Genomic DNA, 72,089 nt, shown 5'->3' with positions numbered 1-72,089 from the left:
GTATCTTCCTATGAAGCATCTAAGAAAGGACATGTATGTTCAATGCAGGTACTTCCTCCATTGTTCCTGAAGAGACAGGACCATCTGAAGCGAACAAATCCTCTGGCAAATCTAATATGGATCCAAATCAGTGTCCCAGCAAGCAAGTAAAACCAGTTGCCTGCATCAATAAGATTCTCAAGTTTAAATTATTTGTAGATACCAATGTTCCTGACGCAAGTGCTCAGCCATGAATAAATGTTTTCATGTAGTCATCAATCACTTGGAAAATTGGTTGTCTTGTGGATACATTGGGTAAGTCTTTTGCTTTAGTATTTGAGTAGTTTAGTTTTTTGTTTTGTCTTTCTGTTCACTTCTATGTGGTCTATAATTAGCTTATATCTGGTTGATCTACATCTTTTTTGTGGTTAGCTTTGAGTGCCCAATGATGTAGCTGATAAGCAGCTCTGTGTCCAAACGTTTACTTGCAGTATTATTTTCAAGATTGTTTCTGAGTGCAGGCTTCTAGAGATAAAGAGAAGAAGAAGGGGGGGGTTTCTCTAGGACTCAGCAATAACCATATTATCATCTGAAATTATCAGGGAAAACTCTTAGTCAGCTCTTCATGTCCTTGTGGATTTGTGTTTCTGGGGTGTAATTGCTGGTGTAAAGCTCAAAGCTTTCTTCATGAGCTTTTCAAAATAAAGGACTCGCATGCTTAATGGGATGAATCAGTAGGTCCAACAAACCTTGAACTTTCCTTGTCAGGATGAATTGGAGATTCATTTTTAAACCCTCCAGATGCTGCTCTTCTGTGGTAATAACTACTAGAACCAAGACAACCTCTGCACGGAATGTAGCCTCCAGGGCTAGAGACCCAACATTCGAAAAACTCATGGAGAAGTACAAAAACCTTCTTAAAGTGGTTGCAATTCAAGACCTCTTCCTTGCTTCGAGCAACCCTTCATCATCAATTTCATTGGACTTCCTCAATAGGCTCTCCCAGAAGCTCCGCTTGAATCGTGGTGCTGCCTCCTTCATCTGCAAATACCCCCACATCTTCCAAATATTTTATGATACTAATAAGTCTCAATCCTTTTGCAAATTAACCAATGCTGCCATTGAAATTGCCTTGGAAGCAAGTCAGGCAATCAAAGCATCAATGCCCCTTGTTGTAGACCGATTACTTCACCTTTTATTAATGACTCCAAAAAAGTCTTTGCCACTCCGCGCTGCTTTCAAGGTCTGGAGGGAGCTTGGTCTCCCAGATGACTTTGAGGATTCTGTTATTTCTCGAAATTCCAATCTCTTTAGACATTGTGATGGTCATGAACCAAATACTTATATCTTGAAGTTGGCTGATGTTGTTCCGGAAAAAAGTCATCTCACAGCAGCAGTTGAGAATTGGAGGGTTACTGAGTGTTGTAGGGAAGACAGTCATGTTGATAGAACAGAAATTAGGTTCAGTTTCAAGCATGGTTTTCCTCCGGCAATGAGATTGAGCAAGGACTTGAAAGCTAAGGTTCAGGAATGGCAGAGATTGCCCTATGTGGGGCCATATGAAGGGATAAGGGAAAAGAGAAAGTCTAAGGCTGCAATCATGGCATTGGAAAAATGAGCAGTTGCTATTGTTCATGAATTCTTGAGTCTCACCATGGAAAAGATAATTGAAGTGGACAAGATTAGTCATTTTAGAAATTGGTTTGAAATAGATATGAATATCAGGGACTTGTTCTTGGATCATCCTGGGATATTTTATCTCTCAACCAAGGCGAAAACACACACCGTTTCCTCAGAGAAGCTTATGAGAGAGGATGACCCCAATCCTGTTTATGAGGCAAGGAGAAAGCTCCTTAATTTAGTTCTGCTGGGACATCATGCATTTTTTTCTAGTAGTCCAATGATAAGGGATGCTGACCAGAGCAAAGTGGATCAGTTTCGAGGAAAAGGATGAGACTAAAGAAACACAAGTTTTGTTGTACTTTTGATAGATCCTCTCCAAGGAAGAGCTGCCTTGCTCTCATCCTTTTGTTTTCCTGGTTTTAAGTTTAGAAAGATAGAAAGGTAAATAAGACAATCTATGAACTATGGAAAAACGGCCAGCCGATGAGGGTTGTCTAAGAGGTGGTTTTGTCCACATTAAGTTTCAGAGATTAAGATATTTGGGCATTTCTGGATTTGGCCTGATAAACTCCATTCAATTCCAGTGCCCTATCATATACAGTCTAGATTCATCTGGAGTAGCTTTTTGCTGATGATGTACAATCTGGGCCTCTGTGTCAGTTCAAGCAATCAAATTCTAGAATCTCAGGTGAGGCCTGTGCATAACTGCATGTCTCAAATATGCAAGACATCTATTTGTGGTTATGTACAAGCATATCAGGCATTATTAAGTGGGCATACATGTCTACAGCTATGTGTAGTGTTTATTCTTTCCTTGAATGCAGCATTGTGGTAGGTATAATGCTAAAATCATTTTCTAGTTGTTCAATTGTCAAATTATTAAGTTCCAACCTCAAAAGCTTTTGCTTGTTTTTGTTATTTTAAGTTTCAATTGTCGGTTCTGACCGTGGCACAAAAGGTTGAACAATATGTTTCTTAGGTCAGTGAGGGTCCTTTAGGCATTGTCAGCGCTCTTCTTTTCTCCTATGGTCCTCTTTACTTTCAAATTGTGGCATTAATGAAAATCGAGGACAGTTGATCATACTTTCTGTTGCATCTTTCCATTAGTGAAATGGTTCAGCTCCCAGAGTTATGACTGCTTATGTTACTGAACTTCATGTATTATGCCCCTTCAGCTTGAACAAATGTAGTCTTTGATGAGTTTCTTTACTCATTATGGGCCTTTGGGGCCTTCTTTTCCATTTCATTCAATGAGAATGAATCAATTAATGATAAAACAACTTTCTTGGTTGGTGATGAATAGATTATAAGCAATTCTGTTGCTCTTGCAACCATACTAAATAGGAATGATTCAAGCAATTTATGATTATGAATTGGCAACCGCTGAAAATGAGGGTACAACTGTGAAGCAGGCGCAAGAAAAAAGTTAAGAATCTGCAGTCTTGTGCAATATACTTTGTTTCCGCATCTCTAGTCAATAACTCAATATAATCTTTGGATATTCATATTGTTTCTGTGTCATCTTCTCTAGCCCGGTTCAATATATATATAGACACGATACATGATGAAAGGGCTTCTTTTGATTAAATAATACATTGGATTCCGTTATCAAAGATGCGTCTGTCTTGCCCTAATGCCGACTTGTATTTTCCGCATTCTATGTCTCGCCCTAATCTCGTTCACACAAGAAGAAATCATTCAAGGTTCATTTACTGCATTGCATTTGACTGATGTGTCAGATTAATCCAGTTCTGTTCTGTTGCTTGCAAGTAGTGCACTTTGTCCCCTCTTTTCTCTTCTATTCCTGTTGTTAATGATCAGAGCTGATTTGGTGTTTCCACAGAACTTGCCAAGTTGCTGTGGTCTGGTTACGAGGGAGTTCCGCTGTCTACCACAGCACCTATTTTTGGAGCGGTATCAGCTACTTCAGGTTATTGACTTCCCATGGCTCTCTCTGTCCTATATGTTACAAAGAAGACAGCCCTGAAACTTTTCAGTACTCGAAATTGGACTCCTTTTCTCGTGTTTCTATTGCTTTCTTTTAACCATAGTACCATGACAGCGCATCGTGTGGGCTGCTGGCCCACTTATCGCCATTACAAGATTGGAGAAATTGAATGGTGTTTGAGCTCAACGATTGATCTTGAGGAGCTAGTGCATGTCAAGTAAATGGCATTTTCTCCTTTTCTACAAGGATGCTTTTTCAAGTTCTTTGATACCTTCTCTATTCACCTCGTATAAAGCCCACGTTGCTTCGTCCTCCATATCTCTAGCTGGCTCGATTCAAATCAAACTTGTCCTCCCAAAAATGGAATCTTTTTGACTCTTCTGAGCGGGACTTCCAGCTGGACCTCATCATATCACCATCACTAATCAAAATTCGTCGTTGCTTTGCCTATGTCTAACCCTATGGTCAAAGCGTAGCCTAACTTTTGTGAACCAGTTTTTTGTTCTTTTCTGGCTGCTTCTTTCTCATGGAACTTCCACCTAAAAACTTCATCCTTTCTACAGCAAAGACGAAAGTCTTGGGAGCCACACCAATCAAATCATCTTTGTATTCAAACGAATGACTTTAAAACTTCTGGTCAGCTTTTGATTAGAGAATGCCATAATGATCAAATCATACGTGCTTGGTCAATCTCCCTTTTATCTTTTGTGACCCACAAAAAGGAAAATCCTCTCTTATCTTTTATGGAGGTACCAAGTCATGAAGATCCATCAAATAATGGGTGGGCCTTGCTATGTCAATTGGTCTACCATTGGAAGCTTGACCCAAAATATACTCTCAGACTCTCTAGACTCCAATAATGGATGGAGAAGGCTCTCATCATGACTTTCGCTCTATGTGTTGTCAATTTCCTTCGCTGTTGACAAGCTTGTGGTTTGTCGATTGTCTTATTCACCGATGATGTTCTGCTTGTATGAAATTTCGCTCTCATCGATCGAGCTCACTGCCCGTTCATAATAAATGTTGATGACTTGTAGGTGTTGACAGATCGGGAGTTAAATTTCTGTGGCTATGGTTGTCTTTCAACATGAATGGTTGGTTCTACGTTTAGCCTTTATAGTAAGAATCTTAATGCGTATGAATTTTGAATGGCTGAATATATAAATGCTGAGATATTATTACTGTTGTACTTTTATCTTATTGCCTTGACAAGATTGACCATATTGACTTTTGAACAAGTTTTCCACCTCCTTTTTTTTTTTTTTTAACTCTTTTCCGCAACACGTCGACATATGGATCTGCTAAAAGTTGACTAAGATAACCAGTCATGAGCCTTTCGATTTCAATTATGGGACACGGAATCTCTTAGTCTAAATAGATTAAATAAGAAAGGAGAAAAATCTTTTTCTTATTCATTCACATTTGAGATAAAGAGGAGCATCATTTCAGGAAAAGGAATCGAATCCAAGATACACACGGCATATGCTTTTGACAAAACAAAATTTAATTCTTTTATAGGAGGAAAAAACTATTTAATAGACCAAGTTTAGGGGGTGATGCATGTATATATTTGGTGAAAATCTATATGTACTCACCTTAAAGGCTTAAGTGATATTTGGTTTTACTACATGTGTCAAAGAACATTTGCATAACAGATAGTTCTATTGACATTTTTTTTTTCTAAATTTTTTTATTGAGATAAAAGTAATAAAAGGTCTTGTTTTGAAGAAAATTTATAAGTAGAGTACTTCAAATTTATTCAGTGGAGTCATCTATCGCAAATACCAAGCCTGAGTATTTTAATTAAGTAAGAAAACTGAATTTTATCACAGATCGTGAGTTTTTTAGTAGTGTACATTAGAGATGATTATGTTGAAAAAACAAGCAATTTGCACTTCTCATTAACAGAAAAAGCAAATTGATGGATTTTCTATTGAACATATACATGATATATGTATATACTTGTAGGAAACAATAAAATACAAAATAGTTGAGAAATAAAAACGTAAACGGCCGCATGTCAATGTGAAAAGTAAGAAATAGGCAAGAAACTTGGAGGACTGTGTCGTATTTCTAGCTCTAATAAAGCTTAAATAATTGGCCTTTTTGCCCCTCCCAGGCTTCATGAATGCATCCGTGAGCTCATTATACGGCTATCTACCGTTATGATTAAATCTACTCTTTTTCACAATATAGATAAAGTTGCCCCTAAAAATTTTCATATTTGTATAGTTATCTTCAATATAGTATTTTCTTATTATGGTTGTCCTTCGAATTTAAGTTTATTGCTATTTAGAAAATAAAAACTAGTCTCCCTTTATCATTGCTATTATAACAAATGTCACTCCTACCCTCAAAACTTATTTTTGTGGTGAACTTGTTATCTTTTATTTGATTAGTCTGAAATTAATATCAAATCTTTTTGTTTACCGCATCAAAAATTGGTGTTTTTTCCTAACACCGGCGAGACACGATTACACAGAACCATCCAAGACGTCATAGGTTTATGTAGAAGAACACGCACGCACGCACGCACGCACGCACGCACATACACACACAAAACCGACGAAAAAAGGTTATGCACATTAAAGCATCTTGGTGTTTTTTTTTCCTAAACACACCATCAATGATTTTAGTGTTTGTCAATCCATTAGGTGTCATTTTGTTTATTTTTTAAAGTTTTGATTTTTAAATCATCAAGATTTTTAATGTACTTGTGATTTTTTTGTGGCAAATATTTGAAGAATGTGTTTTTTTTTTTCATCCAATCATCCCAATAATCGTATATAAAAGACAACTGATAATAAAAATTTTGATGGTGATAAATATTAGAATGTATAACCTAAAAATTTAAACTAATAAGTAGAGGGAGATCATATGTATATAAGAAGTATATAAATCTTATAGAAAAGTGATATGAGATATTTTAACAATAGACAACAACAAAAGTTTATAAATACAAAAATTTATAAATATATGACAATTAACCCATAAATTTGCTTAACAACGTGAAAAATGCCTTCACTTACCCAATGCCCACTTAACAAATGAACAAAAAGAAAAATTGGATATTCCTAATCATGAAAACTAGACCCTACATGCAAAAAGAAAAATAGAAAAAAATGGAAAGTAGATAAATTTGGGGTCCACCATTTTAAATTTTATTTAAATAATTAAGGACAATTTTGTCCCTTTGTTGAAAATGGGCAGATTGAGCCATATTGGAATTGTATATAGCCCACCCTTTTTTAATCAAATATTGGCCGTCCGCAATAAGATTATCCGGGTCTTGCTTTTTCTTAATTGCAAGATCTTCACGGTCAATCCCTTGCTAGAAAAGCAAGCAATGAAATCCCACCTAATTAGTGAATGACCTAGAAAATAGTGGCACCGTCCTTGGAGTTCTTTTCATCCTTCCCTTTCATCCCATAGCATGTGTTATTGTGTGCATCCACGTTTGCTCAATATCACTCTCTCCCACCAACAATGTTTACCCTCTTGCACATTGTTTATGAAATTACTTAAGTCTTCATAATAGACATCAAATAAGCATTCAAATCTGCATACTTTTCTCCCCTTGGGCAAAACATGTTTGATTTAATTAACGGGTTTCTCTAGTTTATTAGAGTACTAATGTCAATGACATGAATCTCTCAAAGTCATCGGATCCGCCGTCTCTTGAGTAAAAGGACGGCAAGACTAAGAGAAGGGCAACACCTATTAGAGGTTGACTTTTGTGACTAAGTGGGTTTTAATAGCCAAAACCAAAACCAATTATTTGGTGAAATTCAATTTAATACAATAAGGTGTGCCAAATGTGTTTACTTTTCTGACTTACCATAGGAACTATTGTCTCCACCAACATGGACATGTCTGATGTGTATGTCCATGACAATTAAAAACAAAAGAACTGCAAAGTCAATTGCATGTGTTAAAATCAAAGAAGTCATGTCCAAACATGTTCACGCAAGTGCTATATCTTCTTGATGACCTAACTTTTGGTTAATCTTCTCTCTTCTTCAATGAGCATTTCTCGTTATACCTAGAAAAAGACCATTGATTTCATGAAGATCTCATATTTTCTTCTTTTATGTGGTTCTTTTCTAAATTAAGTAAATATAGTTTATCTAATAGCATTGAAACCATGTCTAAGCAAGCGCATGACATTTTACTAGTGCTTTGAAAAATGAAAGGGAAAGTACATGTACAAACTACTAAATCTAGCGAAAAAGTAGAATGCTACGGTGTATCAATCGATCTATTAAACGTGATCTTTAACATTTAGTAAATTATTCAAAAAGTTCTAAACCAATTATATGGCAACCAATTTAACCTCCTTCAACTTTTTAATTATATCAACTTAGTTCTAAATCTTTTGACAATTTGTCAATTAAACCTAAATATTTTGGTTGTGTTAATTTAATTTTAAACTTTTCGAATGACAAAATTAAAATATTTATGATTAAATAAATGTCGTACAATTAGTTTAAGATCTTTTGGATAATTTTCTCTGGTAATAATGGAATGTGTGCGTATTATTGTTAATGTTAGTCGAGTGATATCCGCGCTGGTATCATTTTCCTTCATGTTTAGGAAACAACACGGATGCATCCTGTGCTTTTATCCCAATACATCGGGACCATCAGCTCCATTAAATATTTTCTCCTTTACAGTCCGTCGAGTCTAACATGGGGAGGCCACGTGTCAAATCAGTGCAATAATTCTTTTATTTCTGGAGGCTAAGAGGAGTTTGGTAAATCCTCGGGAGTGGTGGCTCCTTAGCCATCTGTACATATACCAAGTTGACCCGTCACTGCTCGCTTGTTTCCTCGTTAAATCCTTGGAATTAGAGACCATAGATATATGTATATATATCAAGGTTGACCCGTCAGTGCTCACTTTTTCTTCTTGGAGCTTGAGCCTCACATGGAATAAAGGCAATGTCAGAGACCTTAGAGAGCTGAGATCTTTGTTAATGAGGAAATTACTGTTAGCTCAATTTACTCTTTGAAAAGACGACACATTCCTAATCAAAGTTGAATTAGAAAGTCCAGAGATTTACTTCCCCGGTTGTGTTGTTCATACTGTCAAGAAGATACATCGAATCAAGTGATTGAGGAGACTGTCCCCTTTCTTCTTTACTTTTTCCTGATGTTTTACTTCTTGTCGTGTGATAGTCAATCGAGAGGGAACAGAGCGTAATTTCATCCAATGATGTGTTTTTGTTTTTAATCTTCTAAAAAGAAAGTTATTAATCTTCTAAGGCTATGTAACCATTCAATATATATATATATATATATATATATATATAATATATTGTGTAAAAGAAACATTCATGTTTTTTAAAGAAAAATATCTCTATTAGGTTTTCTGTGTTGAGTTCAAACTCAATTTGAGAAACATAAGGAAAGAGGAGGTTTCCTAATCTTGAGATATGTTATCGGTTCAAAGTGAGCAGACTCTAAAAGAACTGGAAATCTATCCTATCATAGTCAATTTTCAATATTTGGAACTCAGATGTGAACCACTTTCCTTACGAAAAGCTTGGGACCAAAAATGCTTAATTTTAAGTAATATAACTATAATTATAGGAGAATATTATGAAAAATATGTGGCATAATGATTAAGGCATTGATAGATTGTCTAAGCTTCCTCTGTTCAAAACCCATCTCCAACATATATATTTGGTTTTCGAAAAAAAGAAAAAAAGAAGAAGCTAAAACCAAGTTTCAATTAGAATGATGGTTCTAGGTATAAAATTTCTGAACCGGTCAAAACTGGTTTCCAAATTTTCTCCCAATAACCTAATGTCCTCATGTAAACCAATCTAGAATCAATCGGGTAAGCGCAATTTGAGTTGTTAATTGTTTGAGTGTTTCAGCCCTAAATTGCACACATTAATCTCTTAGAATCTGAACTCTCGCAGATTCTCTTTCACAAAACTGCTCAAACTCTCATAGAAGCACTCAACTTGACATCTCTATAATGTAGCTTCTCTTTGTGCCTCAAAAAGCTTGCTCGGTCCCATATCTAATCCCACTCAATTGACAAAATTTCTTAGGGGCTAGAGCACAAGAGGGTCTTCCATTTAGGCATAGCCCGGTCCCTATGTAATGTTGATAAACAATTAACTTTCATACTTAAAAAAGATGCCTTGACTTATTCATGCTTTGTCACTCCTCAATATATTTGGTGAATCATAGTATGATAACATGTAGTGTATGTTTTACATATAACCCTTACAGCGTTATATAAATGTTAAGAAATTACACAAACTCAAATACAAAGTTCTATGTTATTCTACACCATTTATTTTTGGGTCAATCATGAATTTTCGGGGCAATAAATGATATAACATTTCCCTCCTAATTTCTTGCTTACAAGCCATGTAAATTATTTATATATTTACCCAAAAAAACGAATTTTCGTCCTGGATGTGATCATTTAAATAATAGAAATCAAAAGTACTTTTTCTTCGATCTAAACTAGGACTAAAAAACAAAAGTGGTAGGAAGATGACCAATGTCTTTGAGCTGTTCAGAAAACTTTGTCACCCTTTCTTGATTCCTACCTACTTATGGGGTCCCTCTTATCATTGAGAAATTTGAGAATCCTTTCTACGTCATTGCTTTTGACATCTATAAATCGGTCAACTCTCTCTCTCTCTCTCTCTCTCGCCCCTCTGAGTTTTTAGGGCTCTATTAGTCTAGAACACAAAGAAAGATGATCGTTTTCTCTGCTAAAGGGCAATGTCAAGTAAAGATCACTATCACATGAAAATGGAGTTTTGGGAGGAGCCGCACACATACACACTTCGTCCAGAGAAACAGAGTGGTTAGATGTGTTGCAGGTGGAAGATTCGGTGGAACCTTGATCTTAACTTATATTACAGATAATAAAAGCTTAATTAGTGATAATAATTCCACATACAATAGGTCAGAAATTTGAAAAAAGCAGAGATGTGATAGGAAAACCCGGTTTCCTATGTGTGAACACATGAATTGGATTCATCTTCTTCTTGGATTCTTCTAATCTTCTCTTATCTATCGAGCTGCAACCTACACGTAGTGTATGTCACGATCTGTTCTATTTACTACGTGTGTACGGGGTTCTAATGAGGGAATATAGATATCGCAATTATTTGCCATACAATGAAGAATGAGAATAGGCACCAAGTGATATCATATTAATTTCACGTTTACAATTGATATTTTCACCTTGGTTTCACGATAATCCCGAAATTAGTTTCTCAGTCCGGCGATTCAAGATCAACAAACCCGCATACGAAGGGCAATTTCATTAAACTGTGTCAAGATGGCATAAAACATATTACACTGCATGCAAAACGTCAACGACTAGTTAACTTCTGATCCAAGGTCGCTCCGTCCTTTAAAGAAAATTCGAAAAGTCGCCATCAATTTGCGTTGCATCAGCACGGCTCATGGAAACGCGTTTTTTCTTAGAAATATACGCTGTAGTATACTTAATCAGGATGTGAAACACTGTACTAAGACATTTTATCATACAAACACGTAACATGTCTCTAAAGAGCTAACTAAGCAATCTCACGAAAAATTGAAATCGTCGAGGAGGTGGTCGGGCCAGATGGAGGAGACAGCCCCGCCATCGCCGTTGAAAGTGTTGGTGAAAGAAGTCTCGGCAGGAGGAGACGGCGTTGAAGAAGAAGGAAGCCAAGGAGAATTTGGTGAGTTCTCTCCTTGGCTGAATATTGCGAACTCGCTAGCTTGGACCATAGTGTTATTGTTGTTGTTATCATGATCCTTGCTCAAGTTTGTCTGGAAGCTGCACGGGTTTTGTAGCTCAGGCAAGTGGGCAAAAGGGTAACTATCATGGACAGGACTAACTGGGGCATTCCCAAATAGTGAGTGAGCGGTTGCTTCTAACTGGGAAGGTGATGGTGATGATGATAAGGTCATCATTTGGTTCTCTTTGATTGAGGCAAAGGCATTCAAGAGCTTCATGGTCTCCACGTCATCTGTGACGACATTGTTTGAGGTGGTGGGAGTGAGAGAGACCGGTGGTGTGGGTGGCTGAAGAAGGTATTGCAGGTACTGGAACTTGTTGATGGCCTCGGCTTGGAGCCTCGCCTGCTCCTCAAGTGAGTGGTGGTCGATGAGCTCCTTCAAGTTGACCAGGGCAAGGAGGTGAGGGAGGCTCGAGAATATGTCGGTTCGGGGCCGGTGGGTCATCGGGTCGAAGCCCATCTGGATCAGCTTCTTTTTGAGATGGGTGTTCCAGAAGTTCTTTATTTCGTTATCCGTCCGACCTGGTAGGTGACCCGCAATAGCTGACCACCTTCTCAAGTTGAAAAAAGAAACAGAATTAGGAAATTATCCAAATTGAACTGTAAAATGATAGAGGAGAAATAACCTAATAAAAAAAAAAAAAAACCCAAAAGTTTTATGGGAATCAGTAGATTATTACTTGTTGCCGAGGATAGAGTGGAGATTGAGGATGGTTTGCTCTTCTTCAGGGGAAAATTTGCCTCTCTTGATGTCAGGCCTCAGATAGTTTGTCCATCTCAGTCTGCAACTCTTCCCACATCTGTTGAGACCTGCCAAGAAAAATATAAACCACCGACCCTTCAATATGAATTGTGATGGCTTGAAACTTCACAAAATCGAAGGGACAGACTAATAGAGACTCATCCATTCTCTTATTCTAATCTCCAAGAAAGCATCTCATATATCAGATGCATCAATTATACAAGATCCGTATGATCGCTCTCCTGACAAGTGATCAGTCTGCGCGTCACCACAGCATGCTGTCCGGCCAATACACAGAATACTTTCTTGTAGCTTTCGGAACCAAACTTCCATTGAGAGAGAGAGAGAGAGAGAGAGAGAGAGAAAGTACCAGCAAGCTTGGGGAGAGCTCTCCAGCTGCCATGGCCATGCTTCTGGATGTGCTTGATGAGCTTCTGATCTTCCTCAGGAGTCCAGGGACCTTTCTTAAGGCCACTCTCATCACAGCAAGGAGACCTCCCCATCACTTTCTGCTCTATTTCTCTTTGCTGTTTCTTCTTCCTTGTATGGATTTTGTGCTCTTGTGTCTCTCTCTACAAGGATTTGGTCCCCCTGCAATCTAACCTTAACTGCAGCTTCCCTATTTATATACAAAACCAGACCAATTAGCAGTGTCACCCTCGACCAAAGTAGAAGACGGCAGCCACCTTGGCGTCCCCTCATTGGTTGCGTTGAACATGTCCTGCCCCATAGATGGCTTCAAGCCCCTTCCTCATTTCTTCAATGGTTGCCCATTAAAAAATATATAATATAAAAATATTTCTTCACTAGTCAATTGTACCCCAGCCAAATTTATTGTTTCTATGACTACATGGTCCATATGTTATTAGTTAGGTTTTATTTTGTAATTATATTATGAGCCTAGTTGATTTATTCCGAACTAAATACATATGCACCGTTGATTATAATCAATCTCACGTTAAATTTGGTGGGACCCATTTGTTTTAAAAATAAAAATTAATTGAGTGTATGCCATGTTTTTGAAGAAAATATATACTGTGTCTATCAGTTGGTTCTTGATGCTTTAAAAAAGAGTTGTGCATAACTAACAATGTCTTTCCTTTTATGTGTATTTAAACCATACAAATCTTGATTGAATCTTTGTCATGAGATGACAACTTCAAATTGATGTCTTCTTAGCGTAAGAGTAGACATTATTGTCCTTTGATTGAAAATGAGCCAAAGAAGCGTGAGGAAGGACATGGCAATTATGATCCTCTGAGAATTTATTGAATAACACAAACGAAATTTCCGAAACTAATGAGGGTAGTCAATGAACATTTGCAATTAAATTAGATAATGCAATATAAAAATCATAGTTCCCTATTGCTATATATAATATAGGTACACGTTTGGGGGTTGTCTCACCCCAAACCTACCAAAAAGATGATGACATAACGAAGGGAAACTTTAAAAATGCCAAGATCGAATGGCTAATAAATTCACATTATTTAATCAATAGTTAAATTCTCTAACAGTAGTTAATGTCATTTATGTGACTAATGCACGAGTGGAAATTCCTAAGATAGACCTAAGATTATTTAACAAACCGATTACAAAGCAGAAAAGTGTGATATTAGATCTTCAATTTTCTTTCAAATCAAGCTTTTGATTGGTGCATTATGAGCATAAATCATCTCCCCTGTACAAGCTATTAACTGGTAAATATAGATGATGTCCATGTTCACAACCTACCAAAGATTCATTAGAGCAAATTTTCTCCAACCATGGCTAAAGAACAATATGCCCCAAATTGTCTAATTAGTCATATAGTTACATAGCTTACATGAAAAATCCCCAGAAAAAAGAAAACAAAGGACATCGCGGGATTATGATACATTCAAATGTCTAAATTATGATTGTTTAAGATTTGGATCTGTTGATCATTAGTTTGCATTATTCAAAACCATATATATTTTGAAGAGAAAAAAATAACACTATATTTTAGAACTCTGATCCAATCTTAGCCTAAAAATGCTCTAATCCCCGAGATGTTGGTCGTATGGCCAAATGTCGTCTACGAATATATATGTCGGACCTATATTTGAAATCTTATCCAATGCCTATGAATTATATATGTTTACGAACATCCATAAAGACTATGGGAAAAAAATCTTAGCTTATATATATGCAATAATCGAGTTTAATGCTCTATTTATTTCACGGAAGATGAATTATTTGAAAAATATTTTTCTAAAAAATAACCACTTGTATCGCTTACAAAAAAAATGAACAAAAATTACTTTCATCATTCACATAATTTCAAGTAAGTAATTTTTTTTTAAGAAAATATATTTCAAATCATTGATTTTGGTGAAACAAACGGAGTAAAAGGTCAACATCCATGACTCCAATATGTAGCAAATGGGCAGAGGAGGGGCAAAAGAGGGATGTGATGCATGTGCAGTCAGATAAATTATCTGCCGAGAGAGAGAGAGAGAGAAATGAGACTAAAAGGTCAACATCCATGAAACAGATGGCACGTCCTCCATGGTCAGAGGACCGCCCGCCATGCACGCAACATAAAAGTTTTTCTTTCGTCATTCACTGCATGGACTTTATAGGCTCACGTTCTTGTTGTTATTATTATCATGATTATTATTATTAGTAATGATATTAATATTATTGTTGTTATTTAAAGCCTCCTTCTATTATATGATTACCAGCTTTAGATTCACTTAGCAAGTTGGGAAATAGGTTTATGCGAAATTTATTTTTGCATCGACAATTAAAAAAACTAATGGACGTGTAAGATTCTCCATGTCTTCGTAACGAAAATGCTAGGCCAATCTATTAATGAACTAATTAATTAAGGTGCATGCATGGACAAAGGAAAAAGAACTCCACAGTAGTTGTAATTTCTCGTATAGCTTTCAATTCAGTGATATAATTTTGTAACCGATTACTTTAATTTCATTATATCTTAGAAACATTCACCAGAAATGCCAGAAGTCCAATGTAAGTACCGATGTACTTTTAAAACTGTGATACTAAAGTGATTAATTGAAGTCATTATACTCGTGTGAACGTTATTTAAAAGCACAGTACTCAAGTGATTGATTGTAAGATTATGATATTTATGTGAGCGCCATAAGAAAGTAATGGCACTCCATCATGAATATAATAATGAACTGAAAATCTAAATTTGATCCATAAAAAAAATTGACCTAAAATTTGAAACGATGTAGTGGGTAAATATAAATGAAAGATATAGTTATTGCGAAAGAAAAGTAATTTAAGCTTGTTATTAATCGTGCATACAATCAAAGTTGGCCTTTGTAAGATACGTACGGATAACAATTTACACGACATGACAATGATATGAGAATTGCTTATATGCGCATAGAAATTTGAGAATTTGTGTTGATGTTCACATATTTAGTTACTTCTATATATCATGAATTCGGGAGGCGAGAAGTATGATTACATCCCAATTATGTATAAGAAAATATGATTTTTTTCTTTTCTTTTTTGCGCTAAATAAGCGATTGTGCTTTCTAAGACAGCTGAAAGGAGGGCGCTACCACCGCTACGGACCAACAATTTACAAAGGTCCAATCCAATTCAAGCTTCTATATAAAGATAAACGCGTAATGCATGTGCTCTTTGTGAATTATCTTGTACCAATGATGATTTCCTCTTTATCTAAGGTGATAATAGGTTTCTCCTCAACTATTTACTTCATTTTTTTCTTTTACTTGTTTATTGGAATATTTGTTAGTTCACTAGCTATTTATAATAATGAAGGTTCTTCCTTTTGCATGGCCTAATATATTTTTGTGGCCGCCTACACGTTTGGTCCCTTTGTAAGCGTAGACAAGAGTAGAGTCTATTTCCACGTGTATTGAATTCCAACAGAACTTTATCGGTGGCCGTCCTCCTACCTGACCTTCCGTAGGCCTTTGTTTTCCTTTGCAAGAGCCCTAGTGCTCTCAACCATCAGTTTAGCAGATGAAATTCATCAATAATAAATGGGGTTGGTTCAATGGTCGAAGAGCAAGACTTATCTATATGAATTAGACGTATGACACAGGTCGAATTTCTTACTCTATCATTGTAAGAAATTTTTTATTTGAGTCACCTATCGGGTTTTAGCTTGTGTATTATATGGTCCATGATGTTAGTGGAGTATTTTATGATCTGGGTTTTACCTAGCTAAGGTGAGTTTTCTAGAAAAAAGAGAAATCATAAACAAAAAAATCTTGACTTTTGCTCTTTGTTGGAAGATACATTAAGCCTGTGAAAGTCTTACCTCCATTGAATCCTACAGTCAATGAGCCCCTGAAAAATCTGATCGCATACGTGAAGGATCAAAGATCAAGTGATGAGAGGACTTTCAATAACGTGGAGAGCAGCATCCCATTCGACAAGAAAAGATTGCTTCGATAATCAACGATGGGGACCCGTGAGGACGTGACTCGTTTGACCATGGAGGGAGATTGTTAGGGCAAAAGTTGGTGCAGGGCAAGTCTCTCTGATCACCCTCCCCTCCCTTCCTCCTTTGAAACGCAATCTCTCTCTCTCTCTCTCTCTCTCACATGCTTATCCAAGGACAAGAGGAAAAGGACGATGAAAACCAACAGGACAGACGCGTTGAGTGCGAGGGTTGAGAGCAAGAGAGAGACAGAGACAGAGAGAGAGAGAGGTTTCTCAGAAAGTTCACTAGCAAGAGAAATAATTTACAAGCAATGCGCAGGTTGAAGGTGGCATCCATAAACTCTGTGAACGATTGTGTCTAAACTTGTTTCTTCTGTTTTTGTCTTGCAATGGAGCACGAGCCAAAAAATCAAGAAAAGGTTCTCTTCCAAACATCAAAACCTAGAAACCAAGAACCAGACAAAGCTAGGCTTACATATCACCACGTCCACTAAAAATCTGCATGGAAGACACGAGGGCCTTCTTTGCAGTAATGATCAGGTCATTAGAAATTGAAAAAAGAGAACACCGTTAGAGCAGCTCAACCAAAAGGGAGTACACGCAAAGACACCGAGCTCTTCCAAAACTTTTACCAGTTGCTAAGGTACAGAAGCTTAAAAAGTACAGATACTTCCCGACCCAAATGGCTTCGTTTGTGTGATCAGCTCTCTTTAGTGCAAAGTTATTATCAACGTTGCGTAAATATCCTAAGACAAAACATCATACAGACTCATGCTGTAAAAGCATGATGTGGTAGACAAAATCACAATCAGTACACAATATGCTTTGAGACATGCGTATGTATAATCTTCTCTTTTTTGAATTGGATTTAGTTTAATTAGGTTCATTAAGCGCATATAATATCAACAAATGTTAAATGCTGAATGTTTATAATATAACTATGTCATAAGTGTGATATAGATTGAGCTCACTTATAAAATATTCCTTTTTTTCCAAGAAAACATACAAGAAGTGTACTTTCGAAAATTTAAATTGTGTAGAACTATTGTATTCAGATGGATACATCCAGTTTTAGCGTGCAAAATGCAATATCTTTATATTATTTTTTGATGCATAATTGGCCAACTTTAATAAAATGAGTCTAGATATTATTGCGCTTGCGCGAGTTTCTTGAGTCGTTTAGTGCGCACTTAATTGTCATCATCATGGCCAATTTCGCGGAAAGAAGGATTCATAAGCAAGCTTGCTTCTTCTTTTCTAACCTAAACTCCAAACGAAAGCATCACAACAAAGGCCCACCATAGAGTCAACCTGGAGAAGAAAACTCAAATGGAAACCCCACCATTTCTGCATAATTAATAACCTTGTTTTCTTCTTTTCCTGTCGGCATGAATTTTGCAACCAAAAGCAAACCCTACATTGCTCCTCTCATGCTTTAGGTTAAGGGTTAGGGTTAAATGAATATCTTAAGTACCTTCATTACGAAATCCCCATTGAAAGTTTTACAGACAAGAACCTAGAGAGAGAGAGAGAGAGAGAGAGAGAGAGAGAGAGAGAGTGATGGGTCCATAGCTAGCTTCTTCTCCTTAGGTTCCTTGTCGGATGGACCACATTTTCACATCAAAAGTAGAAGGATTCAATCAAAAAATAATCAAGGGGGTCAAGTGATGTCACCTTAAAACTCTTAGCAAATTAAAGAAAGATATTAATGATTGTTTAATTGATTTGCTTGCTGCATCAAGTAATTACCCAACACACATCTAAACTCGGACTTTGCGTGCTTCCCCGTGCCACGTATACGATGTTTTTGTCCCTTCCCTTCCCCCATGCAAATAGAAAACTCCCCGAGCCCTTCGTACTCATTACATAAATGATTGCTTTTTTACTATTTGATTATAACCCTTATTATATGCTGGTGCGTGATGAATATATATTGACTCTTGGAAAGATCGAGATCATGGGAAGGGGAGTGAGTGCGTTGCTTGAGAAACGCTTCTTCCCTCTTTTTCAAATCGTTTAGTTATTTTCTTCTTGTTCACTCCATGTAATTCGATAACCAAACTAGAGCTGACTGTTGCACGAATTTTGTCCCGACCTCCTTGTTACTTGTATTTTGGCTAATTTAGTAGACTTCTATGATACTCCTTGAAAAAAATCAACTGAAAAAGAAACTTAACGCTGGTGAAGTTTCGCCGAACGACTACCGATTATCCTAAAAGCTCAAATTATTACATGAATTCGCCTTTCGACATTTAAATGGTGTGAAAACGTTGAATAATCAAACGTCGGTCACCTTTTAACAGGGACCTCGCTTATTGGGGAACGAGTCCAATCGAACTAAGCTTCCACACAAATCTTCTTATATTTATTATTGGGATTGGGAAAAGAAGAAATGATAAAAATTGGAGTATTCCCACGATCGTCTTCTGTATCCGTTGGACGTGCATGTACTGATAAACAAATTAGATCGTGGCGTTGCCATGGAGTGGCGAGTTTGTCTTTCTGCATCAAGGACAGTGACAGTCGCCCTGAACATCGTTAAGCCGATGGATTAAACAAACAAAGAGAAGCTATAGAAAAGAAAAGACAAATCAGAAAGCTTGTATTACGTCCATTACACGTGAATAGTATTTGTGAACACCCATCAAACACCTACTTCTCCTTATTCAACTGGTCACTGCCCTAACAACCCTAATCGAATGCCCTCTATATAAAAAATGATAATAATAATAATAATAATAATGAAACGAGGATATTTTATAAAAAAATGAAAAAAAGTGGGGTCTTGAAAATCAATGCTAATTTCATCATATCTTTACCGGTTTCAAAATGAAAGTAACATATGGAAAGGTTCACTTCCTCTCGTGGCATCACTCGAGGATTCTGAGGTGTGATCCATATTCTCTATCAATAAGAAAGCACGGAGATTTCACTTATTATGGTTGTGGGAGATGCCAATTATAATAGAATTCTCTACTGGATGTAACTCTAATTTAAAAGTGAATCAAGATAAATCTTGTGTTTTTGTGTGTTGAATCATAACAGAGGATGCACACAGTCGAGGACTAAATTTGGGAAGGCTTTATTCCAATATTTAAATTTTTAGAATAAGGGTTTCTTCTTAGACGAGACCATGAACGATGTCGTGAGAACAAAAACATTAATCAAAGGGACAGGCGAATCTTCCTCATGAATCCCCGTTCGCAATTCTTAGGGCAGGTCTGCGTTTTTCTCAACCGTTATGACCGCGCGAGCGGATAAGAATATGAAGTGGGGATTGAATTCCATGCAAGCTCGTGATATTATATTGAGTGATTCCGTGCCTATTTGCTTCCAAACCTACGTACTTAGATCTTTTTTATATGCGATCAAATCGTCCTCTTCGAAATCATTTCTTTTAAGATCAACTACTACGTCTGGTTTGTCCCGTTTTTCACTATTCTATAGGAGGGTGACATCAGAGTAACAGCTAAGAGACATTGAAAGGTGGCGATATGGACAGTTGATTATTCTATGCTTTTTTTTCCTTTGCTAATTTAAGCAGATTATTTTATCTGGTCTGTCTCGTCTAGTCGCAGGAACAGCTCCGGATCCCTTGGCTTTTTGCCTTCGAAGCCAGGACAAAATCTTAGTAGGCCACCACCATACCGTTCGAGAACACTACATATCCAGACACGGACACGTAGCTATGCAAAAGTGTCCGTGTTGTACATGAGTCACTGTAGAATACGCCGCTCGTGTAAACAGAGTTTTGCGGAGGCGGCCTTACACGTCATTGACTTGAGCAAAGGAGTAGATATAGCCCTCAAATCAAGAACGGATAAAATCGCTTGTATAAAACTTTCTCTGCATTGACAGTGTATGATCATTTCTTCACTTGTACTCTAAAAGGATATGGCTATTTTTGTCAAGACTTCACAAATTTCCTCGTTCATTTAATGCGAACATTGATAGGTAATATTTGATGCAGATCCACTATTTCTTGTCTGTATACACACATGCGCTTGTCTTTTGCCAAATTCAAAGTTGGAAATTTTATTGACTCAGAAATTCAAAACATATAACCCTACAACTCAGGGGGGGTTATGTAGTTTGAAAGAAGATGGGGATTTAGATCCCAGTCTATAGGACACATCTTCTGTCTGTGAAAAAGTTGCTATCCAATGGGCACGCTTGTTAACATTCGCCGGAAGCAAGGGATAAATCAACCCTTCCAAAAGAAGTGGTCTGCTGCTTTATGCTCTCAAAAACCGAAGCAGCGTTCCAGTTCAGGCTTCCCTCATCACCCTGACGAGGTCTTGGTATAAGATCGATGAGTCCATTTCCGTGCAGAGCTTGCTCCGTGCTCTCTCTTTTGCTAGTTGCGCAGCATTCCACACTGCCAAATCTTCCACCACCGTAGGGGATTGTGCACTAACTCGCACTATTCTCCCTACTACCAATTCACTATCACAAATTCCCAATCACATTTTGTTTCCCTATCCCCTTCTGTGCCCGACAAGCTCGCGAAGTGAAGGCAGTCTTTATCTGCATCAACACCTAAATTGCTCAGGCTTCATCCCATTGAAGACCATACTGTTCCTTCCCTTCTAGATGTATCGACAACAGAATGCAATCCTCATCATCAGATTTTTCTGAACAGTAACTGGCACGTGTTTAAACCACCCGCAAAAAGTGGGGATCTACTCACTCTCGACTGTCATCCATGCCCCCACCAGGCCAAATGCCTCTGCACCATTTCTTGTGCCTCCTAACTAACATTGTCAAATCACGACTCTGTTTACCACTCATTGGCTTTTAGATCGTTTCCCCAAATTGTCATGTGGCATTAATTGAGCACTACGTATAATTTTTTTAGTCTTCTAATTTATAGTTTTGGACAAGTTAGGTGACGCTAGGATCATTCAAGTTTAGGGATGATACTACTAAAAATCTAAAATTGATATGTTTATGACACATTTTCTCCAACGTTTTTTTTTTTCATTTCACTAGAAAATCTTAAACTAGTAAGATGACAAATCTACCATTGTAAACTTCCACCCAATATCTCCATTAAACTAGAGAAAAATTAGGAATTTCAGCAGATTTCTAAAACATGTGGGAGCTCTTGCTTGGAACAAAGCTACTCAAGATGGCAAGAATGGAGAGCAGTTGTTATCATCCACGACCATCAAAAGGGTGTTTGACGGAGATAAGATCAGGGAAAATCTACGAGACTACATAGATTCTTTGATTCTTTGCTCGAAAAATGAGTATCCACTGAAGTTGGCACTTTCCATGGCAAGACTTGCAAAAAGATACTTCGCCATCAATGCAAATGCTGGCCCTAAGATGGCTGAAGTTTCATGACTCTTTCTAAGATCTTCTATTCTTGAAAAATTGGGATCCATCAAATGAGCTTTAGTTTCTGAGATGACATTGTTTTTAAGAATCATTTATGCTGAATTTTCACGTTGGATTCTCTCATACGTATTACTTGCAACATGTGTTTCCATGTCAGCAATCTATGAAAGATATTGAATAGAAACTAACGGAGGATAAATATATTCATGATGTACTAATTTAAGATTTTTGTGATATAAAAATTATTTAGTCTACCAATTTGGGATTAGTTGTGGCATGATATTGATTTGCGATAAATGTATCACAAGTATACCACTTTGAGTTCTTTGGCGGTATTGTCCCTCCAAGTTTATATTGTTCATCCATACACATTTTAACAACTGTCAACTTATTTAATGGTTGTCCATACATCAAATTGTATAACTGCGGCATCCACAGCTCCATTGCACATGGCACAGTCGCCCATGCAAGCCATGTTACCGGCCTTCATTCGTTGTTGCTGTTCCCCCCTCCGGTCTAAGGCGCTAATGTTACCCCCACTCTCTCTCTCTCTCTCTCTCTCTCTCTCTCTCTCTCTCTCTCTCCATGCTTGCACCTCCATTCCGAGTCGCGCACCTGCCTTAACGTCACTACTATCGACGAGGATGAGGCGACAACAAGCCAAGATCCAAGGATCGGGTTGATTCGACCTCATAAAAAGGTTGAGTCAAGGTCTAGGGATTCAAGGTCTAGGGCTTGAATCAATCTCAATTCGAGGTCGACATCAACTATTGTTGACCTTTTTTGGGTTAATTGCCGTCGTTGACCCCCGATATATATATATATAGAAAGGGGCCGTAGAAAGGGGCCGTGGGTTGGGGAAGAGGGCGGGAGCAGGGGGTACATGGGGTTATAAGATATTTTAGATCTCAGTACATATGAGTGAACAGAAAAATACTTGTCTGCTCTGGATTCATATGTGAGCCTAGCTCACATGCCTCACTGGATGAGATCGGACCAACGTTACCCCCACGTCATGTAGGGATAGTTGTACAATTTGGCTCACTAAACTAGAGACATGTTCCGACCAAAAAAAAAAAAAGGAGACATGTAAGTATGGCTCGAATGAAAGAAGGTTGAATCCGTGTAAAGGAAGGGGATATAAATTTGGTTAAAGGGAAGTGTTAGCAAACAAAGTTGAGATCTCCACCTTCATATCGTGTAGAAGTCGGAAATCGCTATGAAATTTATCTTAAAGAATTAAAGTGGCTAAATGAAAGTGTCACTCAATGTCTCCTACATATACTTAGGATGTTTGAGATTTTGTCCATGACTAAGAACGTGAAAGTTAGTCATGATTGGAGAGGCAGATTAGAGATCCACAAAGAGGCTCAAACACACTTGATCTCTCTTTTACTCAATTCACATGCCCATATGCGGAAGCACAGGTTGGTGTTTATGTATTCAACTCATTACATATTTATAAAGAGAAGATCCAAAATTTGAAATGATTAATTTAGAACATATAAGTGATTGTTGTCTTTCTCATTTCCATTAAATTTTAAAAACTTATCAGATGGAAACATATACCTTTCTCCCTGAACCATATAGCTTTTTTAAACCCTTTAGTTAATTCTAGAGGTGAATTATTAATTTTCATTTTCAATTCGGTAAAATTCAAATTTTTGTTTGAGATAAACATCTAATTTTATTAGAGCTTTTTTTTTTTTGTTATTTAGAAAAAAAAATTGGGGTGGAGAAACGTTTAGAAGACTACTAGAATAGATAAGGAAACTCAAGTTTATTCATAAATATCTATATATATTCATTGATACTTAATAAGCATCTCGAGAGTTTCGGTAACGAAGTTTCCACGAAATTAATAAACTTACTAAGTGACCGATATTTGGTAAAACCCTAGAGGGTCCAATCATCGACTTGGTGATTAACGTGCCAAGAATATGTTAAGGTCTGACAATATAATACAATTACAAGAAGCCACAATTATTGTAGGTAGTCACGGAAGGCTGCCACCCATTACAACTGAATGCTAGATGAATCTTTCATACCACCTTATAGTATACTTGTGCACTAATCCTATAGTTATCCATAGAAGTAGGTCGACTGTCCTTTTTAATTGATACACCAATTGGGATTGTGATATGGATTATTTTTTTTCTGATTATTTAACAAGCATATTGCGTCTAGTGGGTGTCTCAAGGAGGTACATTGACCACGAATATATCAATGAAACCCTAATAAATCATTGGACATGCTCAACTATCAGGCCAGTTGCTAACGTTTCTTGAGTTGAATCAAGATATTTATTTAGATGTGATTGTACTTCACCTATTCTTTATCTTAATGCTACCCTTGCTTATTAATTATAGCACAATGAGCTTCAATTATAGTACATGTTTGTTCTAAAAATATTACAAACACGAGAGAATACTCTGGTCAACAGAACTACTTTGACCGTGGGTGACAAGATTCCAAATCATGCAATTAAATATATGTTAAGTGAAGGATGCCACATGTGTTAAATTAAATATTCGTGTAAATTAATAGCACAGAACATGACAATACACATTGTGGAAGTTTCCATGAAGCTTCATCTCTATTTAATCCATGTAACCATAGGAAAACTACCCAATGTAATAATTGTCATCTCATAAAGTAACAAGAATTTAATGGACTTGTTATTATGTTTAGCATTTTCTTGAATGTCAATGTCTCTAGTAAATTAAAACTATCCTTTAATTTTATTAATTTATTGCCATTTTTTGTCAATCTTTTCTATAGAAAAAAATAAAGATTTGTGATATTTTGAATTCCTGAAAACTAATGGAATCAAAAAGATAGCTGGATTGATCAGAAGATCCTTTCGATTAAATAGAACACATTTCTTGAGTGAAATAGTCAACATACCTCATGTATTTTAGCTAGAAAACCTTGAATTAAGCACAATCTGCACTCTGTATCTTCTCACAATATTGTCTTCAAGTCCTCCTTCATGGACACAAACCTTTTCCCTATGATAGAAATGAAACTACGATTAGCCACCAAAACTTGGGCTACTATATGATCTAACACATACGATAGATGTCAAGATTAAGGTCGGAACATGTAGCTGTGTTAATTATAGTGGTGATTATCTACTATGTTACCTGCTAGTATCATTCTAAAGGTTTCAATATGAATTGATAGTTGAGATGCACATCATCACGAGCAGTTTCATTTAAACATGGGACTGTAGACATTTGAGAATTTGAGATTAATGGGCCTATTGCTCTTGGGGCTCGAGGAAAATGTGAGGTAATGGGTCTAATCCAAGTAGCAAATTGAGAGGCCAACAGATCTTTTGGTTTCATGGGAATTTGAACTTAACAAAGGAAGGCGGGATCTTGAAAGGAGGAGGCAATTTGGTTTTTACTTAGGTTGCATGGAAGAAATCGGTTAAGCGAAACTATGAAATAGAAAAGTAAGCTGGTCATTCTGTAAAATAGCTATGTGTCTTATGTGCATAATGCGGGCTTGATTTCCACACGCCATGAATTTTGGCTTGTCTATCACCTGACCCATGAAGTAAGAGAGGTAACTTCACGGGTTCAAGTTAAGTTACCTAAAATGGTTTCTCTTTCATCGAGAAAAGGAAATTTAAAAGGAAAATTTATATCTGATTCGAAAGACGGTTTGCAGAATTTGTTTTCGCGGAAAATTCTATGAAAAGACTATGTTTTCAACTTGTTACTGATGTATTTCTATTGATAAGTGACAAATTTCATTTAAACGAAATTATCACGTGCGGGTTAACCCAACCACAAAGCATGCATCTACATATAATAAATAATCTTAAGAACAATTTCAAAAAGTGCATATATCTAAGTACTGTAATTTGGATACTATCAAATTTTGAGGTACATTCAGTTTCACTTCCTCCTTAATCATGGATGTGAATTGGCAGGGCGATACTTGACGGAAGATTCATATAGGTCCCGATTTTCAGCTCTCCCCAATGCACATTTTCTTTCAGTCTGGCCTTTCGACATTGCTATTGGGCAAATTCTTGTCTAGTCCCACAAAATTAACAGTTGTGAGTCCAATTCAGAAATTCCATAGTGTCTCAGGGGTTCGATGCATGTAGGTCTGGGTCTCGGGTTCGATCACTAAGGAAAGCGAGAGTAATTTTCCTAAAACTTCAGAGAATAAAAGCTTTTTTTTTTTTTTTTTTTACGCAAAATCGAAACCACCAATAGTGGAATGTAGCCCATTATAGGTCCAGATTGACTGGATTCAGCAAAAGCACAAAAGTTCAGGGGCAGGTACAAGAAGTCAGGCCCACAAAGTAGAGAGGGTTTCATCTTGAAAACTGACTTGAAACAAGCCCAAGCCCGCATATAGCGATGTAGGGATTGGACTTGTCTTATTTGCCTTCCTTTTTGTAGCTTATATCCCCAACTTATGTTTTGTCTAGGATAATGTCTTTCACGATGTATTTATTTTGCGAAAAATGAATGAATTGAAAAATATTTTTCAAAAAATAATTTCCTATATTGCTTAAAAAAAATTAATGTAAAAAAAAAAATTCATTGCCCACAAAAAGAGTTAGGCATAGATTGTTATCGATGATGAAAAATTTTTCATTAACTAATTTTCTAAACAATATAATAATTTTTTAGGAAAATATTTTCTAAATCACTCAATTTCCGTGAAATGAACGCACCCTTAAGCTCCCCCTTTGCTACCACCACCCTCTAGGCTAACTTGGCATCAGAGAGTTGATTCAAATCTAAAACTTGGTCAGGACCTCCTCTTTATATGCAAGATTCCTACCTGATTTCATGCTTTGATTGGCATCCTTGGGGCATTAGTTAGAGAAATTTTCCTGAAGACTAGTTAGGGTGATTAATTTTAGGGTGAGTAGCTTTCAAACCAAGAATTCGAACCTATCCTATCACAGTCGAGTCCCTTGGGAACCAACCTGGAATCCAACAAGTTGATTCTAGGCCGATTCTACAGTTGACACAAGAGCTGGGCATAACTTAAAATGACATAACTATTATTTTGTAAAGAAAAAGAAACCATTAATTAATTTTCTAGACATTCTAAATTGGAAGCCTATCTCCAACATATTTATCTAATCTTAAAGAAGGTCCAGGGGAAAAAAAATAAAAAAAAATAAAAAAGGAGAAGCTAAATCCTGGTTCCCAAACCAGTCAAGGCCCGTCCCCTATTTTTTGAAATGGCCCAACTGCTGGCCCTCAAAGATTAGTGCTCAACTCGGGGTCTTTATCAATCAGCTAAAGTTTGTAAAGTTATTTAAAAGGTAGTTGCTGTTCGCCTACGGCTAGATTTGAGGCATTAGTGCACATTGAATCAATGCATTATAGTACTAGGGTTCCTAGTTAATTGGTGGACGATCAAGGTAACACGATGGTTATCGAAGTATGGTTGGTATATTCTCCCTTGGTGGTTCTTAGAGCGACATTAGGAGCTTCGGACATAAAGATGCATTAAGGAAATTAACATGGTTTTCACTTGACATTTTTTTATTTGCGGTTATAAATCAAGTCACTCAAAAGAATCACACATGGAGAAAATGAAGTGTCTAATCTGTCTGATCTAAGCGGTGAGTATGTAATATAGCTAATTGTGCTCCGGGGCTGTGAAAGTGACTAGAGACACTCGGAAAGTCTTCTATCGAGCACAAAGAGCTATGTGAACGTGATGTTGTCTCTATCATCCACCTTAAATGCATCTACCACTCAAAAACTGTCGTGTAAAATTTTCTTGTGTCGTCGATGTTGCGTGTTAACAGGACATAGCCGGTGAAGTCTTCATTTGGAAGTTCCGGAACATATGACACGAAGTGGGAGAGAGAGAGAGAGAGAGCAATGTGGAAGATTATTCATCGAGAAAGGAATGGAGGAGGGAACAATCCGTACCTCTTGGTAATGCTGATGGAGGTGTGACTGCACTTGCATGTATCACACATGCTGCAGATTGGGAAACATAAAACCTCACGACGGAGAGGAGGTTGAGGATGTGAGAGAGAGAGAGAGAGAGAGAGACCCTGGTTGCTCTTCATATCTCAGTTATGAGCCCACATATAGAAAGAGAAGGACCAAGATGGAGGAATTCACATGGAGAGAAAAGAGAACGGAGTCGCCAGCCTATTCAGTCTTTCCTTCTGTTCAAAGAACCGGCCCCACGTGGACCAAGAAACCTCAAAGAAAATCGACAGCATCGAGCCTCCGTTTCACATGGCGTTAGTTGGCGAGGGACTGACAAAGGAGATCAACCCCTGATTAATATAATCCATAACTAATCCCGAAACCAGAATCCCATGATCGACCAAGTATGTGAGCAAGCATTGCTATGAAGAGATCCTGTTTCCACTTGCTAGCCCCACCCCGAGAGTAGGCAATCAGTCCAACTTCCACGTGCATGTTGCAGTATCTTAGCCAGTCCTTGTATGACCTTTTATGGTAACACACCGTTTCAGGGAAAAGTGCCAAAAAAGTTTTGTCTTTGTGCCGATTTAATCCTAAATCTTTTTTTGGTGCCGATTTAGTACTAAACATTTTTAGGTTGTGTCAATTTAGTCATTTACAGCCAATTTTGGCTGAATTTTGCTAACTAGACGCCGGCCGGCTAACATGGCTAAATCGGCGTTGATGTTGATAACTTTTAATAATATTTTAATATTTTTGAATTTTTGAATTTTTTTCTTTTTCTTTTCTTTTTTCCTTTTTTATTTTTATTTTTATTTTTATTTTTTTTTTACTTTTTCTTTTTTTTTCTTCCTCCGGCCCGGTCGCCGGACCTCGGCGCTTCGCCGGCCACCTCGCCAATGGCGCGAGGGCAGCCTCATCCGGGCGATGAGGCTCACCCGCACAAGGCCGCCCTCAAGGCCCGGGCGGCGAGGGTGAGCCCCGCCAGCTCGGCGCAAGGAGGTTGTCTTCGGTGGAGACGCGAGGGACACGGAGAATGAGAGGATTGCGAAGTAGAGGGAATCTGATAGTCGCGCCGGAGAGATAGAGAGATCTTCGATGGCACGCAGAGCTTGTTGTCTAGTTGGAGGCTTCCGGTGGCCGGTGCGAGGCCAACTAGAGGCCGCCTCCTCGCGTTGAGTGGCGGGGCTCACCCTCACCGGCCATGGGCGAGGCTTGACCCTCGCTAGATCCGGCGAGGGCAAGCCTCGCCACCCAGCCTCGAGGGCGGCCTCGTGCCGGGCGGGCAAGGCTCGCCCTTGCCGGATTTGGCGAGCCGGCGAGGGCGAGCCTCATTGCCCAACGCGAGGCCGCCCTCGCAGCCACTAGTGAGGTGGCTGGCGAGGTCGACCTCGACCTCGCCGATCGTCACCCCGGGCTGGTCGGCCGAGGTCCGGCGATCGACGGAGGAAGAAAAAAAGAAAAAGTAATAAAGAAAATAAAAATAAAAAAGAAAAATTCAAAAATATTAACATATTATTAAAAATTGTTCACGTTAGCACCGATCAGATCACGTGAGCCGGTGTCTAGTCAGCAAAATCTGGCCAAAATTGGCCGAAAATGACTGAATTAGCACAACATAAAAAGGTTTGGGACTAAATCGATGCCAAAAAAAATGTTTAGGACTAAATCGGCACAAAGACAAAAGATTTAGGACTTTTTTGGCACTTTTCCCCGCCGTTCCATATGGAGGAATTAGCCCGTAATAATGCCAAATAAGTTGTTGCATCTCAACTAATCATATGATTAAGGCAGTATTTTCCTAGGTACCTCTGTGCGACCCGCCAATCAGCATAACGATTGACACCATAACCGAGAAATATGCAGGTCTCTGTCTTCGTCGAAGGTTAGCGTTAGGTTTTCTTATTGATCTAGAAGAACTCGGTACTGAATTAGACTAGAGAGGGTATGGAAGGAGAAGCGACCAATCGGAAAAGAGCTTCAAATGCTAGTTGACAGATGTACGCCTGATCGACTCTGATTGCTCAGGGGAAAGATGCTCTAATGATTATTGATCAGTCCATGGATCTTTAGTCAAATGATTCGACAGAAGAACAGAGATATGCATGGTGAAACAAGAACATTACTAACCCAATAAAGTCTTACGGAACATGGCAATAAGCCACCAGCAATCTCAAGTTATTTCCACATGATTCAGACTCCTGGCTAACTGGTTGATCAATTTACAATCAATAGGTTAAAGCTGATCATTAAAGTCTCACCTCATGCATTCCACGAGTCAATATATTAGTTGAAATTCAAATTTTCGAATTTGCAATTTATTGACTACACAAGTTCGCGAGTAAGAAAAAGTCTTTTGAGGGCGTATTAGCCGTCCCATCCCCACATACTGAATGAGATTGAAGAGACATAGGTTTAAGAAGTTGAACATTGTAGCTCCTTTCTATGAGCTGGAGACCTCCTTTCAGGATCAAATCACGAATGTATTCATACAGCACATGCCCGCTATGAAGGTTGAAAGTGAAGTATGCATTCACACAACAACATATCCACTCATCAGATGAACAGAATCTTTGATATTACCATTCTTAAAAAGCTTAGTTCTAGCGTATATTAAGGTGTTCGAAGTTCATAATCATGGTGAAGTTGGCAAGATTCTCACCCACCAAGCACAAGACTAAACGTCATAAACAACATAGTCATAGCCATTGTCAATAGTCAACCCATTAGGAATCGATTTTCCTGTGGAAGGTAAAAAGAGTCCATCAATTCTCGGTTATGACGAACCACCCCTTTTTTTAATAGAATTCATGCTAAAGACTTGAGGTTCTCAATCACTCACAGAAGTATCCTCCTCACATAGCAAAAATAAGAAACCAGAATATTATCTGGGTAAATTAGTGCAATCTTTATGAACTATATTGAACTCATAATGAAGAAGAGAACATACTATTCCAACTATGAAATGCATCATGGTTGATAAGTAAATTAGTAAACTCATAGCATCAAAATCCTGTCTCTTGTATGGGTGTTACCACAAGATGCAATCTGGTAAAGGATATACCATGAAAATGAGGAAAGCGTGGATTCCGTAACAAGCTGAGGAGAAAATGCAAGTGAAATATAACATACTTCGACTGTAAGGTCTGAAAGTGCTCCGTGAGAGGCAGGCAGGTGAACAAAACATTCCCATAGGCAGAGCGAACTTTTACAAGTCCACTTAGACTGACATTATGGACCTAAGTAAAAACTTAAACTACTTTTGAACATTGGGAAGTAAAACGTAGGAGGTATTCCCTCCTAGGAGGAGAAGAAAAATGTACATATAGGAAACATGGGGATCCTTAGGGGGGAGGTAGACTCCCTGTTCTTTTCTTGGAAAAAGGACTAGCCGCCCGCACCTAGGGCAAGATGACAAACTCGCAGGGGTTCCTGCTGGATTGAAATGTGCTTTCGCACAAAGTCTTTCAACCAACTTGTCAACCCAGTACACCCGGTGGAAAGACTTTGTGGGAAACTTTTAGAAGCCCATTTAGACTGACATTATAGCAAAATGTAGGTATGTTGATCAGCATATCAACTCATTCCTCTGACCCTAAGGCATCACAACTCAACATGGGAATGTCAACGTTGTTAAACACATTTCAAGTTTTGCGATGAGTCAAGTTTTCCCCTGAAAGGGAAACCACATGTCGATTTAAGAAATAACCAGCATTTACAGAGAGAATATGTAGACAAAATTATTCAGAATAATAAATTAAGCATCAGATGAATAACCTTCTCTTGAACACAAATTCATACATTGATGGAGAAAAAAAAATCTAGATTGGCTCAAGCAGACTTCTCTGCTGCTTCTGCAGCTGCCTCTTCCTCCTGCAACTTCTTTAGAGACGGAGGTGGTCTGACAACAATGCTTCTTTTCCATTGACGGTCAAGCTTTCTCGATAACCTCTTCTTAATTCCTTCCTCAATTTCTCTTTCTCGTTTCACGGTTAACAACCGAGCAATCTGCCATTTACAAGATAATCATCATCAGAATGCTAAAATAAAGCCCAAATTGTAGTTTTCTATAGCAATTAAACTTGGTTCTGGAAGGAGTGGAATATAACTGTTCGGTAACCACAAATGTCATTTTCATACATGCATGTATCTGTTTGGGGAAGTTTTACATCAAAAGGTGAACCCAGATGAAGTTTTAGAATCAAATTGCACGAGGAATATGGAACATATAAAGAGGACAAGCTGTAAGAACTTATATCTATTACTGTCCGAGGTAGCATGTAATATAAAAGCAAAAAGAAAAATATCATTAATCATCACATGTAAACAGGCACACCTAGTACATTAAAACAGCTTAACTACCTCCGAGGAGGCCCTACACAGAAACTAGGGAACCCAACTAACAGTTCTTCTGTGAATGAATAAATAATTTGCAGTGCCAGGATAACGACTTATACCAGGTCACTCCCATTCCAAAAATCTTCCTATAAAGTCAAAAAGAGATTAGTAATTCTCAGCATTTTCCACTTCTTCAGGTCCAATTAATGGTTTGGACAGTCCGACAATGTATAACAAGAGAGGAGAAGGCTTTCTTTCAACATGTGAGAGAGTAACATGTGAGAGAGTGAGAAACGTCATAAGAGGCAAAGGCAGGTCATGTCGAGGATTTGAGCAGCAAGTCCCTGAACCCTGGAATCAGAGAACATAGGGCAATGTCTCTATACCGGCAGGACGTCGAAGAGCACCCTAAAATTCCATTCATCCAAAGGACATTTATGTAACCTAGTGACACTAAAGACTCAGGTTGTTTGCAATATATGAAGACATATAACTGGATCGTGGTCCCCATTGATACTAGCTGACCTTATTCAGTAAGAGATGTTTGCTGTTCAATTTATTGAATCTCAACAGTTGCAAATGCAAGTCATACAGGACAAGGGTTTGAAACTGTATGCTCTCTGATATTGATGAATGAATTAGCAGAGAACAGGTGAGGCAAATTACAACCATATACAAATAAAACAATGTAAAGACCAACTGTGCGTGCATCCCTAAATCCTTCTGATATAATCACGAGATAAATTCAATGAAAGCAAGAAGCATCAAAAGCAATCCAACGGAAATTAAAGAAAGCTAGAGTGTAGATTGCACTCAGAAGTCAATTGATTTTCCATTGATAGTGGAAATTACCCCTTTTAAGATATGTCTATTACTCTTCAGGCTGACATTGAAGACATAGCCCTAATTCTCTGGTGAATATAGGGTATGAGGAATGATAAGGCATCTGTCTCCTTGCAAGGAAGAGATTTTCTTGCCTATGAGATGAGTGGAAAAGCTGCTTTCGGTTGAGGAGATAACTATTGTTATAACATTTCTTTATCGATGCTTTGAACAGTAAGGAAGTGAACAGGAACAAGGGTAGTGTTTGCCTATTAGGCAGTTGCAGTAATTGATGCTGGAGATCAAGAACATGGCAAAGACCAGGTGTTTAGGTTTGAGATTGGTCTGCAGGAGTGGGCACAGGGAGAGCTGCAAAAACTAAATCTGCAGGACCTGGCCTCAGCAATTTGAGTAACAGGATCCTCGGGGAATTAAGAAAGAGGCACGTGACTGCTTGACTAAAGCAGATAGATGAAGGACAGTTGATGGGATAAGGATGTTGGCCAAGCATGGCCAGCCAAAGAAGCTCCCTAAGGTATTGTCACTGGTTCCACTGTGCTAAACCAGATTTTGAGACTGAGCACAAACCCTCCGCCTTCGAACCCAAGTGACTTCTTGGTCCTCCAAATAGCTATATCAGGCAAGCCCGGGGTTCCATTGTAGGTGTGTTTGAGCACAATTAAAAGTACTTTACACAAGAACAAACCTTTAATTCCACAGCACATGCCCTCTTCCCTAGGTGGCGCAGAAGGGGGAGGAGAAAGCTCTTCTAAAAAAGATTTAGTAAAAGGTTTTCCAACTAGTAAAAACTATCACGTCATTAAGAAAACATAAACATCACCTCCTGCATTGCCAATATAAACCTCTCTTTTTATCCCTCCTGGCTTACGAATCTATTCCAACAACAAATGAAAAGTGGAGTTTCCAGCAGCCAACAGGTGAGAAACGCATAAATAGTTCTATTGTATATAATGTACTTGATCGATCTAATTGATACATTTTATGATTATAATGTCTTTATACCAGCAAATATCCTCCACTGCTGAAAAGAAATGCTTCTATAGCCCACTTTACCATTTCGCTAGACATTCCATATTCATGCTTACTGATGCAGTCACCAAAACAAGGGTTGAAACCTATTGTTCTTCAAAGCAAGAATAAATGCTCAGGTACATCAACTGATTTTGCAGACACCAAGACTCTGGATGAAGAAATCACCTACAGCTAATACTCTTGTATTTCTTTAAACCCAAAGCTCCAAATTACATGACATCTTCAAGTTATTAAAGTATAACTGTAACGACTGCTATTTAAGAAGACGACAATGAAGGAGAGGTTAGAGGAACAGGCAATGCTGCTAAGATCCACAGTCAATTTGCTCTTGGGGATAGTGAAGAAAGAAGCAGCCTTAATAAGATGAAATTGGAGATGAATTCCCAACAGTTCAGGACTGCCCTTCTGCTACAACAGGCGGAACTGTCATGACTACCTTGAAAACTGTATATGAAGACACATCAAGAAGCGATTCACAAAAGATTCAAAGAGGGAGAAAAAGGAAACCGAAAAAGGAAGATCTCAAGGTACCAAAGAGAAAAACCATTTTCAGTTCGGATCCATCTTGAGTTCAAAGGGCCTTTTTACTAGTCAAGCATAATAAATTGAAAAGGAGAAGCTGATACAGCATCTAAATGTTTAAAGGAAAGTGAAGTTGACTAATTCCTTTCTCACTCAAGGACAGCCTCCATTCCACATAATACACAATTAGTCCAATCCATCACATAAGTCCAAGCCTTTCACCACAAAATACGATGAAAAGCATTTCTTCTCAAAAGCAAAAAATCTCATTTTGTTCTGGGGGAGATGTCAAATCCATTTCAAATTACACTAGACTCGAAAAGAAATGATCCACCCCTTACATTGACATTCTCACCATGGATAAACTTTAATAAATTGCACTTTACCAATATGCCAGTCCATGTGGTTTTTTCAATATAATATGATACTCAAATCTTCTGCCACAAATTACCCACACAGCTACATAATGCAATAATAAAAGACCAAAACTCATTAAGCAAGGTGAAGTAATTCAAGTGAGTCAGAAAATATCTCATAAGCAAAGTGATAAAAGGACCAAAACAGAATTTTTATTTACTTTATTTAAAAAAGGACCAAACAAATATAGTTAACTATTTATATGGATGTCTTTATGAGCATCAAATATATGTCAGAATATGCTTAAAGCATGCTTGCAGAAATCATTTATTTACCACGCCCCCCCCCCCCACCCAAAAGAAAGAAAAAAGAAAAAAATAAACACAAAAGGTCGAAAAAGAAAAGGCTTCGCAGAGGACTTAAGAGAAGGAACACTGACTAATCTAGGCTATTCATCCTGTTCCAATCAACTTAGGTCAGTCAAAATGATTACAATCCTTAAATCCCATCTAAAATGGCCTCAAAATGCCTAACTTCCACGTGATCATCTTCCATCATAATCCAACCTTGTCCAAATGCTCAATCCGAAAAAAAAATGAGCTAAAACAGCTCACTAGTCCAAACCGTACTCAGGTTTAAAGTTCAAGATAATACTTAACTAATCATCAATGCAGGGTCTCACTCTCTTATTTTCTAGCAAATAAGGGAAACGAAAGGCTCTTTAATCCCTTTCGCAACTCATGTTGTCAAAACCAGGACTCCAAGAACCTCTCTACTTAAATTAGAAGACAAAATCCTGCGCATGGACTCAGCACAGTAAACAGACGTCTTCTTTCAGAGAAGTTTTGTTTTTGACAAGAAACCAGCAACTTTAACTTGGAAACTGGTCAGTTCAGCTTGCTAGTCTAGCAAAAACAATTGAGCACACGGTCCTCTTCTAGCAGAACATTCCAAAAGCACGAAAGAATAGGCCCATTAAGTTCTCTACCCTATCAATTCAAAATCCCATTCAAATTATACTGCACTTTGCCATAGAAAAGGCGTGCTCTCCCTACCAACATAATCTCCCACGTACCATTTCCATACAACAAAAGAAAAAACAGAAAAAACTGCACAGCTACAACATTGCAAGATGAAAGAATTAAACTTCACCAAGCAGAGTGACATAAATACAGCGAATCAGAGTGAGGACAATCTCATCAACGTGAAAAACCTTCTAAAGAACATCAGATAATAAAAATTCTGGCAAAAGCGAGAGTACCCTCTTGCGCATGCGGCGGAAATCGCTGGACTTGAACTCGTTCCGGGCCGATTTCTGCAGCCGGAGCATCAAGAGCTCCCCCTTCAAGTCGACGACCTCGTCGTTGATCTCCTCGATGGTCTTGGCCCTTATCTCCGTCAGCTCCTCCTGCCTCTTCGCCATCATCACGACGCTCGGAGCTCGGCTCCGAGCGGCGGAGGACGACGACGGCGCCGCCGCAATAGGGACGCCCAGAGGAGGGCACTTGTGTTGAATTTGAATGCCGCTGAAGGACGACGACGACCTCCGCCACCTCGGCGCCGCGGAGGGAGAAGATTTCGCGGGGAAGACGGCGACGGCGGCGGCGGCGGCGAGGCTCAGCATCTTCGGTTTCCGGCGAGGTCGTTTGGCTTTGCTTGGAGCGACGCTTGGGTTTTTGGATTCTGAGCGTGGGAATGGATTGAAGATAAGGCTCGGTTCCCGTTTTCGCTCTTTTGCTTATTTGTACACTAGGTCCCAAACTTTGCGACAATTACATTTTCCTCTTCTATTCCTTGCCCCATTTTCAATTTCATCCTCCTACTTGACTTTTGATTATTTATAATTTAGGCCCAAAACTTTGCGAAAATTACATTCCCACTCTTGGTCGTTGCCTCATTTTCAATATCATCCTCCTACTTGACTTTTGTATAGAGTGAAGACCCAAGGTCTCTCGATTCTGTGCAATCTAAGGTCTCTCTCCTCGTTTATTATTATCTATGACAATTAGAAATGTTGAGATCCCTTGGATGACATAGCAAAAAAGTTGGAGCAAAGAGAGTAGAGTTGACAAATGGCCAAGCACTAAACAAAATCTAAATTATTATATTTGGTAGGTCTCACGTGAATTCCATCAAATTTGACGGTCCAAATTGAGTTTAATTTAATAAATAAATATATATATTAGGTTTGTGAAATACTTATTTGTTAATTAGGGATGTAAGATGGCATAATCATGCAATTAATTTAACAATGATAAAATATAAAAAGCATTTTGAAGTAAGTTTACATCAATAGCAAGTTCTATAAATATAAGACAATATTTATGAAGAGGATCATCCAAATTACAATGAGCATGACTTAGAATTACACTAAAAAATGTATTGCAAGTGCCCGTGCAACTCTATTGAGTAGAGTCACAAGTTCATTGACGTAGGCCATTTTAATTTTAGTGGGGATGTTACCATGAGTTTTTATGCTTTTGCGTGAGAGTCAAAATCATCTCTCTAAATTTATTTTATTCAAAAAAATCTCTCTTTATTTTAATAGTGTCATCAGTCATTCCTAAATTATTCTGAATGTAAAATGTGTTGACATTGATTTGACGCCATCAGACATTTATTCATGTCGACATTTTTATAAATAAATAAATAAAGCATCTGACTCGTCAAGCTCAAGTTTACTGTATCCATGGCCATGAAAAGCTTGAGCTGGCGACATTCATGACCGCAGGAGCTCAAGCTTCGCATCCATGGCTGCCAAGCCACTCGAGCTTGAGCACGAGGCCATGGCCACCGCAACTAAGGTCTTGTTGGAGGAGAAGATCGGTCGAAACCCCATCTAACTTTTGAAGAAGAAAATGCCACCAATTTCCATTGGAATTTTCACCTTGGAGTTGCGCAAATTTGAAAACCCTAATTGTTTTTTTTCCTTTTTTTTGCTTGTTTGGAGAAACCCAAATCTCTTTGTTTTAAATATTTTCAATTTCCTTATTTTTATAGGTAAAAGTCATTAAAAAAAACTTTAACTTATGTCTTTATGACACATTTATCATCCATATGAACTGTGAATTTTTTATGTCACAAAAAGGTTTAGAGTAAACGTATCACACAATTATAAGTTTTGGACTTTTGATGTCACAAAAATAAGTTTTGATAAATATCTCATAATTAGCATTTTTTGTAACTATTTGCATTTTTATATTTGTCTTTCCACCCGACATACAATCATTTTAAAAGAGCCGTTGTCCATTTCAATATCTTGGCTGTCAACCTCAGCGTTTTGATGGTCCATAATAGCAAAAACCCATCGGAAAAAAAAGAAATACAACGAGAAGTTTAGGATGTGTTTAGTAACTATTTTGTTCTAGAGAATAATTTTGGCTTAAAAATGATTCTTTTTTTATTTTGTTAATTGGATGAATTTTTGAGCATTTGAAGATGTTTGGTAATTGTTAAAAAAATTATATTTACAGAATAGAAACGTGTTTAGTATGACTCTAAAATTTTTTGTGAATTAAATTTCTTTTTAATTTTTAATACTTTTTTATTATTATTTTTTTTTCTCTTTTTCTCTTTTCTTCTTCCTCCCAACCACTCGTTGGCCATGATGGCTGGCGACTAGCTAGGTGAGACTTGGCCTCAATAGATCCAAGCAAGTTCAAGCATCTCCAGTGGTTGGGCGAGGTTCACCTAGCCACCGGTGAGGCTCACTTGGCCACCGACAAGGCTTGGCCTCCCTCAGTTAGCTCAAGTTCGACCTCACCTCGGCCTAGTGAGGCCTAGCCTCGCGATGGTTAGGCGAGGCTCTACCCAGTCGCCAATGACCGACTGGGAGGAGAAAGAAGAGAAAATGAAAGTTAAGGAAAAGAAGAAAATAAAAGAGGATAAAAGGAAAAAAGTTTGGCTTGATTTTGAAATTGTTCCCGAGAACAAAAAGGCCCCCACCCTTTTTTTCTTTTGATTATATTCTAAATTTATTTCCGAGAACAAATTTGTTCCCAGTAACAAAAAAAAAAAGTTATGAAATTGATTTCTATTCTTTTTTTTTTTTTTGGAAAATAAAAGAACATAATCAGACATTATTATTTAGCATGTTACCAAACAAGTTCTTAATGCGAAATATTTTAAAAACTAGAGGAATGCTTTCAAAAAAACAAAATAGAGGGGGTTTTAATTTTTGCGCAAAAGCACACGAGGAAACCACTAGTTTGACCTTTCTTTTACTTCTATTCAATCCTACAAAATTTATAATCAGCACGTTACATTGAATCCAGTTTGCTTACCATTAAGGATAAAGTAAGATGGAAAAGGCATGTTGGACGAGGAAGCAAGTAGAGCTAGTCCCTCTAAACCAAGGGAAACGTTATGGAAAAGTCAATAAGTAATCTCTCTTTATGGGAAAACTTCTCGCGCATGTTCTCAACTCTAGAAATTGAAGCTGAGAGCCTGCTTTGCTTTTCTTTTTCCAACCTGATTTTTTTCTTTCCTCTTATCTAATATGGGAGTCTTTTTTCACCTCGTTTGGTGTATCCTTTCACTCATTGTTACTTTTTTCGCTCGTCATAGTGAATAAATAACTCTGTTTGCAACTGCAAAATTTTGAGAACGTCGTCATCAATCCAACCAGCAAGATACCCAAGATGTGGTTCTATGACTTCTTCAAAATTTGGTGGAAGCTCTCCTCTCCTGATTTAGGTGTAAATCTAAATTTGGGAGTTTTTTTCTCTCAATTTAAATCTAAATTTGGGAGTTTCTTATAAGTGTTCAATTTGTGGTGATTTAACATGTTATTATTGTTGTTATCTCTATATGGTGACACTAGAAGCTATAGTTTCTAGAGGAAAAGATCTCAGTATATGCCCATTACTATGGTACTGGTGATTGGCCGCCCTTTTTTATGTTGAGACTCAAAGTTGACCATATGTCGGGACCTAAATTTCGGGTTGTGAATTACCTAGGGTTTGGCTAATGGATTGTTAAGTCTAAACTTAATTCGGGCTCTCCTAAGCCCATACCAATTTGTGACTTAAGATTCAAATGTTTAACATGCAAATGATTATTATCTAGGAATTGCCACTAATCAATTTACGGTAGGTCGATTAGACACCTAAGTAAAATAATGGGAGAATTATTTTACTCATATGAACCGGAGATTAAGGGTACGGGGACTTGGTTACACTAGATTTCTCTAATGCCCTTTCGGTGCCATTTCTTTTTAATTTTCAAAAAAAAAATTTGCAAGTAGTTTAGATTGATTTTAAATCTAATATCTTAACATGTGAGACGATTATGCGGGTGTGCAAACTACCAATTTAACATCCAAGTAAAACAATAAATAAATTGCATGACTTATCTCATAGTAACGGAAGCATCCACAGCATTAGATCAGAATTTACATCGACAGTCCTAGATATGATTTCTAATTAATACACAATTTCTTTTTTTTTTTTTTTTCACTTATTTAATGAAAATCATGCAATATAACTAAATGACCTAATTCTAATGACATGCAATTTATAATTAAATGAACCTAATAACAATCTCTAAATGACGTGCATTTCATGAATTTAATCATATATGACATTTACATGACATTTTCTATTTTTCTTAAAAAATGTAATCTATCCTAGAGAATGGAACTAATTTATTCTAAGACATTTTTATTTTTTATGAAATTCGAAATTAAGAAAAATGCAAAGATTAACTATCTAGATTAAAATTCTACCCGGTTTATATTAAGGATCAGGTCAGACTAAATCCTAATTTAAACTAAGATATTATCTTAACCTAGCAGTCTCTAACCTAAGATGCAATCTATCTAAAAAAAATCAATCTAAACTTAAAATGAAACATGCAATTTTATCCTAATATGCCATGACCTATAAATAATGCCCTAATTCTACATGACATATGCATGATGATTTTTTTTTTTGTATTTTTTAATTAATTTCGAAATTAAAAATTGCCAAATAATTAAACATGCAATCCAAGTTAAAAATCTAGCAGCCTAAATTGATTGATTTGTTTTTTTTTTTTATTTTTTGAAATAAAATTCCTATTTTAAATATGTAAACCCTAAAACAAAAACAAAAAAGTTAATCCTAACTACATTTTTTTGGATTTTTTTTAAAGAAAATAAAATTAACTTAAACGGCATGATAGTAAATCAGAGCAAGATTGATATCCAAATTAATGAACCATATCTCGCGCATGAGATTGGGTTAGCCAATTTTAAAATAAAATAACGAATCATATCTCGAGTGTGAGATCGGATTAGTGATTTTTCTATATGATTGCGGGTCATATTTCGAGCGTGAAATCGGACCATCAATCATATGTACATCGTGAAATTAGGAAGATTTCCCAATTTATAAGGCTACTCAAGAGATCTATTGGATATGGCTATATCGATCAAACATTCAAAGAAATATTGTGATATTGCAAATTAGGCAGCGTCATGTAGGAGAATCATATTAATCGAGAGTCTTACCTACCTAATTCACAAATCGAGAGTCTTACCTACCTAATTCACAATGTCATGCGGGTGACGTTTCCAAATTCGGATGGATGATGGGTCACAGAATCATGGTGAGGAAGACTGACGATCTGTAGCACGCACGGTTGCTCAGTAATCGTCAGACGTGTTCCACGAGACTAAGTACTTTGGAATTCTATCTGAGAACTTCAGCTTATCTACTGGCGATGGAATGCTCTTGGACTTATTTATTTTAATCTTCAATCCACCACTTGACTTTTGTCTTCTTCTCTTCTACCAACTCTCGACCATTTGATGGTGCCACTGTGTGGGATGGATGTTTTGATGTTCACCAGAGAAGACAAAGAGCTTGTTGGCCGTAAGAGAGATCTTCAACAAACTTGCAAAACTGAATCAAATCTCAATGGGAAGGACTGAAAGGTGATCGTGGGATCGCTAGAAATTGAAGAATAGCTCTCGGAAAGGTGTCGGCTTCTTGTTGGGATCGTCTAGAACAGACACGTCGGAGATGCAGGAGTGCGCCGGGACTCCTTTAAGGTTTGCTGGATTCGCTGGTCGTCTTGGCTGAGCAGCTCTCGGTGGCAGGTCCAGCAGCAACTGGTCGTCACTGAAAGCTTGGCAACCGTGCAAGAAGGTAGCAGCGAATCACCAAGGGCTTGCGGTGCAGCAGGGACGTTTCTTTCAATGTGTTCTCCCTAAAATTGCCAACGATGGTCGGGCATTGATAATTGCAAGAACAAACGTGGGGGCATGACAGCTCAGTGTTGGCCTGCAATGAAAAAGCAAAGGAACTCTCTCCTGCCCTCTCACGTGTGTCTCTCAATGCGTTCTCAATGTGGCCGTGTATGGAATTGTGTGGCCCTCCTAAACCCTACGCATTTTTACCTATTTATAGGGTGTGGATTAGGGTTTTTAAATTTTCCAAATCCATATCCATGAAGATTTCTTTTTGAAACGCAATATTTGTTTTTCCAAACACAATATTTGCTTTTGAATTGAAATCTCACAAAGATAAATCGGTTAAATCTCCCCAAGGCTACGGGCTTAAGCCGATTTGCTTTCTTCGTGGGCTTAGCCCGACTCATTAAATTAAAGTTTCTGAACTATCAATTTGAATCCATCCGTCACTGGTCCAATGTAAATGCAAATAAAAAATAAATGCACCTAAAACTATATGCTATGCGATTAACTATTTTTTCAGGAATAAAATTAATCCCTAATTTTTTTAAATACGATAAATGACTAAAATGGTCGCCAAAATTTAGGTATCAACACCATATTATCATGTAGGGGTGAGCATGATTTGAGTTGTAGGGATGAGCATGGTCTGGGTGGACTGTTCCCACCCTGGAATCAGAACCGTCCATTAAAGATCGGTCCAAAAAATTGAAATCGGGAATCGCCCATTGGTTTCATGGATCCACTCAAGAACTGAACTACTAGTCTAGTCCAATTCTCGGGTGGATTCATGGAACCAGTCTCATCAAACTTCACGCAATCAATGCAACATTTCTAACAAGCCAAAGGAAAAGGAAAAAAAAAAAGAACTTCCCCATTCTTAATTGCAAGATTAGTAAAAAGAGTGAACTCATATTGAAAATTGAGAGTTAACGCCGTGAGCTAATGGGCATTGCTTTTAAGAGTTAAGATCACGATTGAAAGATAGAGAGATAACTCAAACGAGGTGAGAGCAAGACAAGAAGAACACTTAGTTAATGGGTGTTGAGTTTCATATTAGAGATTTTAGGGTTTTAATTTTTCTTAAATTTCTTTTGGTTGGAAATTTTTCTTAAAAATTATATATATGTCTATATATTACTGATCCAATCCGGGCAAGTGAGTAGGCCTAGAATTGAAAATCGGACTGGCACCTACCGATTTCAATAAACTAGAATCGAGAACCGGATTGGTTCTTTTAGGAACTATCAGTTTCGATTTGGTTCTGAGTGGTTTTGCACACCCCTATTATCATGTGTTAGTCATGAGGATTGATAGAAGTCAGGCAAAATCACATATGTGCATCATTGGGATATTAGTATATAATTAGCTATCAACAAGCCGAAAGATAATGATTCAATGATCGATAGCGAGGCAAGAAGCTTCCACGTGGCCAATTGTTGAAATATAACAACAAATACTGAATGATTACCCTAATAATGCCGGCGGCAAGTTTTGGATGAGAGCATTTGAAATATTCAAAGAAACGCCAAAGGAATGCGTGGTTGAAGAGCGATTAACATCTAAGCACCCAGTTATGAATCGGTGTCGATAAAACAAGAAACACTAGGGCACGATCAAGATAGTTATGAAGGAAATGGGCAAGTTAGTTATGAAGAGAAAAGAATGTGTCTAGGGTTAGAAGCAATTACCAGAAGATGAATGACTGCTCAATGGTTACCAAATTTCCCTATAAATACCACCAATCGTCCAACAAGAAGATCCCCATACAACACATCAAATGTTTTTTCCTTATCATATTTTACTTTTTCCTAGCTGTAGCTTTCAAAGTCCCATTGCCAATTAGATTTTAGCAAGTGTCTATATTCTGCTACAATGTCGTTAATTAAATTATAACGTTGTATCTCTAGTCCAGCACTATTGATTAGATTTCAACATTGTGTCCTCTATCCAGATGCATTTTTGTCGATTAAATTTGAGCATTGTGTCAAATTATCCATGTCATTAATTAGATTCCAGCATAGTTTGAATTGGGTCTCAGAGTTCATAAGTTAATTATCAGGGTTGTACAATGATGTTTGAAATTGGAAATTCAATCTTTACATTGCATTTGATATTCTCTGTCCATAATTAGCACAAAACCTCCGTCCCTTTTAAATAAAAGCCGATAATAACACTTAGTGAAAGATATTTCATCATGGGATCAAACCTGAAGAAACAAATGCTATAATAAATCCGGTATTTTGAGACGAGAACGTGTTTAAAGTTGCAAGCCATACTCTTTGTTTTTTGGGTTTTGTTTTGTTTTCCAACCTGTTTAGGATTTGTTTTGCTTGAATGCTTTCTATGTTCACCTAATGTTTGATTATGCTAAATAAATAATTTTCTTTTTAACAAAAAAAAAAAAATCTCTTTATGGGATCTTCATGACTCTACGACTCATGTGATGTTAGTTAATACATAAAAGATTTTCTCATTTAAAGATTCCACAATTCTAGGGATGTATTTTTATCCTATGATCTATATCCAATACTATCATTTGTTTTTTAACCTAAGAATGCACATCATATAAAACATTTCATCCTATTCTTATCCTATATCACTTATGTTAATTTTGAAAAGGTCTTTCGACAATCAAACACAAGAGAGGTTGTTTCATTGGACAAATCCACTCATGGAATTTTTAGGAACAATTATTTGACATCTTATTCAACAAGACAAATCACACCTCTTTGTAAATAGAACATATATTAAGGTGACTGCATGCAAATAACAAGTTTGGCAGCAAAGCATGAGCACCTATACCTAACAAGATTAAATAAATACTCAAAATTGTGGTCATTTTATTTCTATCTTTCCATACATAACTAAAGAATGGAGAAGATTCTTTAGGAGTCTCTGGTCTAGAAGTGCATGATAAAATACCGCCAAAGCCCAATATTGCAAACGAAATTGAGTGAAGTACTCCAAATACAAAATATGGAAAGGTGTCTAGACATCACATTTTCATGATCAACAAAAACTGCGTTCTTAAATTCCAAAAAAAAAAAAAAATGATTAACACTTCTTAAGGATGCAATCAATCTTTCTTAATCTATCTTGACAATCGCCGTTACGGTCCATTTAGATCAGACTTGGGATTCTAATGTCCAAACTGGGTATTGTGTTTCATGAATCTAGATTCGGGATTCAAGCACCCTAATCTAGGATCTTGAGGGCAAACCCTTGAACCTGATGTTCAGTCTTGGGATCGCAAACATCATACGTGAGAAGGTCGAACTCAAGATCCAAGGGGCTAAATAAGGATCTTGAAGGGACTGACTTATCCCAACCAATTGATCTCTCATCCAAAATTAGGAATTGGTCCATAGGTCTTAGGACTCTAATAACGAGGTTTGATCTCTTAGGGGTTGAAAATGGGACCTCATCACCTAGACACTGGTCCCTAGGGGCTTGAATTGGGACGGAATCCGTGAGCTGGGTCTCTAGTCAGGCTCCTAGATCCTTGGTTCAAGTGCTAGGGTCCCAAGCCTCGACCTTAAGGTCCAGGTCTCGATGGTTGGGTCCGAGCCTTCCCTTGGGTTCTTGAGTCAAGTTGGTGACATCTTGGACCCAGCTTTCAAGGTCCCAAGCTCCAGTGCGGAGTCTTGATGCCACACCTTTGGTCTTGAGTTCCAAGGACAAGTCCTAAGTCCAAGTCCATGGGGTTCAAGTTTGAAGTCCAGAGCTTGTGTGCTGCACTAATGTTACGTCAGAATGAAAAATGTGCCTTGAGATTCCCCAATGATAAATCTCTAAAGAAAAATTAGTTGATTTGAAAATTCCAATCAAACTTGAGAAGAGTTAAACAATTTTCTTGACGTTATTCAAAGAATTTTTCGATGCTATCAAATTTATACAAAACAGACTAGACATTTGACTTTTTCTTTTCTACTTTTCCCTTTCAAGCTAGACATAGTGGATTCTCATTCACCTACCACGAAGACAATCATCTCAACTTTACACATTCTCATGGATGGACTATCTTTATTTTACACGCAATTGGTCTTTTGGTTCCGAATCATATATACTTTTCCAAGCTCCCTATCTTAACAAGACTCGTGAGCTGATGGCAAAAGCTCACTGAGTTTTAAACGTATTGCCTTTCTAAAGTTATGTTAAAAAGTATTCTTAATTTTTTTTCTGTCGAAAAAATATTCTTAATAACAGCACTTATCAAAAAAATATTTGATTTATAATACTATGTAAAGTGATCACGTACTCCTATTTTTAAAGGATCCCAAATCTTTCTCTTTTCGTTCCTCAAGTATTCTCTAATACTCTTTTTTTTTTCAAATATCGTACTCGAGTAAATATATAGATTAATAATTATATATTATTTCTTACATAGTATTGATATCAAAATCCGAATCTTTTTCATCACACGACAATCATCCCAAGAAAAATACAAATCGCAAGATATATATCCTTTTTCATACTAATTACTCAAGCATTCCACAATTAACTTTTTTCAACACCCTAGAAATCCAACTTTTTTTTTATTTTTTCTCCTTCAACTTGCCAGCACAATAGAGAGATCTCTATCAATTCAATCAAAATTCCTTAAAAGAAAAAAAAAAAGAAAACCGAATATAATTTTTCTCTATTACTCCAATTTTTGGAAGAAGCGTCTCTCCCTTCTCTCTCTCCCTCTCTTTCATACTCTTTTCCTCCTCCTCCTCCTCACGACAGAGACATAAAACCCCCAAATCCAGACACGCAGGCAAAGCCGAGGAACAACGAACGGCGACGAATCCGCGGCCATGGAAGCCAAGCTGCGATTTTGATTAGTGGGTTCGATTCGATTCGATCCTATTAAGAAAACCCACAAAGGTTTGCTTGTCTCCTTGTGCGGCGCCCGTGTCGCGGCGAGGCGGGGATTCGTGGAGGGAATCGGCGGGTTTTGTTGGGGGGCGGCGGGGAATCGAGGGACGACGACACCCCTGGCGGCTCATCCTCTCTCCCAGCTCCGCCTGCTCTCGATTCGGGGTCTGAGGGTCATGGGTGCGGCGGGGTCCAAGCTCGAGAAGGCCCTCGGCGACTCGTTCCCCGAGGGCGAGCGCTACTTCGGCCTCGAGAACTTCGGCAACACCTGTTACTGCAACAGCGTCTTGCAGGTCCGGTTGTGTTTTTTTCCCTCTCTCCCTCTTTCTTTCTTCTCCCTCAATCCGATGATGGCCGCTGCCGCCGCCGCCGCCTCGGCGGATGATGATGATGATGATGCCGGAATTGGGTTGTTTCGGGTCGATTGTGAAATGGGTTTTGTTTGGTTTTTGTTGATTTGGGTCTGGTTTGACTTTCGTTGTTTGTAAAGTCGATTGCTTGCGAGGAGGTTCTTTTTGTGTTGCGGAGATGTGAAGGGTGGTCGTAGAGTTGATTGCTGGTTAGGATGGATTTTTAAGCTATGTCAATCATGTGGCTCTTCTGATGGTTGGATGGTTACCCTATTGGGAATTTTTCAGGAGACGGCCGCGTGTTGTTCTGTTTGGTCATCTGATGTGCATTCCGCAAGTTATCTGTTGTGGGGAAGTAGATTTTGGGGGGGTGTTCATTAGATTACATCTGACTTTTGTTATGGAGTTTGATCATTAGATTTTCTAAATTTGCGTTTACAGCGATTTTTGCTCATTGTTGTTTCTCCAATTCCTGGGCAGGCCCTCTATTTTTGCGTGCCCTTTCGAGACCAACTGCTCGATTACTATGCAAATAACAAAAGCCTTGGAGATGAAGATAACCTGTTAGCGTGCCTTGCAGACCTATTTACGCAGGTGTGAAATTCTCTTAGCTTTATTTTCTTACCTGCTGTGTTGCTGTAGTTTTATTAGGGTAATTGTCTGTTCTGCTTTTGGTGTCCATTTGAAACTTCTGCGTTGCTATTGGTGCTCAGACAGTGATCGATTGTGTATGTGCTAATCACTTATGGATGTAGTTTTACTTTGTGGTGTGTGTAATCATTGATGGTACTTGATGATTTTCTTAAAATCTTTGTTAATTCCATTGTGGACGTATGAACTATGAAGAAGTGACTTTTAAATTGTCAACAGATGTTTTCAAGTTCATTTTCCCCTCGTGAAGTTCTGCTTTTTTTTTAATTAATATTTTAAATCTTCTGCGTTATCTTTCTAATTCTCCATTAAATTATAGTTATTCCTAATATTAAGACATTATATACTATATCTTTTATTTTTATTTTTTTGTTCCGCTTATGTAGGGTTTGCGTGGTGTTTCTTTTGCATCCTATTCTCCCCGAGTATCGCTCCCATTGTTTTAATACCTATTCTAACTCTAGCTCTAAGCTTATGGTGATTACTTTTGATATGCAGATAAGTTCACAAAAGAAGAAAACCGGTGTCATTGCTCCGAAACGTTTTGTCCAAAGATTAAAGAAACAAAATGAGCTGTTCCGAAGCTACATGCACCAGGTTGCTGTGATTTCTTATTTGTTCTTTGTGGTCCAAACATGTTCTTTGGGGAAAACTGCATTCGTTAAAGTTCCTCCTTGTTAGGAATTTCAGAGCTAAATCTTCAATCTTTTCCATTCTTGATCTACAGTGGACACATCGGTGTAGAAGGCAAAATAGTAGACATTGGTTGTGATGTCTGGTATGGGAAACAAGAGAGCATTGAGCATAATATTATGATCAATTCTAGCTAAACTAAGTTTTCTTGCTACTTACTTGATACATGGAAATTGTCAAGCTCCTTAGGGATTGCTCTGTTTTGATAAAACTTAATCTAATCCGGTAGGTCCTTGGCTTAACAATCCAGACATCTGAACAATTCACATTCTAATAGGGAAGGGCTATAGTTCTCAATGGATTGTTTTTCAATAAAAGAAATTACTGTGTAGATATTCTTTGATTAGAGATCTAAGGTGGCCAGGTGGGTGAGACTTAATCCGGGATTTGGGAGTTAGAATTGAATTTTTCATGCCTTTTACACAAGCTTCAGGGTCAGGAGTGGGAATGGAACCCATTGAATGGAATGATTGTGTTGGTAATTCATTGGACAACTTCCATGAAATAGCTGGCTTATTAGATTTGTTGACAGAATGGTTAGATATAAGAATAGCTAAACCAATGTTGTTGTTCTGCATTCGGAAGGGATTTTAGGTGAGTGATTGTTTGGCATAGATGGGTGATTATTTGAAAGTACCTTCTGTTTGAGAATTGATTGGTGTAGCTTTAGAAAACATTATATTTATTCTTATCTGGATTGCCCATCTCTTATTGGCAAAGCTGCTGACTTCATTGGTATTTCAGCTACTTTCTGTGCAACTAGAGGATAACTAAAGAACTAGCATTGGTTTTTCTCTCTCTTGATAAGGAATTTAGTATGCATTTAGAGCCAACTGTTAGGGAAGAATAATTTTTAGGAAGCATGGGCTATAGTGGGGTTTCTAGACTGCGGATGGAGAAACTGTCTTGGCCTAGGCCGTTGGAGGAATTTTACTATGCCTATAGATTTTCCTACTAGTACCTGTAAACAATATCCTATGTAGAAGGAAACAGAAAGTTATTAAGTTCCCACTAGTACTCAAATCATGATAGATAAAGAGTACTAATCCGACTAAGAGTAGAATCATCATCTGATTTGAGACTCTTTTATGAGCTAGGGGTCAATGTAACAGTCCTCATTTATGAAAGATAGGTAAGATGATCAGTATTTAAGATGAATGTGTACTAGTTTGAACTGGTAGGCTGCATCCCTTTTTCGTTTTTGGTGGTAGCTAAAAGATACGCTACTATTAGGGCACCAGAAAAGTTTTTTTTTTTTTTTTTTTTGGGGGGTTGTGTGGGGGTGCAAAATAAGAGCTCAAAACCACAAGAGCGCAGTTACAGGACAAAATATTTATTTCATCAAACAAACAAGATCTAATGTGATCAACTGCATCTTGGAGCCATTTATTTCTCATTGGCCCTCAAAAGAAGAAAGCAAGAAAAGACCATAAAGAAAGGGATCTTATACAGTTTTGTGGGATGGAGAATGTTTACTATTTCTAAATTTGATGATAGTTTCTCAGTAGAATCTTTCCAGTTGTATCAGGAAGGAGCTGTACGTGTGGAACGAACTTCATGAATGCTCAGGAAAAAGAAGACATTTAATAATAATTCTTTTGCTGCCTTTTCATTGTTGTGGACAGGCAAGATAGTGGAGCTTTACAAAGCGATGGTTATATCTCCTCTCAAGAGTAAATATTTCTGGTGTTTCTGTTTGGTTTTGGGAAAAATCTGAGAGAGGAGTATGGTGTCTGATAATTCCTCAACCATTTTCATATTAGTGGAGTTAGTGTCTCTTCCAAAATACCCATTATTATAACCATTGCTGGAAGAAGCTTAATATATGCAATTCATCATAGCATTAGAATTTGTGTTGGAGATGATGTATATTCATTTCCTCATCATGCTTTGAACGTAGTGCAAGTATTTGGCCAATTAGCATTCCTGTTGATTAAGTGCATGCCAATTTGTTATCAGTATTGCTGAAGATAGTCATGAGTCAGCAATGCCGTTTTCCTTTTTATGTTGCTACTCCTTGTAACTATCTCATTATTCTCTTGGAAACGTGTTCATCTGAAATGCCAAAGTCACTGTTTTTGGCAGGATGCACATGAGTTTTTGAACTTTCTGCTCAATGAAATTGTGGACACTTTGGAGAAAGAGGCTCAAGCTGCAAAAAATGATCAAGAAACATCATCACCTGCTGAGAAGACTGCAAATGGGCCTAAGAATGCCCATGCTAACGGCGGCCCGAAGGAGCAATTAGATACTTGGGTGCACAAGAATTTTCAGGTGCTTTCAGCTGGTTTCATTTATTTGCTTTTGGATTTTTTATTTTACATTAAATTCTATGAGGATGATTAAGACTTCAGAAAGTGACTGCTTTGTTCTCTGTAATAACTTGTGTGGTCATCCTCGTATAATTGTTGATGGCTGAGGCTCATGATCATGCCTACACTTTTATTTATTATTCTGCTAAACTCATACAAGAATTTTGCTTTTACTTGTGTTTGTCAATTAGGGAATACTTACAAATGAGACAAGGTGTCTGCGGTGCGAGACGGTAACTGCAAGAGATGAAACTTTCTTTGACTTGAGTCTTGATATTGAACAGAATAGTTCAATAACAAGCTGTCTAAAAAACTTTAGCTCAACGGAAACATTAAATGCTGAGGACAAATTTTTCTGTGACAAATGCTGCAGGTTCGTATTCTGTACTGGCTCATACCAGTTCTTTTAGTACTTGACCATCATTATTATACTTCTAGTAGGATTGTAACTTTTTTATTTTTAATGGAGGGGCAATGGAGTCCCTATTCCTTGTTTCTGGCATTATGGCCTGCCTTGGCCTTTCAAGTTTCTTATGCTTTCCTTATTGCTTTGCCATGGGTTGCAATTCAAGCAATCTGCTAATTCTGGTGTTTAAGTCCATATGAAATGTGTAGATTTCAACGTACTGAAAGCTTGATTTTATTTGTAGTCTCTTGGCTAGTAGCATGATCAGTGGCCAATTAAGAAGATCATTCTTTTTTATCCTCCCCCAATATCATGCAGTTCTGAGATGTAAGATTTGCCTTGCTAAATTAGGAAAAATGAAAGGACATGTCAATTAGGTCGATATAGATTGAGTCATATCTCACATCACACTGTCTAGTTTAGGGAAGATGTAACACAAACGTTGTTTCCTGAAACTCATACAACTTGCGTCATTTTCTGTTTGGCTTCTTCAGGAAGATGATGTGCTGACTTTGTTATCATACTTTGTATAGCAAGTGACTCTGGTAGCAATGTATAGTTGTTGATAGTCAAATCTAGTGGCAAAGAAAGAGTTAGTGTGAATCATGTCGGAGTTTTTTGGTGTGAGGACCATGTCAGGTCTATGTACTTCTAGATGACATGTGTCTAAGGATGTTATGTTTATGCTTGCTTTTAGTTCTATTTTTCAACTCTTTCATTTGTTAAATGCTCACATTAAGTTTTCTTTCCATTTTGGGATTTAGTTATTTCATTAAGATGGTGCTTAGTTGCTGTTAACTGCAATTTGTACTCACAATGGTTCTCTGGTGCTTTGCTTTAAACACGTCATTTATATAAAATTTGTCTATTTTGATGTGTTGTTTCTTCTTATAACCTCCCAGCGTACATTTTCTTTGTACACAAAGTTACTATTCTTTTACTTTGGGAAGTGTTATTTATATAAGAAGAGGTTACGTTCTGTTGCTTCTGTGGGTTATCTTGTGTGGGGAATCGCTTGATATAATATGGTAAATGTTAAAAGATTCTTAGGTTGGAGAAAGATGTCATAGATTTGTGGCTTCTCACTCTTAAATTTGAGGCTTTGAGAATTCTCCAAATTTCTGCTATGATGTATATACTACAGTCTCTTCCTGTTTGCTTATTGTCTAGTTCTTCACAAAAACGAGAATACTCTCTTGAATGTTTGGTGCTCTTTAATATTTATATGTGATTTCCTTCCAAATGAACCAGAATTAGTAAGATGATGTGAGTTTTCTCCTTTTTATGTTGCTTGACTAGAAGCAAGGTTCCTGGCTAGCTGTCTTCTCCAGTTTGGCTCTCAGTTACAATGAGATATAATTATTTATAAACCAGACCTTATATGTTTTACCAACCAGCTGTCCAGAGAATATGGCTGATTAATTCACATTTTTTTTTTCGAGAGATCATGTGCATTTTTTTCCTGCTATTCATTCTGGCAAACTCCCTATAGCTTTCAAAATTATGTATATTACTTATCGCCAGTGTCATTAGTACTTTTGTCTGCCACAGCTACCACTTTGGGCTGACTGCCTTCACTGCCACCACAATTATGGTGGCTGGCGATCACCAGTTGAGTCTGCCAATAACTGCTCTTTCCACCTGTAACTAGGCATGGGCATTTTTATGATAGTGTGGTACAACTTCATCATTTGTTTCGCATGGAAAACATTGAAACCATAATTGAAGTTGCTTTTGGTTGGAAATTATTTCCAGGGAAAATCTCTTCTAACTGGAAAGCAACTTACATGAAATGAAGGTGACTTTACAGTTAGAAACTGAATGAGCAATTATTTTTCAGCCATTAGTTTGGTTTATATATTATTTTTCTATTGATATTATGTTCAGTGGTTGTCTAGCATTCTTCTTCTCAAATTTCCGAAGTTTCTTATAAACTTCTGTGGCACATCAGTTCTATGCATGGCTAACTGAAATAAGTGTTAGTGCAGATTTCAGAAAAAAAGGAAATGTATCCTTGTGAAGATATGTTGAGTTTCTCGGACAGCAGTTGCACCTGGGTCTAATAAGTTCGAATTTTGGGGATTCAAACTTTAATTCATCGATCCTATAGATAGATCATGAGAGCTCTTAAGGGATTTGGCTGCAGAATATGGTTTATGGCATTTGAGATCTCTGCTATTTTGATAGTAGCTAATTGCGGTATCAGCTTTAGACACAAAAATCAGTGACATGGAAGCCGATAAAGGCACTTGTTAGGTAGAGGGAAACTGTCTGCTAGCTTGACATAGTTTGCATTCTAGATTGAGTTTTCTAATATGTGAGACCGTAGAGGACATGGCTGTCTTTTTATCTTTTTTTTTGGCTTAATGTAGAATCCCAGTGGGTGATAACATGTATTTTCTTAGCAAGATTTTCCCCTTACACCTGGCAAATTTGCTTAATTGCAGTTGCATTCTAACTTAAATGGGCATGGATGATGCTGAAAATGCTATGTTTCTCTCTGATCGCTATCCCCTTCTTAGAGGCTTCTTGGTTGTCTGAACCCTTAAATTGCTTGCAGCTTGCAAGAAGCTCAGAAGAGGATGAAGATAAAAAAGCCACCTCAAATCCTTGTCATCCATCTGAAGAGGTTTAAGTACATTGAGCAGCTCGGTCGGTACAAGAAGTTATCTTATCGCGTTGTGTTTCCACTGGAGCTGAAGCTAAGTAACACTGTAGAAGATGCAGATTCTGAATATTCCTTGTTTGCTGTGGTTGTCCATGTTGGAAGTGGGCCGAACCATGGCCACTATGTTAGCCTGGTGAAGAGCCACAACCACTGGTTATTTTTTGATGACGAAAATGTAGAGATGATTGACGAGTCCGCAGTGCAGACATTCTTTGGATCGGCACAGGAATATTCGAGTAATACAGATCATGGTTACATCTTGTTCTACGAGAGACTTGGCAACGGGCATATGAGTTGAGAAGAGGGAATTAGTATCCCTAATTAGGTAATTTAACCACTCTGGCCTGTTTGTTATTTTATGTCCTATTTTATTGGTCTTTGCCCTCCTTTACAACCTCTCAGGGAATCGGTTCGCCAGCTATCATTGAGATAAAAGATGGGTCCTGGAAAGTGTATACTTTGATGGTCCGTGTACAGCTTATGGTGGAAGCACACTGTCCCTTTTTTCTTACTAATAAGAGGGGGAAACAGCACTGTATATGTTGGCTTTGAAAGAATTTTACCCAGGTGGTAATTTGCTGTTGATTTTGCCATCATTTTAGAGTAAAATGTAGTACATGGCCATTCTGATTCTGGGTTTTCTCTTGAGCTTTCGGGCGTTGTACTTTATGAGCTGCAAAATGTTTATTGACATCTTCCGGTGGGTGGTGCAAGATTAATGCCATTTGTTGAGTAGGTGTTGAAAAAGCTCAAGTGATTAGTTGTAGCAATAAACCTGGGCTTCCTTAGTCTTTTATTTTTACAGCCAAATTAAGGTTGTTTTGGCAAACTCCACAGTGCAAGACATGTATTGCACTTGTTGCATCTTCCACCTTTTATGGCTCAAGTGTTAGAAGACATTTTCTGCGTGGGAGTGTTTAACTAGAGGCACTAGTACTAGGTTAACGTATCAAAACCTCCATGTTTTTCCTATGTTGCTAGTCTTCAAGAATCGAGATAGATTTGAGGACGTTTAAAGATTAGAGGGTTAAGTCCAAATTAGATTATCAAACTTATGTGCTGTTCATCTGATATCTTTCTGATCATCTATACACACCAAAATCAAATTCAGTCAGCTTTGTTCTTCACGGAAATCATTGCGTTGGATGTCGTTTCATTCAAGAGAAGCTATAAATTCTCCATGTATTTTATATGGGAGATCCATTAATCCGATTTGGAATCATTCAATTTTGTCAAAAACCAAAATCTTCTGTCTTCTGTAGATGTGGAAGGAAAACTAGTAGAGGCTCACTTGTATTGCTTGTGTTGATACTTTGAAAAAGGCATCTGGGGAATTTGGAGAGGAACCTATACATTTAGTCCAATGTAAGAATCAGAATATATTTATCGTCATATGTATGATACTTTGAAAGATAAACGAGAGAATAGAACAGAAAATTTAAAATTAAATGTCATGCATGTATGTTGCAGGTGGATTCTAATGGGTACGTATCTCCATCCGCACTAGAGCAAGTTTAAAATTAATTCTAGTAGTGGAATTACATATTGAATAACAGTAGCAATGAATTGATGTCTCAAATTCTTGAAAGTTTGATATTACTATTATGGAAATGGGCGAAAAGATCCATAAATAAAACCAATTTTAGGGTTAACTTGGTTCGGTCCCGACTATTTGGTTCTTGGTTTGGTCTTCAGTTTCATATTTCCTAGTCCGATTTGATTCGGTTTGGTTCTTACCCAGGAATTGGTCTGATTTGATTCGGTTTGGTTCTTATCAAGGAGTCCAGAATTTGGGAACTGGACTGATTTTCGGGTCGGTCCAGCCCAGTTTTTGGTTTTTGGTTGTATTTGGGATCCACTAGCATAAGCTAATTGAGAAAAAAATATGTGTTAGATGATATCACATGATATTATCTGTGAAAACATATGAACTTGTATTGAGCTTTCTAAAGTTGCCATTGGGTTCAACTTTTTTGCCCAGGAAAGCCCAGGACAGATATATTCGAAAATGTGGCTTGGCCTTGGTTGACCAATTTTACCAACAACGGATTTTGTAAAAAAAACAAATTAGTATTTTTTTTAGCAAAAAAAAAAAAAAAAAAAAAACACAAATTAGTATACTCTACTCATTTCTGAGCATTTTGGGAGGGGTCTTACTCATGATCAATTCACAAGTCCCCTCACATTGATGATAAATGCTTCATCGGCTAATATGCCAGACTGATCAGCAACTCAACCCTATGAGATAAATAAACAATCTAAACAAGTGACATAAAAATCAAATCGAACAAGGGAAAAATCAAAGAACAAATTATGATACGTCTATCCATTTGAAAGTTCTCATTGCTGTTATTGCAAAGAACGTGAACAACTAACATGGAGCTGATGTGCTAGGTGAGGCCCAAGCTGCTTTCATGATTCACGGCCCTAAAACCACGTCTTTTCCGGATATTTTCAACATGATAATGAGAAAGCAACTAGGTTTCTTCTGGGGCTGAGTTAAGTCTACATTGATCAATTACCAAAATGTGAAATCCTATTTCTATACTTCAAATTATTTAATAATGAGATGACAATAATTATTTTTACCAATATTTATTTTTTGACACTCATCAACTATTAGAATATTTAAACATTAAATCACGGTTTTATCTAACAACATAAGTTCTTAGAATAATTGATAGAGATTTCATAAAATCTGACACGGTGTTAAAGTAGGAGTTCTTAAGGTCAATTTCACACTCCTTGTCTGTCTCCCTAAATTTATATAGGAAACTTTCTCTCTCTCTCTTTAAACAGTAGATCCATCCACCAAAGAATCACTGGGAAAAGTACCAAAAAAGTCATAAACATATTGTATTGATACCAATTCAGTCATAAACTTTTTAATTGGACCAATTCAATCATAAACCTTTTAATATTGGTACTAATTTAGTCCATCCAGTTAATTTTGGTCGGCCGGCGCTGATGTGGACGTCGACCGGTGGCCGGATGCTGACGTGGCAATTTTTATGATTTTTTAATGGTTTTTTTTTCGAAATTTTTATTAATTTTTTCTTTTTCCTTTTCTTTTCTGCTTTCTTGCGAGGGCCGCGAAGCCCTCACTTGCCGCCGGCAAGGGTCGCGGCCCTCGCTCGGCCTCTCCTAGGGCCGCTGGGGAGGCCATGGCGGCCATCACCAGGGTGGAGGTGAGGGCCGCGAAGCCCTCGGTTGTTGGGGCGGCGGGCTAGGGTTTCGAAGGTGAAGATCGGGTGGAGGAACGGCGGTGTGAGGCACAGGAGGTGGGGGTCCAGGGCCTTGAATTGGGATTTCGTGGAGGTGAGGGCGGTGATGATGAGGTCAAGAAGCTTCGGGGTTGACAGCGGAGGAGGCGTTGGGGACTTAGGGCAAGGCCAGGGCGAGGCTAGCCTTGCCCAGATCTGGGCTAAGTCGCCTTGCTCGCGGCCCCGGGTGAGGCCGAGCGAGAGTTGCGACTCTCACCGGCGGGCGGGCGAGGGCTTCGCGGCCCTTGCCTTCGCCCGGTGATGGCCGCCATGGCCTCGCTAGCCGTGGGTGAGGCTAGCCTGGCGGCCGGATCGGGAGAAGCCGCCTCGCCGGCGGCCCTAGGAGAGGCCAGGCGAAAGCTGCGACCCTCGCCGGCGGCAAGCGAGGGCTTCACGGCCCTCACCCGGTGGCGGCGAGCCTCATCGGAGGCTGGTGGCCCTTGCCGGGAAGAAGGCGGAAAATAAAAGGAAAAAAATTAATAAAAAATTTGACAAAATAATAAAAAAATTATAAAAATTGCTATGTTAGCGTCCAGCTACCGATCGACATCCATGTCAGCGACGGTAGGCTAAAATTGACTGGATGGACTGAATTAGTACAAATATTAAAAGGTTTAGGACTGAATTGGTCCAATTGAAAAGTTTATGACTGAATTGGTATCAATGTAATAGGTTTAGGACTTTTTTGGTACTTTTCCCAATCCAAAAAGATTGTGTTAAACTATCATTTAAATTGGATATTTATATATCACCGATGATTAAGAGAGCGAATGAAGTTTGTGATTCAAATCACAAAATCATTAAGCTTCAAGTAATGTTACAGCTAGAAATTAGATAATTTTGAAGTTGAACTCAAATTGAATTTATTTACCTATGCGTTCCATCTCTTCAAACTTTGACTACATCAACCTGATAATATCATGAATGTCGCTCTTAATTGGTGTAGCATGTCACTCTAGAACATGTTCTCCGAGTGAATTGAGCATTTGTTCCCTGCATGGACATAACGACATTGTCGCTATCCGTATGTTTTATTTCTGGAGTTTTAACTTCAAATGCCTTTCCACGAAAGTTATCGACCAATATCTCATAAGAAAATTCTTGTTCACACTATCAATAGATCCGATTTATGTGGATCTCATCAATCGCTCATTAGGTCAATCCGGCTAGGATCACCCCATGATCAAGTGCACATGGCGATGATCGAGAGGAGAGAACGATGAGATTAGGACTGATGAGCGATTCTTTGGAAAGGACCAGCCATCACTTATATGTATGTAGCATTTCTCATGATTAGTAAGAACGATTGAATTCCTGCTACGTGTGGGGACTTCAACTGTCCAAGCTTTTCTCAGAGAATTATTCAGGATCTAGAGAGACCAATTAATGAATGCAGAGTCTGGGTAAGCAAGCAAGCATTTCATTTATGTGTCTTTTTTTGTTTCTTCAAATTTTCTAATGGAAATGCCAAAATCGTTACTCAAATTTCACCTATTAACCACTCATGTTCCTCTTCTTATGAAAATGCTAAATATATACATGAGTTTTGCCTTTAGTGAGAGTACTTCGCACTTTCACGTTAATTATCTTTATACCCCTATTTAGGAAACGGTTTTTTTTTTTTTTTTCCAAAATATCCCTTCCCAAATCCATAATTCCCTCACCCATACAAACCAACCAAAAACCACACCACACAAATCTTGAGCGAGATGCTAAATGAGTTTTGTTTGGTTAAAAAGTGAGGTATATTTTGGTATTTTCCCGATTTCCCATTATCGGAAGTATGGAAAACTTTAGCAAGTTTGGCATATATATTGGAGTGAGTTATTCTAAAACATCTAAATTAAAAACTACGAGTGGTACGATCAAGGTTCTTATATATTTGTCAACATTTAGATCATGCCCAAGTCGAGCGATTCTTTTTATTATGGAATTGTTAAAAGAAGGCATAAACATGATAGGAAGTGAAACTTAGGCCAATGCTGACTTGATGTAAAAGCAAGGTATCAATCTTTAAGAGAACTTCAGGAACTGGTATCATGAATGGTTGTATAGTGTGTGCTTGCAAAATCCAAACTGGGAGAGTATACAACACTCGGAGAGTAATCAGATGTTTAGACTCCTCGGTGAAATACTGTCGATTTGCATGTATCATGGAAAGTGCATATAACTACACATTCTCAATGGTATCATCACCTGCACCTAGCCATGCGCTGAAGTATCCCTCAAAAGATGGTTTCGATAACGAAACCTGCACAATAGAGTGTTCTTTCTCCAAATAGCAAAACCTCCAAAACTAATTTTCATTTTTCCTTTCCTTTTCAATATTTCATGTTAACATAAGCCATCCACAACTTTGATAGACCTTCTTGTGCTGACTTCCCATGCACCTGTGGCCCAAGAAAGGTAGGTGCCTTCAAAGAAGAAGAGAAGGCCTAACATGAAAATGAAGAGCATGTTAGATAAGCCAGGATGACCTGTCTCGTCACCTTGCAATCATAAGCATCGATCAACAAGAACATCGACCCTAATTGAAGCATTCATGCAAGAAGCAGGCAAGTCATCCTTGGCTAACAAACAAGACTCATCATATCGTGTAAGGCCTCTCTTCCTCACAAAAACATTCCAATGCCTATCAGTGTGAGGTGTGATGAATAAAAAGAACTGACAAATTCTTATCTTCTAGGATTAGTTGCCTTTAAAAGAAAGAAGAAGCCTAACATAAAAGATAAGAGACTTTCTGATTAGCCAAGGAGACTGCCTGAAACCAACACGAACTACTCAAACACGTAGTTCAGGTCGAATAGATCGAGTTCGGCACAGGCAAGTCATCCTTGGCTACCAAATGAGACTCTTGTCTTCATGTCAGTCTCTCTTCTTCTCCTACTCAAGTCCAATGCTTCAATTTTTCCCTTGCACTCATGTCTGTATTTATAGGGTATGGAACCGAAAATGGGATCAGATTCCAAAGCCCACCTTTACTTTAGAAAGATTTCCATAAGTCAATTTGCGCCATCCAAATTTTCCCATTTTAATGCGTCCTTTTTTCCATAAGCATGTAATGATTCTTAACACTCATATGTGATTAAGCTCCCCATCTTAGGATCTATTCTTTTTATAAGCGCAAGGCTTACAAGTATGCAATGTTCACTGACCTGAGCAAAAATGCCTGCCGAAAACCTAGGAGAAGATATCGATGTATCTCTCAATCTGGTATTTATCAGCATCATCGAATGACATTTTCCTTGAGGCAACTAGGGTTGAAATCAATATTCCTGGGCTTTAGTTGCATTTCACAAAAGAGTGAGCCTTGTGCAACTTTCAAATTGCAATGCATTTCATGAACCGAAAACCAGCTTGGCAATGAACTATATCATATTATTTCTTGGCATAAAATTCTTAATAAAATAATTTAATGAGGTCCTTTATGACCAGACTTTGCACCAAGAATTTACTTCTTTGCCAGAACCGCTTGAATGAGCCGATACTAGATATGAGTGATGAAAAAAGACATAATTGACAAATCTTGCAAAATAATGGTACTATTCGGGTCCAGATGGCCAAGCTAGCCATGTAGGTTTTAGCTTGAATTCAGAGATAATTTAATTTCCTATACCCACAACTCTTATCCTCAAGAATGGGTTTATGGGCGTCTCTGTTCCAGACCCTCACGATACCTCCACTTGGAATGATTCTGACCTCTCTCCATCAGAAGCAGCACAATATCTGATACCAAAGGCTCTTGTTTTGAATTTGGATTCTTGACTAGCGTTGAGTTGAATTTTATTTTATGCTTCCTTCTTTTAGTGAGAGAATTCTTGGCAAGCAGACTAATTAGTCCTCTTAATCCTTCGATTCTTCGTTTTCCTTTTGTGTGCACGAACGGATCTCGATGCCATGGAAGATATCAACTTGTGAAAGATGCCCTCATGAGGAAGAGTCAATGACTGCCGCCAAATATAGGGTTCTTTCTTTCTTTCTTTGCTTTCTTTTTTTTAATCCTTGAGTGCTATTGACTTTGTTCACTTGGCTTCAATGATATTCCATTTGTTTGTTACATTCCCTCCCAAAAATACCTCGATGGGGACCAGTTAAATTACACGGCGTGGACCGATAATAAGATCTCAATCAGAGTGAGAATATCACCGAAAGGAAAAGAATTCAATGCTTTCTCCAGTTGTGACTCTCATTCCCTTCCGAAATTGTCATTTCGGGTAAGATTTTGATTCTAGTTGCCAGACGTGTATATAGCTTAAGAAAGAGAGAGAGATGCTTGAAGTGGGCTAGTTCAGTGTAGTGATTTGAGAGTGTGCATCAATACTGAATTAGACCTCCATTTTCTCCTATGAAAAGCACTGGTGCAGAAATGGTTGTCAAAGCAAAGAGGCTTTAGTTCTGTTATGGTAGCAGCAAAAGAGATGTGAATGTTTAGAGAAAGTTGGAACCCATGACTGTGGCTGAGAGAAGGGCAATCGAAAACCATTTCACGATAGGCTCTTAGCTGGTTCGTCGCCCAGTGAAAAGATTAGTTTTCATGACCGTCGCCTGAACAGTATGATCTTTACATCAATGATTGATCAGATCGATTTATCCTTGCCATTTGCAGATGAAGTACCGATGGATACGTGATGATTTTTTAGAACCCTTTCTAAAAGTACTTTTTCAGTGAATTTCGACTGAATATAGCTTCTTTGAATTGCAAGTGCCATAGTTGAACCGGTTAATTGTCTAGTGTGAGTACACGAGTTACTTACCCGCGTAGAAGAATGAATAGCAACATCTGATATTCTTCCTCGCTATTCTTAAAGAGCACTAAGGAATATGAGGGAGCGGAGCTCTATCTTATTGTTAATATTGGATGTACCTACAAAATCTATTTTGATATATAAATCTTATAGATTATGTCTTACGTGCATTAAGGGGGTGTTTGGTTGGGCATTCCCAAGGGGCTTTGGGGGCCCAAAGCCCCTTGGGGGAAATTTTGAGTGTTTGGCAAAATATTTGAAAGGCCCTTTGCCCAAATATGAGCATTCTGAAGGCTGAATGCTGAAAGCTGGGGAGGGCGGCATTGGGCATTCGGCATTCCAGAAATGCAAAAATCACTGTTCATCTTCTTCTCCGTTCGGCTCATCTTCTTCTCCGCTTGGCTCATCTTCTTCCCCGCTGCCTCAGAGTTCGGCTTTTCCGGCAACCACCACCACCGCGTGGGGTTGCGCGTCCCAGTGACCACCGCCCGGGGTGGCGCGACCGCAACCTAGGCGGTGTCGCGACTTGCGACCCAGGTGGCGTCGCCTGCGTGCGCGCAAACCAGGCGACGCCGCCCGGGTCCGTGCAACCTAGGCGGCGCCGCCTAGGTCGCGTGACAGGCGACGCCGCTTGCGTCTGCGCGACCTCGGCGGCGCCGCTGGGTCGTGCGACTAGGCGACGCCGCTTGAGGTCACGCCCTCGGCCGCCGAGATCGGCCGTCGGGAGGCCGGATCAGCGGCGGTCCGTGGCCGATGTGGCCGTCGGGAGGCTAGATCTGGCAGTCCGATGGCCAGATCTGGCCTCCACGACCTCAGGCCGCTAGATCTGGCGGTCCGGCGGCCAGATTGGCCGTTTGGCAGTTGGCCGGCCACCGGATTTTATTTTCAGACTTAAAAAAAAAAATAGCAAAAGCTAATTAGAAATGCAAGTTTTGCCAAACGGTGTTTTTGCTAAAATTATTTTTCAAAGCTACTTGAGATTGTAATTTACCAAACGGTGTAGCATTTCGGGAAACCTCTTTATTTCAAAGGTATTTTCATTCTCCCAAGGGCATTTCCCCAAAGTTGAACCAAACGGGCCCTAAGAGCAAATGATTCAGTAGTCCTAGAAATGATATTATTTAAATGATGTTTTTGATGACCTCTATTTGAGGAGTTTGTAAAACCATGAAATATAGTTGACAATTTTTATAGATTACATGAGAATTGACTTACACAATTTTTAAGCGGATGAATTGATGATCTTCGACTATAAGGGAATCTTGGAGGACTAATCGATGGCTAATGACAATTTGAGGAATTAGACTTATGGTTTAGTAGATGTTACGATATCAAATTTTGTGGATATGTTACGATATCAAATTTTGTGGATATCTCAAGATTTGTATTGAGTGTCGGAAAACAAGAAAGAACTTGATGGTGCTTGACAAAATTGTCTTGAGGTTATTATGTTGACTGATAATACTTTGGAGATAGTAGAGAGCATTTAAGAATTGATTTTAAGAGTTGACAAAACATAGATCGCTTGAATAGTTGATTGCTATAGTACTTTCATTTTAGGCTATGACGAACAGATCGCTTAAAATTCAAAGGATGTTGGATCCCCCAACTTGATTTAGCAATATGCATAAAGGGCATACGATCCACATTCTTTAATAATCATATCCTTTTTTTTCAATCTAAATTTCATCTTCAATCTTACTGGAGAAATGAAAGGGAAACTAGTAAAGGCTCACTTGCATTGCATGTAATCAGAATATGTTACTCATCATACGTACGATACCACAAAAGATAAGAGAGAACATAATAAAAGGATTAAAATTTTAGGGATAAATGCATTGGAAGTCCTAAAAATTGAATTCTAAAACTTTCAAAAAGTGCAATTAAATCTAAAACTTATTAAATTGGTCCAATCAAGTTCTTTTGTTAATTGCATCTTTTGAAAACTTTAAGACTTAATTGCATTTTTTATAAGTTTTAGGAGTCGATTACACTTTGTACTGAGTTTTTGAACTTGATTATACTTTTTGAGAGTTTTATGATTCAATTGTACTTTCGTGATAAGTTTTAGAACATTCACTACACTTATTACTTAATCTTATTTGAGTGTGTAAGAGATGCTAGTTGTTTTCTATTGGGTCATTGGGCACATAGCGTGCATCATTATACCAATTATTAACTAGTTGAACTTTACACGTGACAAAAAATTTCTTGATTATCAATATCACTTGAAGAATATATGGTAATAATCTTAGGTACATAAGCAATTCTAAAATATTTTGATAACTTTGAGCATATGCTAATCAAGAAAATACAAATGGGAGATGATATTGTGTGATATTTTAAGGTTTCTAAAATTTCCATTGGATTAATATAAATTTGAATATGCACAATCTTTTTTCACACGTCTAATTGACTCATTTTTTTTTTTTTTGCCTAGGAAGGCTCATAATGAATGTATTAAGAAATGCGGCTTGGTTGACAAATTTTACACCAAAAAAATTTGTGTACAACACAAAATAGAATACTATACTCAATTTGTTCCACGATTCAACCCTCGCCCAGTTTGATGAACATTTTCAAACATTTTTGGGTGGGGGGGGGTGGTTTGGGGGGGTGTCTTACTCAATTCGCAAGTTCCCTCACATTGACGGTAAACGACAATGAGATGGCTCGTTCAAGCAAACGGAGAGAGCGATGAGATTGGGATTGATGAATCGTTCTTTGGGAAGGACCAACCATTGCTTATACCTTCACTACGGAGATTGCTAAGAGGAAATCCAATTCTGAGTCCGTCAGCATATTTAGTTAAACCCACATATATTTAAAAACCTGAATTAATCAGTAATGGGCCAACTAACGTATATTAATTGTTCCATATGCATCATCTCTTTGATGTGGGACTTAAAACAACTCACATGTGCACCTCAACAATAGCCCCCTCATGTATGAGCTCAGTATGAGGTTTACTCCCCCCAAATTCAGGTGTTCTTCTTCATCAACATATCTCAACTTAAACCAACTCCCACCTTCATCCCTAATAACTTTCTCTAGACCAAACAATGAAGGTTGCCATTGGGACCATGTTGGTGCACATAACATCCATTGCTTGGAAACTGCGTTGCTTAAAGGAATTTTTCATTTTTTAGATATTTACCAAACATCATAATAGATTGAGAACCATCAATTTACCATTGGTTCTGACACTATTTGTTGGGACTACACTGAAGAAGTCTATTGTGACATTCCCAAAGGTGAATTACCCAAGGGAAAGCTAATGGATTACTTAAGTCTAAAGACTTAACACGAACCCTCCCAAGTTTTGCCAATCGCAACTTGACACTAAAACATTAATCCATTTAAACATGCAATTTTACTCAATTTGGAACCGCCACTAATCAATTAAGATGGATTAAAAGCCTAAGTAATGTATGGGAGAATACTTTACTTTTGCGAACAAGAGATTCAATAGGTCTAGAGACATGATTATGTTAGATTAATCTAACGCCCTTTCGATACATTTTTATTTTAATTTCAAAAATATTTTTGCAAGCAATCTTGATTAATTTTGTTCTAAGCTACTAACATGCAAATGGTGTTCATGCAGGTGCACAATCAACAAAATAATATTCAATAAACCCAAATGATAAATTGTAAAAAAAAAAAAATTATAACTAACCTTACGCATAACAAACTACAACTTTATTAAGGTTTGTTCTCTAAAAAAACTTACAAAATGTTGATTAAAAATGCATGCCCTAAACATGATTTCTAAATGATATGACACTTGATTTTTTTAAATGTTAATTATGTGCAATCTTAATCTAAATTTAATATGCGTGATTTTTGTTCTAATGACATGGGAGATGCAATTCATATGACATAACTTGAACCATCATAACATATGTGCAATCTGATTTACGTGATCCTAAATATGCATGTGCTACATAATGAACGACGTGGTAATTTTATGTGCATGCATGTTCTTTTTATGATTTTTCTCTTTAAAATAATGAAATTTAGATAATTTTTTATTTTATTTTAATATGCAACCTACATGAAATAACAATGACATGAAATAGGATTAATTATGAATTAACCCTATTAATTAACCAACCTAATGACCTTTGTGTTTTCCTTCTAAATAGATAAAAACTAACATGACTTAATAATTTTTATTGAAAAGAAAGTGACTTGATGATGCAATGCAAATTTTTTTTAACTAAATTGAATGATGCATGAAAACTTGATTATTAATTACGGTCAGATTGCATGAGGGGAATACTAAGACATTGAACCTAAAATGTGTGACTCATTAACTAATGCACAATATATGGCATGCATATTATGAAATCTATATGACCTAAATAACATTCTGTTTTCATTTTTTTTGTTTTATTGAAGAAAAATATTCTAATTCCATATGAGTTTTAAAAATCAACATGTGTTGCTTTAAACATGAAATATTTATGGACCTAAGTTCTAGATATGACATATGATGCATGATATGCGATGTGTATGTAATGATTAAAAATCAAATGACACATTGAAACATATGTCCTATGGATAATTAACTAGGAAAATTTAATGACATATTATTTTAATGCGAATCAATTACGCATCACAAACCATAAATTTTCACGGAAAATCAAAATAATAAAAAATCTGATTTGAAGTCTCGTGGTTCAATATTTTTGATTATTATGATTTAATGCAACAAGCTTCCTAATCGAATAATGTCAAATGTATCAAAGTAAATCAAGTCATAATTGATATATATCACAAACTAGGAAACCGAATACTTGAACCGAATTTAGTCTAAGGAGATTTCCTAATTCAGGTCACTGCTTTTATGAGGGCGGCAACAAAGCTTGCAAATCCACGAATGGGGTGTATGATAAAGCCTTCATTGATGCTTGATGAGTACTCAGTGATCGAAAGTTGGTAATCTAGCAATGATTATGTTGGAGAAATCTTTCTGGCATATTTTGAAGCTGACAAAACATTTCTATCAGTCTACTCTGAAGATTTGCAGACTCTATTATTAAAGTCTGAAGACCTCCGGACTACCAGACTCAAGACTCAAAGTCTATTCTCATTGACAGTTTCTAATCCGTTGAAGAAAGGCTATCTAGATTTGAGTGCTTCATTAAGGATTTGGCCTTATCGACTGGAGAAGATCTCTTGGCTGGATATGACATAACGGATTCCTTTATTCAAATCAAGAATGATTAAAGATCCGATGATTGGCGAAGTATTCTTGGAAGGTTCTACTTATGGAAACCAAGATCCTGATTGTATGGGCGAGCATGATTGATGGGCTATCGACATGTTCCTTTAATAGCTTGAATGATCTTCCTAATTGATTCTGTCCAACGGGAGGATTGGAAGAATTTCTTTGGTAAGTGCCAACGGGTATGATGGCACAAAGGAGTATAAAAGGAAGACGTTCCAGTTGTTCGAGGAGTGCACGATAGAAGAATTCCAAAGTCTAAAGCTCTTTGACTCTTAGTCAATTTATTTACTGAGCGAAATCTTGTATGCAAAAGAGAGTCTATATTTTGAGATACCCTGAGGAAGTGTGGTAGAGTATCTACACTGTGGAATCAAGGGAAAGCATTGTTGTAACATCTCTTTTGTTCATAGTGAAATTCAGCTGGTGGGCTGTCAGTGCAGAAGAGTGGACGTAGGCTTGGAATAAGCCGAACCACTATAAACCTTGTGTTCAATTTTCTCTTCCCTACTTCCTACTTTACTTTGATCATAGTTCGTTTTGTTAACTAAAGGAGAGCTTCCTTTCTATTGTTTGCCTAGTATTGCTTTCATATCTCGAGAAATTATTTCTACACCTATTCACCCCTCTCTAGGTGCTTATACTAGCTATATCAATTGGTATCAGAGCCTGTGTACTCACTTTGTTTGAAGTGTTTTACTTTAGAGTTAAAGATCCATGGCTAGTATGCTAGCTCCAAGGCTGGTGGAAGGGCAAAGCAATACCAGACCACCTTACTTTGATGGAAATGATTACAACATCTGGAAAAATAAGATGAAAGCGTTCCTACGATCAAATGATCCTCTGGAATGGGACGTTGTAGAAAAAGGAATAACTCCCAAAGCTGCATCTGTCTTAGAGAGAGGAAAAGAAACCGTTGAGTCAAGTGAAATGACTCAGGAAGAGATAATCAAGAGACAAGCTCTTGATGCAAAAGCAATTTATTCTTTATATTGTGCTTTGTCACCTACTGAATATAACAGAATATCTTCTTGTGTTACAGCAAAAGAAGTCTATGATAAATTACATATCACCTATGAAGGAATTGATCGAGTGAAAGAGACCATAATCAACATTCTCCTCGGTCAATACGAAGTCTTCAAAATGAAATCAGGAGAATCTATAACTGACATGTTTAGTCGTTTTACAGAAATCGTGAATGGTCTTGAAAATTAAGGTCAACCAATTTCTGATCCCATGAAGGTAAACAAGCTACTGCGTGGACTCTCCAAGGATTGGAATCACATAAAGACCTCAATAAGAGAGACACAAAGAATCATGTCACTATCTGTCGATGAGTTGGTTGGAACTCTTCAGTCTTATGAAGTGGAACGAATCAATGAAGACGAAGATCCTAAAGGTAAGAAATCCATTGCATTAAAATCCAATGATGATTTTGATGTCACAGATTCTGAAGACGATATGGACAATGAGGAACTTGCTCTCATGATAAGAAGATTGAAAGCTGAACAGAAAAGGAAGAAGATTCAATCCAAAGAAACAGAGTTTTCAAAAGCAACGCAGACCAAGTACGTTAATGATGATGAATCAAACAAAGATGTAGTCTGCTTTGAATGTAAGAAAAATGGACACATCAGACCCAACTGTCCTCTTCTGAGAAAGAAGAAAGGAAAAGCTGAAAAGTATCGAAAGGCTCTTAAAGTAGAAACTTGGAGTGATACAGAGTGTGAAGAAAGTGATGATGATTATGCCAATATATGCGATGGCACAATCGGATTGATTCAAACTCCGAGCAGACTTCAGATTCAAACAGTGAATTTGAGGTAAGTAACTTTAAAATCCTGTTAAAGTTTCTAAATACATTGATGAGCTGTGTTTTAGTCTTAAGACTTCTCTTAAAAGGATTTCCGAACTTAAAAAGGAAACCTCTGCACTAAAACAACAGGAAAATGTTTCGAAAGAAAAGTTGAAATGTTTAGACATGAATATTTCTACTCTTAAAGAAAGCGAAGATAATCTCTTGAAAGAAAATGCATTTTTAAAAAATGACTTATCAAATATTTCAAAAAGATTTTCAATAGGATCTGAGAAACTTGAAAAAATTCTTTCAACACAAAGACCTTATTTCAATAAATCTGGTTTAGGAATGACAGCAGAAACCATTCATTTAATTGATTTTCCTAAAGTGAAGGAAATAATTAAGTAAAGACCTACAAGAGATGCTTACAAAAATCATTTCAAAAAGGTTTTTGTAAAACTAGTAGGTCGAAATGCTCTCAGATGTTCAAAGTGCAATAGTACAAATCATTTTGAAAAAGAGTGTCCTATGGTTTGGAAACCTGTTAAGAAAGTATGGGCAAAAATCGCATATCATACCAACACCAATGGACCCAAGAAAATATGGGTACCAAAGAAAGCTTAAGTCTTTTTAAATGCAGGTCACTATCAAGAAAAATGTAAAATGGTATCTGGATAGTGGATGCTCAAGACATATGACGGGAGATTCAAATTGCTTCATAAAGCTCGTTCAAGTAAATGGTGGAAAAGTCTCATTTGGAGGAAACAACAAAGGAAGAATTGTGGGATTTGGAACTGTAAAGATTGGAAACCTCACAATAAGCAATGTTTCTCTAGTGGAAGGACTCAACTACAATGCTCGGTATCGGTCAGTTTGTGTGATCGGTTTCAAAATCAACTTTCAAGAGGGAATATGTTCGGGAACCAGTAAAAGATTCTACTCGAGTCATTCATGGGCCGAAGACATGGAAATATCTACCTCTTGGATGTGAAACTAGATGAATTGCAATGTCTAATCTCAATTCAAGATGAAGCGAGGTTATGGCACAGAAAGCTTGGGCACATCAATATGAAGCAGATAGCCAAAATTTCAGCAAAGAAGCTTGTTCGTGGTTTACCCAATTTATCATACCAAAAGTTTGATCTATGTACACCATGCGTATTGGGAAAGCAAGTAAGAAATTCCTTTAAACCAATAAATCAAGTTTCCACTAATCGTGTCTAAAGCACGCATATGGATCTCTTCGGACCAACCGAACTCGAGCATTGGAGGTAAGAAATATTGCCTAGTAATTGTGGATGATTACTCACGATTTACTTGGGTATATTACCTGGCAAGTAAGTCTGAAACCTTCTCTTACTTTGAAAATTTTGCTAAAAAGGTTCAAAATGAAAAATGGTATGTTATCTCGAGTATAAGAACAAACCATGGAGGTGAATTTGAAAATCAAGATTTTACAAAATTCTGTGATGAATCTAGGTTTCAGCATGTGTTCTCCTCTCCATATACTCCAGAGCAAAATGGAGTTGTGGAAAGAAAGAATAGATCGCTTCAAGAAATGGCTTGAACTCTTTTAATTGAAAGTAACATCTCTTCATGATTTTGGGCCGAAGCAATTTCAACAGCATGTTATATTATCAATAGAGTTTTTCTAAGGCCTATTCTAGAAAAGACCCCCATGAGTTATTCAAAGGAAAGAAGCCTATTGTTTCATATTTTCATGTGTTCGGATGCAAATGCTTTATATTGAAAAATACAAATGATAGAGTTGGTAAGTTTGAAGAAAAATCAGACGAAGGCATCTTCCTTGGATATTCTACCTCAAGCAAAAGCTACAGAGTCTATAACAAGAAGAGTCAATCTGTGGAGGAATCAATGAATGTCAAATTCCAGGATTCTATGCAAAATGAATATGTTCAGACTCATCTTGAAGAATCTGAACCTGCTCCAGACTCTACAAAGTCTAAATCTCAAGAAGCAGCTCAGACTCTGAAAGACCAGCAACAAATGGTTATTGAAGATTCAAATGAAGGAAGTGATCATCAACCTGACAAATCAACCAGTAACTAGAAGCATAAGTCCAGTCATCCCAAAGATCTCATTATTGGCGACATTAATGAAGGAATTCGCACAAGATCCAAAAGGCATGAAGAGTCTAGTCTTTGTGGCTCTTATTTACGAAATAGAACCAAAAAGCATAGAAGAAGCTTTATCGATGAAAGCTGGATTGAAGCTATGCAAGAAGAACTCAGACAATTCAGTATTAATGATGTCTAGGAATTGACTCCTAAACCAAAAGGTAAATATATTATTGGAGCTAAATGGGTTTTCAGGAACAAGATGAACGAAAAAGGAAAAGTCGTAAGAAACAAAGCAAGACTCGTGGCCAAGGGATATACGCGAGAAGAAGGGATAGACTATGACGAGACTTATGCACTAGTAGCAAGGTTAGAAGCAATTCGATTATTACTTGCTTTTGCTTGTTATAAGAATTTCAGGTTATTCCAAATGGACGTCAAAAGTGCTTTCCTAAATGGATTTATCCATGAGGAAGTCTATGTGGAACAACCACAGGTTTGAAGACCCAAGGAAGCCAAACTCGTATTGGTGATAAAAGCCTTGTATGGTTTAAAGCAAGCACCTCGAGCTTGGTACGACATACTGAGTAAGTTTTTAATTGAAAATGGCTTTGTAAAAGGTAAAGTAGACACTACTCTGTTTATCAAAAGAGAAAGCAAAAGTTTTATGCTTGTTCAAATATATATTGATGATATTATTTTTGGATCCTCTAATGAAAGTTTGTGCAAGAAATTCTCTAAGTCTATGCAGGATGGATTTGAAATGAGCACGATGGGTGAACTAACCTTCTTTCTTGGTCTTCAAGTGAAACAATTGAAGGAAGGGACTTTTATTCATCAAGAAAAATATGCTAATGATCTTGTCAAAAAGTTTGACTGGAAAATTGCAAAAAGACTAATATACCAATGTCAAGTTCCTTGAAGATAGACAAAGATGAAGGAGGAAAGAAAGTTGACTAGAAGCTATACGGGAGTATCATCGGTTCACTTCTTTATCTTCTTGCTTCTAGACGA

At 37.6% G+C, this 72,089-nt stretch overlaps 5 protein-coding genes across 9 annotated transcripts in view; 3 read left to right on the top strand and 2 right to left on the bottom strand.

Annotated features, from left to right (window-relative positions):
* LOC104431622 (general transcription factor 3C polypeptide 6-like) overlaps window positions 1–3,795 on the top strand; it is a 9,368-nt gene extending 5,573 nt beyond the window's left edge. Inside the window, exons 5-7 of one of the 5 annotated variants that reach the window (XR_005546598.1) lie at window positions 49–294; window positions 748–2,290; window positions 3,446–3,795. Coding sequence is in view for 1 of the 5 variants with exons in the window: in XM_039302067.1 (XP_039158001.1) it covers window positions 49–233 (185 nt within the window). In the remaining 4 variants the exon portion in view is untranslated. The other 4 variants (XR_005546597.1, XR_005546599.1, XR_005546600.1 and 1 more) reach the window with 4 other exon arrangements.
* On the top strand, window positions 713–3,795 carry LOC104418275 (protein ROOT PRIMORDIUM DEFECTIVE 1). The gene is given in 2 exon segments (XM_039302066.1): window positions 713–2,290; window positions 3,446–3,795. A coding segment is annotated over 1 exon segment (1,185 nt). The 5' UTR covers window positions 713–748; the 3' UTR covers window positions 1,934–2,290; window positions 3,446–3,795.
* A 7,023-nt stretch (window positions 3,796–10,818) lies between these two features.
* LOC104418273 (transcription factor MYB92) lies at window positions 10,819–12,681 on the bottom strand. The gene is made up of 3 exons (XM_010029558.2): window positions 12,428–12,681; window positions 11,996–12,125; window positions 10,819–11,866 (listed from the first exon to the last, which is right to left on the bottom strand). Exons 1-3 carry the CDS (start codon window positions 12,558–12,560, stop codon window positions 11,116–11,118), a joined length of 1,014 nt encoding a protein of 337 aa, XP_010027860.2. The 5' UTR covers window positions 12,561–12,681; the 3' UTR covers window positions 10,819–11,115.
* An 18,717-nt stretch (window positions 12,682–31,398) lies between these two features.
* LOC104418272 (50S ribosomal protein L29, chloroplastic) lies at window positions 31,399–36,521 on the bottom strand. Its single transcript, XM_010029557.3, has 2 exons — window positions 36,103–36,521; window positions 31,399–31,757 (listed from the first exon to the last, which is right to left on the bottom strand). The coding sequence occupies exons 1-2, from the start codon at window positions 36,463–36,465 to the stop codon at window positions 31,581–31,583; spliced, it is 540 nt and encodes a 179-aa protein (XP_010027859.2). The 5' UTR covers window positions 36,466–36,521; the 3' UTR covers window positions 31,399–31,580.
* Window positions 36,522–46,699: 10,178 nt separating this feature from the next.
* Window positions 46,700–54,760, top strand: LOC104418271 (ubiquitin carboxyl-terminal hydrolase 4). Its single transcript, XM_018863071.2, has 7 exons — window positions 46,700–47,171; window positions 47,709–47,822; window positions 48,378–48,476; window positions 50,658–50,846; window positions 51,076–51,257; window positions 53,851–54,283; window positions 54,361–54,760. Exons 1-6 carry the CDS (start codon window positions 47,055–47,057, stop codon window positions 54,254–54,256), a joined length of 1,107 nt encoding a protein of 368 aa, XP_018718616.1. The 5' UTR covers window positions 46,700–47,054; the 3' UTR covers window positions 54,257–54,283; window positions 54,361–54,760.
* Window positions 54,761–72,089: the final 17,329 nt, after the last annotated feature.

The sequence above is a fragment of the Eucalyptus grandis genome, chromosome 9 (assembly GCF_016545825.1).
Source record: "Eucalyptus grandis isolate ANBG69807.140 chromosome 9, ASM1654582v1, whole genome shotgun sequence".
In the NCBI taxonomy this organism is placed as follows: Eukaryota; Viridiplantae; Streptophyta; class Magnoliopsida; order Myrtales; family Myrtaceae; genus Eucalyptus; species Eucalyptus grandis.
This window is presented reverse-complemented; position numbering and strand designations above follow the sequence as displayed.

Bases quoted from the DNA above. Each gene is read 5' to 3' on its own strand.
- LOC104418273 (XM_010029558.2), bottom strand. From the start codon at position 12,560: ATGGGGAGGTCTCCTTGCTGTGATGAGAGTGGCCTTAAGAAAGGTCCC. The intron at 12,126-12,427 runs GTACTTTCTCTC...TTTTCTTGGCAG, and splicing joins AGCTCTCCCCAAGCTTGCTG to GTCTCAACAGATGTGGGAAG. The intron at 11,867-11,995 runs GTAATAATCTAC...CAACTTGAGAAG, and splicing joins CACTCTATCCTCGGCAACAA to GTGGTCAGCTATTGCGGGTC.
- LOC104418272 (XM_010029557.3), bottom strand. From the start codon at position 36,465: ATGCTGAGCCTCGCCGCCGCCGCCGCCGTCGCCGTCTTCCCCGCGAAA. The intron at 31,758-36,102 runs GTACTCTCGCTT...TGTAAATGGCAG, and splicing joins TCCGCCGCATGCGCAAGAGG to ATTGCTCGGTTGTTAACCGT.
- LOC104418271 (XM_018863071.2), top strand. From the start codon at position 47,055: ATGGGTGCGGCGGGGTCCAAGCTCGAGAAGGCCCTCGGCGACTCGTTC. The intron at 48,477-50,657 runs GTTGCTGTGATT...TGTTTTTGGCAG, and splicing joins TCCGAAGCTACATGCACCAG to GATGCACATGAGTTTTTGAA. The intron at 51,258-53,850 runs GTTCGTATTCTG...AATTGCTTGCAG, and splicing joins TTCTGTGACAAATGCTGCAG to CTTGCAAGAAGCTCAGAAGA.